Source organism: Aegilops tauschii, chromosome 3 (genome assembly GCF_002575655.3).
Source record: "Aegilops tauschii subsp. strangulata cultivar AL8/78 chromosome 3, Aet v6.0, whole genome shotgun sequence".
Lineage (NCBI taxonomy): Eukaryota > Viridiplantae > Streptophyta > Magnoliopsida > Poales > Poaceae > Aegilops > Aegilops tauschii.
Genome location: NC_053037.3, coordinates 27,580,922 through 27,653,010, shown reverse-complemented (window position 1 = coordinate 27,653,010; position 72,089 = coordinate 27,580,922). Strand labels below are relative to the sequence as shown.

At 45.0% G+C, this 72,089-nt stretch overlaps 1 protein-coding gene, 1 long non-coding RNA gene and 1 pseudogene across 2 annotated transcripts in view; 2 read left to right on the top strand and 1 right to left on the bottom strand.

The window, feature by feature from the left end:
- Positions 1-2,410, top strand: part of LOC109776944 (uncharacterized) — a 5,164-nt gene extending 2,754 nt beyond the window's left edge. The window contains exons 6-7 of the mRNA XM_020335604.4: positions 1-1,399; positions 1,910-2,410. The exon at positions 1-1,399 is cut by the window's left edge and continues 453 nt beyond it. Of these exons, the coding sequence (XP_020191193.1) occupies positions 1-1,363 (1,363 nt within the window). The 3' untranslated portion in view covers positions 1,364-1,399; positions 1,910-2,410. The remainder of the gene's footprint in view (positions 1,400-1,909) is intronic.
- Positions 2,411-21,091: 18,681 nt separating this feature from the next.
- LOC109776943 (uncharacterized) lies at positions 21,092-25,416 on the bottom strand. Its single transcript, XR_012180901.1, has 3 exons — positions 25,205-25,416; positions 24,374-24,485; positions 21,092-22,437 (listed from the first exon to the last, which is right to left on the bottom strand). It is a non-coding gene; the product is annotated as an uncharacterized lncRNA (long non-coding RNA).
- A 4,259-nt stretch (positions 25,417-29,675) lies between these two features.
- On the top strand, positions 29,676-64,203 carry LOC141042643 (2-oxoglutarate-dependent dioxygenase AOP3-like; annotated as a pseudogene).
- The last annotated feature ends 7,886 nt before the right edge of the window (positions 64,204-72,089 follow it).

The window sequence follows — 72,089 nt, the reverse complement described above, 5'->3', positions numbered from 1 at the left end:
TGAAGAATATGGAGTTCTGCTGACCTATTCACAGGTTTGGCGAGGTAGAGAAGTGGCACAGAAGGAGATGTTTCATGTTATGAGGGAGACATTTGGCCATTTGCCCTGGTACCGTGACAGACTTTTTCAGACTAACCCAGGGAGCTCACTTGAATTGTCTCAGACAGTGGATACACGCCGTGTTTTTATCGCATTCCATGCTTCTTTGCACGGATTTGCAAATGGGTGCAGGCCCCTCCTTTTTCTTGACAAGGTTCCGCTCAAGGCGACAAATGAGTACAAGTTGCTGGTTGCGGCTGCAGTTGATGCAGATGATGGTGTCTTTCCAGTGGCATTTAATGTGGTTGAAGATGAAAGTTATGACAGCTGGGTTTGGTTCTTGATGCAGCTGAGGATTGCTCTCCAATATCACAGCTACCCATTCAATGCTATGACATTCTTGTCCAATGGACAAAAGGGTCTGGATGCTGCTGTTCCACATGTGTTTGAAGATAGCCACCATGCCTTCTGTTTACATCATATCATGGAGGAATTCAGAGGAGAACTGAGGAAGGGACCATGGTCGCAACAGATAAGAGATGCGATGGTCGAGGATTTTACTCGTGCGGCCGAAGCATGCAGCATTGATGAGTTTAATGCATCAATTGAGAGCATAAGGAATATATCCACTGAAGCTGCCGACTGGATCATTGCGAGTAAGCCAGAGCATTGGTCAGATGCTGTCTTCACAGGCTGCCGGTATGACCATTTCTCATCAAACATTGTTGATGCATTTAATAACTGGATACCAACAAAGAAGGAGGGGTCCATGGTGCTGATGATAGACTCTCTGAGAATAAAAATAGCGGAGATAATGGAAGCAAGGCGTGAGGCCTGCAAGTCATGGGAAGGGCCTTTAACACCTTCCATGGATTTCAAAGCGCAGGGTGAGATGTCGAAGGCTAGTAAGCTGACCGTGCTGTGCTCTTCCGAGACTGTGTTTGAAGTGCGGGGCAGCGGTATTTTTGTTGTTAATCTTGCAAATTGGGAATGCACATGTCGGAGGTGGCAACTTTCTGGCCTCCCTTGTATGCATGCTGTTGCTGTGTTTAGCAGGATTGGACGATCTTTCTACGACTACTGTTCCAAGTTTTTTAAAATAGAGAGCTACCATATGGCATACTCAGGAACAATCCTCCCAATTCCTGACATGGATACCTTTGATTTTAGTGCTGGGGCAACGATCCCACCTCCCAAGCCACGCACATCAGATAAACCGAGAAGAAAGAGGTTTAATCCCAACAAGGTAACCACTCTTATACGGCTCTGTAGCAGGTGCAAGCAGGCAGGCCACAACAAGGCAACATGTGAAGCCCTTCTGTAGACAAAGCAAAATCTTCATCTGCAGTATGTATAGCAGGTATCTTGTCTTTTGCCGCACATTTTCTCCAATAAAATAACCACTTCCCTTGATCTATCCAGTTAGAAACGTCCTGTTCAAATTGGTCAATTTTTCTTGAAAAGTGACATCTTAAATAGTGGATGGAATTCTTCAGTGATGTTCAGAGTGATTATTGTAATGAAACAAGCCCCACACTGACTCAAACATCAATGTGGATAGTTGAGGGTGTGCACAATTAAATGGTATTGGAGTTCAGGATATGATTTGACTCCGAGAAGCAATATTCCTAGGATTTAAGAGGGGGAACATTGCAGGCGTTTGTCAATTGCACAATCTGTTTTTATTGATATAAAATCGATCTGGTTTTCTTGAATTTTGAGTACTTGCCAACGACCATTGTATCATTGCCTTGCATATTCTCTTTGCTTTCCACTGGTAGCACAGAGGATCACACTGATGACTGGAATTCAGACTGCTGTTGTTTGTCCAATCTGCTTGGCTAACCAAACAATGTTTTTACGGCTGCAGGTTCACTTGGAAGTCTGATGTGGTGAAAGAGAGTTCATGGTAGTCTGTTCACTTGGAAGTCTGATGTGGTGAAAGAGAGTTCATGGTAGTCTGTTCACTTGGAAGTCTGATGTGGTGAAAGAGAGTTCATTGTAGTGGCTTCTGTTTTTAGAGGGAAGGGTGGAGATAACACGACATCATTCGATATGATTTTGTTTATATGAAGGGTGTAACTTAAAGTTCTGTAGCGATGGACTACAGATGATGATCCGGTGCTAGCTTCTGGACAGTGTCAACTGAAAACAGAGTAGTCGATGGTTAGCTGTTTAGCTATAGCTGTAGGTTCAGTTATTCTCAAATTCTTGTGAATGTCATAGTTCTTGTAGTCAGTTATTGCTCTGCATAGCAGCTGTCTATTGTGGTCAGGATCACTTCTCCTTTGTAGTCCATCAAGCTTTGCTCTCTGTTCTGTTGGGATCATGTATAGTAGATAATAATGATTTTGTGAGCACTTGGGAAGTATATACATTCTCACGATTTGTGTGCAAAGACTAACTGAATCCTAAAACATAGTTTTGCATTGGATTAAGCATTCCATTTTTGTTAAATGACTAAAGGCTCCATGTACTGTTAAGTACTCCATATGTAAAGTAGCGATCTAAAAGATCTTATATTTCTTTACAGAGGGAGTATTCAATACTACAAGGAACTCAAGCTCCATGATTTTTGTATGTATGACAGTATAAATCTGTTTTGCGGTAACATAAGAGCGATTCGTTGGATTTGAAGACTGCACCGATTCCCTTCATCAGTGTCTGGAGCAAGCAATCTGAAATGCTTTGCTTCTCTTGCTTTTCAGCATCTCTTGCTTTTCGTTAGTTGTGTGCGAGCTTTAACACTAGCATGAGACAATAGAGAGTGGCACTGTTGTTGTTGGAGATGGTATTGGTGTGGACATCCAATGAGATTAGAGATGAGAAAAGGGATAAAAGGTTCATGGGGACATGAACTGTGTACGCAAAATCATCAAAGGCGATGATTTCCTCCACTGAGTAATAACATATATTTTTTATAAGGATCTCTTCCTGCTAATTCTTCTTCGCCTTCTTAATAGGGCATCCACCAAAGGCGATGGCTCCCCTCCGAATTGAACCATGAAGTTCATTCAACCCTCTAGAACATTTCTTTGAACCAAGTTCTGTAGCGCTGGAGATGGTGTCTGGAAACTTTGCTGTAGAACTACTCCCTCGTTACATCATCGGGCAAACGTACTTACTGAAATCTCATGGGCTATTCTTTATTAAGCCCAATGACATCTCTATCAGTACATGGCACCTCTAATGCCTGTGAGTACTTGAGGAGCAAAGCCAATGATGACAAGATATGGCACATTATTGAGGTAGGAAGGAGAGCAAAACGGTAGTTCAATGGCAAGGGTATATGTAAGGATCTCAAATTGTACCATCTCTATTACTAGGCAGTATATAAATATAGGCATTTGGTAGGTATGTCATGACTTCATTGCGAATAACTGTGCCTACTTTCGATATATGTTTATTGAGTTTAATACAATAACACCTAGTTCACACAAGAGTCTACGAAATAGATAGAGAAATCTTAAACTGTATTTCCGGTCTTCTCCTTGCATTTTCTCCAATAAAATAACAACTCTTCTTGATCTATCCAGTTAGAAATGTCATGTTCAAGTCGTTCAATTTTGCTGGTAAAGTGACATCTTAAATAGTGGACGAAATTCCTCAGTGATGTGTAGAGTGATTACTGTATATATAACGGGCTCCACATTGACTCAGACATCAATGTCGAATGTCACTGCCTTCCACTAAAAAATTTACTGGAGGACCTCTACTTTTGATAGCTGAGCGTTTTTCTCAGTTTAATTTTCACTGCAACTCTAATGCCGTTCAACTTGCGCCTTGAAGAACTAGAATCGGGGCAATGTACCCCCTAGCCCCAACTCGAAGTTGTATTTTCCTACGTGTCATCTTAGATGGCTTCCTCTCCTCCCCCGTCCTTTGTTTTTGTTCCCTCCCATACCGACCCCAAATGTACCCAGAAACATTTTGCTACTCAATACCCCCGTTGCTTTCAAGCTAGGCACATACTTCAACGTCTGTGGACGAGTATCCGCTGGCCACATCTGTTTCTATTAGTGGGCGGAAGTGCTAGATTTTGACACTCCTTTTATCTTTCAAGTTCACCAAAAGTCTATATTTGGTCCCTTAAGAATTCTGGGGCTTTGTCTTGGAGCTGACTCAATCACCGGTGCCAGAGGTAGCTTGTTCAGCGTTGCTCCAGAGTGAGATCTATGGACGGCGGCTTGAGGCAGATGATACGGATGTGCAGCGGCGACCGTGGATTTATGGCTGGGATGGTAGTATATGGTACTGAGATGCCGATGGCAAATATTCCATTTGCAGGTACGTGGGCGACGGTGTCAGCCTGCTACGTCCTGCTACGGCGGATCTCTTCTCGGGCGCGTAGGCAAAGGCTTGGTTCTGCACTGCTTGCGGAATGCCGAGATGGGACTGGGATTGGAATCTTCACATCTGGTGGCGATGACGTGTTTGTTTTGCTGTCTGATTCTGCCGCCACGGACGAGAACGACCAAACATGTGGACGGTGCCGGAGCGTTCCAAATTGGGATTTGACGATGTCAGTGAGCTTCCTCCGTCTATCTCGGTTGCAAAGTGCGACGGCGACCTTCACCATTCAGTGTGCTTGTTGGCGACCGGCCTTTTTCGTAGCTTGAGTGTCCGCTTGCGCAAGCATGGTCTTCATTTGCGTGGCACCTCACATCAAGACCATGCTATGTATGTAGCCGCTGGGATCGCGGAAAGTGATGATGACATCACATCTGATGTCAAAAGATGGTTGGTGCTGATATGATTGATGTCATAGCTTGTTGATCATTGTTTTGATCGCTTCAGAGCTTATTTTTCTTTTTACTCCACCAAGGCATAGCTTCGGTCTTGTTTGACTTTGCTAGTTGTCAGTTTGATTTGTGTCTGTGTTGTTGTTGTTGCATGTGTGCATCTTAGAGCAACTCCACTCGTTCGGCCCCCCAGCGCAGCGGCCGGCGCTATTTCGGACCTTCGTCTGGCGCTTTTTAGGCCCTGGGGGCGATCTAGGTCCCAGCCACGCTCCCAGGCGCCGCCCCTAAGGCGTCGTAAATTCAAACTTGTCCATTTCCGCTACCAAAAAAACGCCACAAGTCCGGCGATCAGTGCCACAAGTCCGGCGATCAGTTCGGCGATGACCTTGCCACAGTTCGGCGATCAATAAAAAGTTCGGCGTTCAAAAGAAAGGACACGTAGGCAATGCATCAAACGGCGGCGTCGACCTCCGGCATCGGACTGGCGGGAGTCGGCGTGCGCGGGCTGGTCGGCGTCGGCGCGACTTCTGTGCTGGGCGTCGTGGAGGCGTCGCTCGGCTTGGCGGCGGCGTTGGTGTCGGCGTGGGAGTTGCCGCCGTCGATGACATCTGGTTCAGGATGAGGCCACGCTCCGCCAGGTACCGCTCCTTGACCTGCTCGTCCATCATCGCCATGTCCGCCCCCCCATCAGGAAAGCCAGGTCGGTGTTCCTCTTCTTCGCGGCGACGTTGGTTCGGAGCAGGTCGAGCTTTACGGCGCTGTTCATCATCAACGTCGACCATCGCGCCTCGGTTTTCTCCTCCCTCTGGGTGGCGTGGGTCTTGGCGTCAGCGATGCAATGCTCGATGGACTTTTGCAGACGCGTGGTAGCCGGCGTGACGTCCTTCGCCGACATGGCTCGCTTGTTGCCGTCCGGGCGTCCATCGGTCGCGCCCAGCGTCCGGCTTGTACGTCTCCTTGGCCTTGGCGAGGGTGCGCCGGGGTTTCGCCCACTTCTCGCACTTCTCGATCCGGGAGAACACGTGGAGGTACTTGAAATCTTGGTCGGTGCTGCTGTCCTGGCTATACATAGTGAACATCCGGACCATCTGCTCCGAGGAACAATTGTCAGCGACGCGCCACGGTGAAAAAATGAGCGAGAGACCGGCATCATACCTGACCCTCGATGTTGGCGCCGCTCTCCGGGCGAGCCGCGATCTCCTCGACGATCCCATGCCATTTGTTGCATGCCGTTAGGATGAGCGCCCAATGATTCGCCATGGCCTTCGAGCCGCGCTGCATGTGGACGCCAGCGAAGTAGGGGTCGACCAGCTTGCGTTCGTTGAACTCCGCCTTGATGCGCTCCCAATACGTGTCGACGTTCTGGTTCGTGCCGGTGATCGGGTCGAGGCAGACGATCTTCCATGCTTCGGCGAGGCACTCGTCTTCTTTGGACGCCCACTTGACGCGCGGCTCGTCGGTCCTGGCCGCCCACTTCTTCTTTTTCCTTTTCCTCGCCGGAGCAGGCGCCGGCTCCTCCTCCTCCTCTGGCTCCTCCTCGCCGTAGTCGAGCTCGCCGTCCATGTCGCCGTTGAGGTCCATTGTATCTTCTTGGGCATCGAACCCGGGGAAGGCTGCGGCGGCGGCCGAGCCGGTCGTGATGATGTCGTCCATGTCGGCCTCCATTGCGTCGGGGTTGCCGAGATGCGACGACGAGGCTTGTGAGAAGAGCAGCGCGCCATGACGCAGAGGTGGCGTCGGGAAGGATGCGTAAGCCGGCGGCGAGTAGGTGTACGGGGGGTACTGGACGCCGGCGAATGCGGGTGAGGGTGTGCGCTGGGTGGCGTGGCCATGTGGAAAGGTGATGTTGGGGTTGAACCCGCCGTGCGCGTCACCGTCGGCGTAGCCAGGCGAGGGCGTGCACCCCCAGGGGTGTGGCGACGGCGAGAAGCCGGCCGGCGACCCGATGCTCTGCTGGCTCCAGGGAGCGTGCGGGCCGTGGCCGCCGGGCAGATTCATCATCCCTGCACGAGACGGCTCTGCTTGTTCCACCGCGCTATCTGCCTGCTCTGCAGCCGCCCTCTCCCGGGCCTTCTTGGCGTTGGCCCTGTTCCGCCGGTCGGCGGTGACAGCCTCCCAGCGCTGAACCTCCGCCTCCCAGTCGGCGTTTGACATGCCTGGGGGCTTGGACGGCGGCGCCCTCTGCTTCCTTTGCTTCGGCTGGGTGGTGTTGGCATCGGTAGCGGTGCGAGGGGCCTGGTACTTCTCCGGCGGCATGGCGGCCGGATGGAGGGGAGAGGGAGGAGAATGACAGGTGAAACGGGAAATGGAGGGAAACGGAGGGGGAAAAGCAGGGGGATCGGCGGGAAAAGGGCCTTCTCTCGCCGACAGAGTGGACCTACGTGCCTTTTCGCTTCGGCCGGCGACCCCCGGGGGCTTGGGTTTGGCTCGGGTTCGCCGGCTATTATTTCGGCCCAAACCGGCGATAAACGAGATCCTAGGGGCGTGACTGGGCCGATTTTTGGGCGCCGGCGCTAAAAAGTGACCTTGCGGGGGGGGGGGGGGGGGGGGTGTTGGGGGCGCGGCTGGAGTTGCTCTTAGCTATGTAGAGGTCGAGCGTGTTTTCAATGTGTTTGCATCCCCTTGATGCTTCATTTTGAGATAATAAAATCCACCCCTGTCGAAAAAAAGAATTTGTAGGCGACATTTGGCCCCTCAAGTCTTAAAACCGGGTATGTTTCATCTAAAACCAGATTTTACCGAAAACCATGAATGGCATGGCGTGGTTTTGACACAAGAACACATGTTGCACTCCACCTTGTCATCTTATTTTTCTTCTCCTCTCTATCGGGAGGCATTTCATCAAACACACAACGTGCAACAGTTGCATCCGTCCTTTCTGTCACATCGCCACGGCCTCACTGCCCAGCTGATCCCCGTCAGCCTGTTCCGCAATGAGCAACCGTTGTCACACTCACTTGGTCTGCATCGAGGAGTGGCTACCGCACGCACCTGCTCGTGTAACGTGACCTGGCAAATGTAACGTCAACACCCTCATGTAACGTGACCTGGCAAATGTACTTGATGAAATCCCATGGGTTCTTCAGTACCAAAATCGACAACATCTCTATGGCTACTTGTTAACGTGCAATTGAGAGCTTCCCAATACCTCCAATTCGTACGAGTATTCGAAGAGCAAAGCAAATGATGACACATTGTTTAGGCGGGAACGAGAGTAAACCACCTGTTCAGCTGCACGACTAAGAGTAAGGATGGTATATATGGTGCTCGGAATTGTACCATCTCCATTAATTAATACTCCCTCCGTCCCAAAATAAGTGACTCAACTTTATACTAATATTATACTAAAGTTAGTGCAAAGTCAAGTCACTTAATTTGGGACGGAGGGAGTAGATAATAGTAGGCGAGTCACGACTTCAGCAAAAGTAGTTGCGTCCAGTTTCGGTATTTGTTTATCAATTTTAATATGACAATTATTTCAGCGAATAGTAATCGTATACAGTTGGTGCCAGCCCATGATTGCTAATTGTACATATGTTAAGCTACCATCATTATTCTAATGCAACAACGAGGTTTCATTGCACAACAAATTGGTGCCTATGTATGGTAGTGATAGAGGAAGTAGATAGAGTAGTCGGCAAGAGACTCACGCGCCTGCGCCGCCCTCCCTGGCGGCGTCGGAACCCTTAATCACGCCACTGCATCCCCCTCCCACACCCCACCTTGCCGCCATTGAAGGAGAGGTTAGCAAAGCCCGTGCTAGCTCCTAGTATGGTGGCTCTGGGGCGCCTCGGCTGGCTCTAGTCCCCCTTTCATGACTATCTCCCTCTACGCCCATCGGCTTGCCGCCGGTCGATGCACCCTGTGCCGGTGCGGCTGATCCCCCTGCCCCCTACTTCCCGACCTCACCCACCTAATTGCCTCCGGCTGCCGGCTACGCCTGACGTCGACAAGGTCCCCCCCCCCCCGATCCTCTGCTAGATCTGACGCTCGATGGCGTCTCCTACATTCGTAAGCACAGGCTCTGAGGATGGTGCTGGCGGGGGTTCCTTGGCCGGCTCTGGCCGCCCTTGGTGGCGCCGTGATGGCGTTCTTGTTCCTCTTAATTATATGCAACCATTGCTCCGTGGCTGTGGATATTTGTGGGTTTCTTGTGGTGTCTCCCTAGTGGCGGCTACCCCTGGCGGCGTGTCGGGGTGTCATACAAAGAATACGTCTGGCATCGCGATGGGCCTCCTGCTGATGTCACTCCAGCCTAGGAAGCTATGGACCTGTGTTCTCGAGTGTCCATGGCTTACCGGTGTGACAGAGCTAAATCCGGCAGATCTCGGGGTAGGGGACCCCGAGCTAGACAATTAGACACAATGGTAGGACATGAGGTTTACTCAGGTTCGGGCTTTCCGAAGAGATAACACCATATGTCCTGCTTTTGTTTATTGCGTTGGATTGGAATATAAAGTATAGATGGTCTATGCTGAGATTTGTTGCCTGTCTTGTATGAGACCTAACCTAGGTTTATATATACTGAGGGGTCTAGGGTTACAACATCCTAATCGGCTACGTATGAGGAGGTTGAGTCACGACAAGTCTTCACGAGCCTTTTGTTTATACATCATGGGAAACCCATCATGGCCCACTCTTGAACCGACACGGGGATCCTCAGCCCGGCCCACCAGGCCAGGAGACGATGTGGTGAGAGTGACATTGCACAATCCGGTCATTATCCTTCGTAGGGTAGCGACCGTGGCCGGAATTACCAGACTGGAGGTCGCGCAGGGTTGTGACACTCACTTGGTCTGCATCGAGGAGCAGCTACCACACGGACCTGCTCGGGTAACGTGACCTGGCAAATGTAACGTCACCTGGCAAATGGTGACACATTGAGCACCCTCATGGTAGAAACACCCTCATGTAACGTGATCTGGCAAATGTACTTGATGAAATCCCATGGGTTCTTCAGTACCAAAATCGACAACATCTCTATGGCTACTTGTCAACGTGCAATTGAGAGTTTCCCAATACCTCCAATTCATGCGAGTAGTCAAGGAGCAAAGCAAATGATGAAACATTGTTTAGGTGGGAACGAGAGTAAACCACTTGTTCAGCTGCACGGCTAAGAGTAAGGATTCAGCTGCATGGCTAAGAGTAAGGATGGTATATATGGAGCTCGGAACTGTACCATCTCCATTACTAGACAATAGTAGGTGAGTCATGATTTCATCAAAAGTAGTTGTGTCCAGTTTCGATATGTGTTTATCAATTTTAATACGACAATTAGTTCACCGAATAGTACTTGTATACAGTTGGTGCCAGCCCATAATTGCTAATTGTACATATGTTAAGCTACCATTATTAGAGCATCTACAGCTGGACTTTACAAATCCGCCCCCTCAAACGCCATGGACGCGACCGGGCGCGTCCGAGGACAGTGACCTGTCACGTCTCAAATTAGCCACTCTGCATCTGAGTCTCTCATATTTCAACCCCCAGATCCATACAAAGAATGCAAAAGAAATCCTATGTACTACCCTAGCTAATCTTCATCTTCGGAGATGTCCACGACGACGGTGCCGGGCACCGGCTGGACGGGCGGGTAGGAGGGCTCCGGCTCATCCTCCTCCTGCTCGACCTCATCCATGTAGGCGAGCATCTCTGCCTTCTTCGCGGCCTGCTATGCCTCAATCTCTTGCCGGCGATGGTGTCTGGCCTCCGCAGCCGAGTCTGACCAAAGGGAGTCGAGGATGGCCTGCTGCTCCGCCTGCAGATCCGCTTCGCCAGCGTCCCCCACATCCTCCTCCTCATTCGGATCATCCTCCTCCTCCCCAACCTCCTCCTCCTCGTCCTCGATCTCCTCCACCTCCTACACATCCTCCTCCGGATCCACTGCATCCGGAGGTATAACGGCGATCCGGGCTTCGTGCCTTGCACGGATCTGCTCAAGGAGCTCGAGCCGGCACTCCGGCGTTAGAAATGGCTTGCTCCTCACCCGACGGCGTGGGGTCATGGCTACTAGGCGGACGGGGGGAGTGGAAAGTGGCGGCGACGGTGGACTGACGGAGGAAAATGTGGATGGTAGGGTTTCGGTGCCGCCGATCGACTTAAATAGCTAGGCTAGGCACTACGCGGCCCGACGGAGCGGTGCCACGCGGCGACATCGGTCTGACGGAGGAGACGAGCTTTGGACCGCCGGGTTTCCGGGATAATCCGCGTGGGACTCCCTCGTCAGTCCGACGTGGCGGGCGTGTCCGGGCGTGCCCAGGCGCCCACATATCCGCCTCATATTTGGGCTGGACATGAGGGGTGCCGGTCAACCCAGGCGTTTGAGGCCCGTTTGAGGCGCCCTTCTGGGTCAGATTTTCATGACCGGTCAGTGACTGAGGGGGCTGCCCGGGCGTATGAGGAGGGTTTGGGGCGCAGATACGCCTCCAACGTATCTATAATTTTTTATTGTTCCATGCTATATATTATCAATCTTAGATGTTGTATATGCAATCATATATCATTTTTTGGGACTAATCTATTAACTTAGTGCCAAGTGCCAGTTGCTGTTTTTTGCTTTCCGGAAATTCTGTACCAAACAAAGTCCAAATGCCATGAAAATTTTTGATGATTTTTTCTGGACAAGAGAGACCCTAGAAGCTTCAGGGGGGACCAGACGTGCAATGAGAAGGCCACAGGGCACTATGGCGCGCGCGGGGGGGGGGGGGGGGTAGGTGCGCCCTAGTACCTTGTGGGCCTCCGTGGCTCCGTTTGACCTAATTCCAACTCAATAAATTCTCTAAAATCGGGAAACCAACTGAGAGTCACCCAAAATACTTTTTCTGCCGCCGCAAGTTTTTGTTCTCGGATATCCCATCTGGAGGCCTTTTCCGGTACTCTGTTGGAGGGGGGGATCGATCATGGAGGGTTTCTACATCAACCTTGCCGCCCTTTCGATGATGTGTGAGCAGTTTACCACAGACCTACGGGTCCATAGCTAGTAGCTAGATGGCTTCTTCTCTCTCTCTCTGATCTTCAATACAATGTTCTCCTCGATGTTCTTGGAGATCTATTCGATGTAATCTTCTTTGCGGTGTGTTTTTTGGGATCCAATGAATTGTGGGTTTATAATCAGATTATCCATGAATATTATTTGAGTATTTTCTAATTATATGCATGATTATTATAGCTTTGTATTTCTCTCCGATCTATACGTTTGGTTTGGCCAACTAGATTGATTTACTTGCAACGGGAGAGGTGCTTTGTAATGGGTTCAACCTTGCACTACTCTATATCCCAATGACAGAAAGGGACAAGAAACGTATTTGTATTGTTGCCATTAAGGGTAAAACGACAGGGTTTATTCATATGTTGATTGGATTTACTTTGTCTACATCATGTCATCTTGCTTATAAGGCATTACTTCGTTCTTTAAGAACTTAATACTCTAGATGCATGAAAGATAGCGGTTGATGTGTGGAGTAATAGTAGTAGATACAGGCAGGAGTCGGTCTACTTGTCTCGGACGTGATGCCTGTATACATGATCATTACATTCAATATCGTCATAACTATGCGCTTTTCTATCAATTGCCCAACATTAATTTGTTTACCCACCGTATGGTTTTTGTTCGAGAGAGAAGCCTCTAGTGAAAACTATGCCCCGGGTCTATATTTATTATATATAAAATCTAAAAATACCTTGCTGCAATTTATTTACCGTTCTTTTATTTTGAGTTTTTGTTATGTATCTACCATTATCAGACTTGACCCTTGCAATTAACCGTCGAGGGGATTGGCAACCCCTTGACCGCGTTGGGTGCAAGTATTTGTTCTTTTGTGTGTAGGTGCTGTTCACGAGGTCTTGCATGGTTCTCCTACTCGATTGATAACCTTAGTTCTTACCTGAGGGAAATACTTATTTCTACTGTAGGCATCATCCTCTCCTCTTTGAGAAAATCCCAACGCAACTCACAAGTAGCAAGAAGAATTTATGGCGCCGTTGCAGGGGATACATCACCAAAACCTATCAAGTACCTTCGCCTAAACTATCATCTACTTGTATTTACTTTTATTTCTCATTTGCCTCTCGTTTTCATCTCCCCCACTTTCAAAATGTTTTCACAAAAAAATATTTTTGTTTGCTTTTCGTGTGTTTGCTTGATTACTTGCCTTTTGCCTTCATGTGCACACTTGAAAACAGAAAATGAAAGCAAAAAATTAAGATGACTATGGATCCACTTAAAGTTTTCTACTTAGATCATCTTTGATCCATTTGTGCTCGTGCTGAAACCCCAACTAGTTTAGTTGAGGGAAAATCACTAGACGAGTATGCTCATTTTGTGCGCTACCGTTTGTTTCCAAAGGGGAGACTCTTATGGAATCAAATAAATTGTTTGCTATGCTATGCTTGGAATCTATGTGAAACTTATGATTTTACTTGTTGCTCTAAGAACCCTAAAAAACACATTCCCTATCTATGTGAGTTTAATGTTAATGAAATCTTATCTTCTTATGCCAAGGGTGTTTATAGTTACTATGATCTCAAACAAATTGAAGAATTTGTTGCTTTTAAGGGTGCTTATGAAGTTGCTTCTTTGATTGAAAAGTGTGATGCTACTGTCTACAAATCTAATTTTTTTGACGTACTTAAATACTGCTATGTAAACTATGCTCCTAATGCCTATGTTAATGAATTTATTGAGAGAATGTCTTATACTTTGGAAGAGAATAATGATATGCATGAATCTATACGTAATTATGATTCCCTTGATTTGTTTGAAATATCCCCTCTCGATGAACATGATGCTTGCTATTCTTATGGACATGATGTCAATATTAATGATGCTTATGGAGATGAACTTGCTACAGTTCCTTATGTTAAAAATGAAATAATTGCCATTGCACCCACACTTAATAGCTCCTTGAATGAAAAAGATGTTGCAATGATGTTATTATAAATTCTATGAATGTCAATTATGGTAATGAGATTATGTTACCACAAGCATCTCTCTCCTCGTTAACTCCATCCCACATAAGCAAATTTGTCTTGGGATGTGTTATGTTACTACTTAAGTTACTCCCATTATGACTAGCCTAAATGTGTTTTTCTTGGTTGGGAAACACAATCACGTAGTATCACATAGTTGTTTGAGCCAAAGTCATTTGCAGAGGGTATGTACAAGGCCGATTTCTGGACTGTTATGAGAACTGATATCCACAAGCCATCTATATCTAGGCGGACAACGTTGATCAAACCTTCTAATCATCTATATTAAACCATCACACAACCATCACACCTGGAACAACAGAATACTTGCAGATAGTCATTATCTTGTGAAAATACATAAACAGTACGTGATGCTCCAAAATATGTCGCTCCAAAATAGAGATAGAATAACAATATTCCCAACTTTTTTTTGTAAGGTTTAAGTAGATGAGCTGCGGGAAAGAGCCAATTTTAGATCTACCTTCTGATAAAGTGACCAGTTAAACGTACTCACAAAAATCTCATGGGATCTTGTGTATCAAACTCAATGACGTCTTTGTCACTGCTTGAAAGCATGATGTTGAGAGCTTCCCACCACCTTCGATGCCTATTAGTACTTGCAGAGCAATGCAAAAGATGACAAACATGAAATGTTATCTAGGTGGGAAGGAGAGCAAACCGCTAGTTGAGTGACACAGGTAAGAGCAAGGATGGCATATAAGGAGCTTAGAATTGTACCGTCTTCATTACTAGGTAATATGTTGGTTAGGTATAGTAGGTGAGTCATTGCTTCATTTGAAGTAGTTATGTAAAGTTTTGATATATGTTTATTGATTTTAATGGAATAACTAGTTCACGGTTATTTGTACGTATCTTAATCTATAATTATTATTTTTATAACACAGCAACAACCATGCTGCCTTGTGTTGATAATTATAATAGATCAAGGAGTATGTGTGCTCACCCTACAAAAACAAATTCAGCAAAAGTCATTAGTGTCCTATTAATACAAAGGGAAACCTTTTCCCATTCTTTACTTAGTACTATCTCTGTCCCATATTAAGTGTTGTTCAAACGGATGTATCTAGCACTGAAATACAGCTACATACATCCGTTTGGGCAACAGTTAATATGAGACGAGGGGAGTACCAAACATGACATATGTATATGAATTATTTGGATTATGACCGCCAATACTTGTTCATCAGTTTCATGTGATCATTTAATAGTGAAACCATGAACAATTAATTAATCAGAGAACCCAGCACCATTATTTTTTCAGTGAGGTGACTTGGAGAGACAAACCTTAGAGTTTTTTTTGAGAATCAACCTTAGAATTAATGGATCAGCGTCCTAGGAAACCAAGGTCCAATTTATCATTGTCATGCATCTTTGTTTTCTTGCGGTAGAATTCTACTACTGAAATAACTGCTTCCCATTGGTAGCATCGAAAGGAATTCAGACTGATGTTTAAACATGTTTTTACCATTGCAGGTTCAGAGGTATGATGTGCTGAAGAGGGTTTATGGTGGTGGCTGCTGTCTGTGGACGGAAGGGTGGAGATAATTAGACATCAATCAAATACCATTTTGTTTATATGAAGGGTGTAACTTGAAAATCTTTAGCAGTGGATTAGAGATGATAATAAGGTGCTAGCTTTTGGATACTGTCAGCTGTTAACCGAGTAGGAGATGGTTAGCTGTTTATCCATAGTTGTAGGTACATTTATTTTATTGTAGTGTCATGGTAATATTCTCAAATTGCTATGTATGTCATAGCTATTGTAGTTCGTTGTCGGTCCTCATTGTATTTGATATATTAGAGTACACAAGTTCTGCTTCCTTGTATGCTCTTGTTTCGCCCTGCGATCTTTGCGTTATATTTTTTATCGCGCAGAAATTTCTCTTCGTCAGTGTCTTGAAAAAGTGTTGACTCTCTTAGTTGTACTTGGAGAAGGTGAACACTGTCAACATCCAACGAGACAATTGTTAGATCTACAGTGAGCAGAAACTACTTAATCAGAGAATCAATCACAGTAAAAGGATAGGGGGTACAAGGTTCATGGGAGAAATATGAACTATGTATGTCTCGTTCACAAGTACTAACATTTACCGAGCACTGGTTTCACATTCCAGTTTGCGAAAAGAGAAGGGTTCTTGAGTTTAGTATAATCTCGAAAACTGAGATTATACTGTATACAAGTGATGCATGGGTATTCATGGTGGCCATAACCTTTTTATTCAAGGCAAATAAGTATCAAGTCTCTTTGGTTGGGAAACACAATCAAATACTACCTCTGTCCCAAAATATAAGACGTTTTTGTAAGGTAGTATTACATAGTTGTTTGAAATAATGTTTTTTGCAAATGGTACATATGTATGCTTCGCTCATGCCTGAGAAGAGCGGGCTTGGGATCTCCTCCCATGGTCTGAGGTCCTCTGCATTATTTCTAGCTTTCTATGAGACTTAGTTGGCTACTTTCCCCCCGCTTGCTTCTTAAGAGTGGGCATAGCCACCCCTACGGATCGAGCCAAGAAGTTGGTTCAGTACAATGAATGTTTTCCTTGAGTTCAACTTCTCCAGTGTGTGGAATTGCATCAAACCTTGGTTAGAAGCGCTTTTGTACAACACTAGAAATGTGCCTGAGAGGCTTACCGTAGAATGACCCCCAAACTACATGATCGGGCACATGGACTTAACGAATTCTCATGGGTTCTTATGTATTAGGCCTAGTGACTTCTCTATCACTAGTTGACAGAGAGTTGCTCATTGTCTCCCGACACCTCCAATGCCTATGAGTACATGAGGAGCAGAGGAAATTATGTCAAGATATGACACTCATTAGGTGGGAATGAGAGTAAACCGCTAGTTCAGTGGCACAGGTAACAACAAGCATGATATATGGAGCACAAATTGTACCATCTCCATTACTAGGCAATATATAAGGTTGTTATGGTAGATGTCACGACTTCATCGAAAATAGTTGTGCATATATTTGTTAAGTTTAATAAAGCAACTAGTTCACCCAAGAGTGTACAATTGGTGCATATGATCATTAATTGCACATATACTATGCGACAGTTCTTCTTCTTATAAATGTCATGACCAGGTTGCCTAGTTTCATTATTTACAATAGATCATGTCCCAAGTTGTATGTGCTTTCATCCTGGAATAATCTTTCTCCAGAGGTCAACAGTGTCCTATTCATAACACCTAGGGCAGCGTTTTCATATTTTCTTTACGTCATAACAAACATGACTTATATACTCTCTCCGGTCAAATATTCCACCACTGTAAGTTTTCAGTGAGGTGACTTTGAGGGACAAACCTTAGAAACTAACTAGCATAACCCGCGCGGCGACACGCCGCGCCTATTGATACGTTATGCGAAAAACAATATTGAACTTTATATATAATTATTTGATTAATTATTCACTTTTTGCTTGCTCATTTTATTTTTTCATGTTAAGGTGTATGTATAAAATCATATTGATATGAATCCTGGAATCTTTATTGAATGAAAAGAGTTGACAAAGGGCAGATTCTTTGGTAGGTCATAGCATCCTTGTTCAACTGCTCGCTGGATGCATGTGTGCTGGTGATGGAATGATACAGAGCTCTATCAATAATTGTTGTTGGAATTACATACGTGGTGAAGACTCGCGGTTTGTTACTTTTACTGTTTGATTGATTGCTAGGTTGGGCATCCTTTCTTTGCTCGGACGTTCGAGGATCATTGATGTATAATTGGGTTGGTCATTTATATGAAATCATAGCTTTGTGTTTCCATTTCTTTTTAACTCCAATGTATTAGTGTTTTGCGGTTGCCAAATGGCACAGAATTGCTTGTGTGTGGACTTCCTAGTTGGCACATTGGTGAATATGGGTCGAATGTTTCGAAAGTGGTGGCACTCCTTCCGGATGTCGTTGCGATTAGGGAGCATGTATTTAGTGGTGACCATTTTTCAATGAGTGCATGTAGTGTTCTTATTTCTAGTTTTATTTGGAAAGGTAAGTACGACGGTTGTATCCAAGCATGTGCTTAAAATTTACAAATGTATATCTACAATGTTCCACATAGGACCATTAATACTCAATAATTTTTATTAATATGATTATTTTTTTTTGACAGCAAATATGATTAGTAAGTTGATCAGAAGTTAAGATTGGAGCCGTAATCGAATTAAATAAGTGCCATTGGACTGCGACACTAACTCACGACATGTCAGTATTACTAATATTCTATATTTGTGTAAAATGAATGAAGCGAAAAATCTTTAGCATCATGTGCATAAAAAAAATGTGCAAGCTAATCAACCAAAAAATAAAGCTTGGAAAATCTCCGTGCTGCCACATGGCCGTTTTAGATGAAGTTTCACGAATGTAGTCACATCGTTTATTAATCCCATACATACAGTTGCACCTACGTGGGGGTCTGGGACCAACCAATGATCTACTATCCGCATCCAATACGTGTACACGTAGTTTTTAAGAGGGCTAAATTTTGAAAATAAATGTGATTTCGGTGGTTTTTTCATGAGAATACTTATTTCTTTCCTCAATAAAAGATGATGGCAAAATTGAGTGGGCTAATTTGCACACCTAGAGTGCAGTCTAATTCCCATTGAAGGAAAAGATAGTACCAAAATGAAAATGACAGAGCCAGGTCGTACCAATGAATAGCACAACTGTACACGCTTGAAATATATATATATATATATATAGTCTAGATTCTCATTTTGATAGCCAAGGGCCAAAACTTGATCCTTCGTCTTGGTATTTACTGGAACATCTTTTTACCTTACCTTTCCCTGACCTTAGATTTCCCTTCCTGGGCAGAAGTTTGTCTTCGTTTGTTGCTTCGGTCAGCAGGATAACTTGTAAGAAAACATGTGAACTTTTATCTCTGAAAAAAATGTATTATATTTCTAGGTGTCCACTCGTGTGAATAGGTCTTCTATTGGCATATAGGAGTGCCAACGTTGAAAGAGCTGGAATCATCGCTTGTCGATGGTAGCAGTTCTGCGTTGCAGCAAACCACGGCGCCCGGGCACGCACATATAATTAAGCTGTTGATTTCATCCACCAGCCCGCCAAGAAAAACAACGCGCAACCGCGCTGCTCATACTCGTTACGCGATGCACTCCACATTCGGTGCGCTGTATATACATGCGCTGTATATGCACAGGATACTCTTAACACCGCTGCCGCAGGACGCAGCCGCCTGCGATCGCTCGCCGACGCGGACGACTCGTCCGAGCTCGAGCGGAGTGTCGCCGAGCTGCGGGCCGGCGTCCGGCTTGGGGAAAGACCATGGTCCTCGGCTCCCCGCGTTGCTCCTGGCACGCAGGCACGCCTCGAGAGTCGAGACACGCTATGCTGGTCGGAAGGACGGGCGAGGGCCTGCGCCACCGCAACATCGTCAGTAGCAGCCGAACCAGCTGCTGCTCCAATCGCTCCTGCGCCCGGGCCCGTCGCAAGCAAATTAAGATAGATGGATGGGCTGATATTCACAACCGTGAGCATGCCGGCGGCAGAGGAAGCCGTCTACCACGACGACGAAGATGACGACTACTACGACGACCTGGGCCCGGAGGAGCTCCGCCTGCTGGGGCGTCGAATGTCCTGCGACGGCGCCCACCGTTGCCAGCAACCTTCACCATGGCCGGCCTGGTGTTGAGCTGCGTGGGCGTCCTCGGAGTCACGTCCGGCGCCTTCGTCGTCAGCTGGGTCGGCTAGGCCGTGTTGATCGCCAGCGCTGTCACTCTGGCAAGAAGCAGCCGCCGACGCCTCCTCGTCGTGCTCTTCATGCCCAGGCAAAAGCAGGAGCAACCATCGCCGGGCCAAGAGATGGCAGCACTAGTTGGAAAGGAAAGAGCAGAAATGGGAGCAGCTGGAATGGAAGGCGGACGCACAGCGCAGCCGGTATTTATAGCAAGCAGCAGAGAGGCAAAGCACAAATTGAAAGCAAATACCGCACATGCTGCAGAAACACCGAGAAGACTGTAAAAAAGCGGCAGCCGACAGTGTAGAAGAACCAGAAGGTGCGGGCGGCAGCCGACTCCAGCACGGCGGACGTGGCGCCAACAAGGAAAGAGTTGGCAGGAAAAAGCAAGCAGCCATGCAGAATCAGCCAAAAGAGAGAATGGAAGTCGTGGCCAACTCAATCTCTCCACATGCAACCAATCGGGAACTGAAGAGAAACCAGGACATGCAACCAATGGAGAATGGAGCCCTCAATTTATTATGTTTTTCAGCACCAATCGCTATGCGCACCCGGACGTGTACCTGGCCACATCCCCCACTAAAGCACGTGTCACCCACCCCCACCTATTGGTCCGATTTTGAATGATAAGAAAAGTAAAAAAAATTGGCCAGGTTTAGTATATTTAGAATGGACCAACGTGCTAAGAAACAAAGGTCAAAACAAGAAGATTTCTTTGAACTTGCTCGGAACAAAAATAATTTGACTAGGAAGAAAGTGCATCTTGCCACCTCCTTCAGGTTCTTCATGTCTTCTCCATGGGTATCAACATCTATAGCCTGCCAAATTTCATACAACATCTGCAAGTAAATACATAGATTATCTTCCTCCAACTGATCTAAAGAACCAACCAATCAATATTTTAGAAGTATGCATTTTTTAGAGAAAAGGCAGAGTCCCGACTTTATGAATAAAGCCATAAAAGCAATGAACAACAAGTCCACAACCACATATGCGTAAGTTTAGTAACCACTATAACAATAGAAAACAACAATGAAATAAAATATGTCCAGAGAGGCATGTAGGCTGGCGCAAATTGCGCAAACAAGAGTAAAACACTTCACAAACAAAAACTTGGTTACGACAAGGTCCGGGCGGCATCGGTTTAGATGAAAGAAATGAAATGGCGGTGGCGTGAACCTTGGCAATCATCTAATCAACAACATCAATGTCGCGGGCCTTAATGAGAGGCTTCTGGCTCTATAATAGGGCGATCATTTTAAATGAGCAACCCGAAGGTTTGTTAGGAAAAACATCCTCAACGGTAAACTTCTTACTATCTAAAGATCCTAGATTGAGCAATGAAAGCAAACTAAAAAAACGCGATGGACTTGGTCCGAGAGATCAACAATATTACCAAAAAGGTCAGTCAAGCTATTTGGGTTCAAGTTGACGTTCAACCATGATCAACACAACTCCAATTTTTTTGGCAAACACACATTGAAAAGAATATGTCTCGTATCCACGTTCTCCCCACAAAAGGAACACACCACAATTGCAATACCATGCCTTTTAATTATTTGGTTGCTATCCGGAAGACGAGCACATATAGCTCACCACATAAAACTTTTTATCTTAAGGGGAATACGAGCTTGCCACACACCCTTAAACCACCTTTAACAAAGGCACCAACCCTAGGCCCTCCATTCGATTTCCCTTTGAGCAAATAACACACAAAGCAAAATGCTGCCTCGTATTTGACACTATATTCTAGCCATCTGTAGTTCTCAAACCAAACAAAAGTTGAAGTGTCAATTTTTACCGTAGATTTTCTCGACTTCGAAGTTGTGTGCAGATGGTTGAATTGCAGACTTTGCAATGCATCGTCTTCGAACTACATCTTGATCATCGACACCGTACGTACTCTGAAATAGTAATCCTTTCCCCTGGATTAGGTGGTTGCCTTTGAATATTATATGACGTTGCACGTGTATATTGGGGTGATGGCAACCGTGTTGCTTCATATTCAATATCAACTTCAATCTCTGCATCAGAATGGACAGGAGGTGGGGAATCAGAACAATGTATTCTAGTATCTTCAGGTTTAGGTTGCTCTTTGGTTGCAACCTCCCTTGTTTTAGCCTCACAATTCTGAAAAAAATGAGTTAATATCACCATTCCTCTTCATCTTCAGTTCCACAATTACAAAACAAAAATAAGCATGAATACACAATAGTTGAGGAAGCATAAATGGATCAACTATATAGAGGTAGCTAGGCAAGCAAGCAACAAATCATTAAAAAAACTAGTCGAATGCCCGTGCGTTGCCACGGAGTGACAAAAATAATGTACTAACACATTGATTAAAATTTTGTTTTATTATTGTGTATCAAACATGGCAAGTTGTGGTTTTCCATTCACGCAGCGATAAATAGCAATTCTCTCTCACATTATTTTACTCGTAAGTCATTGTGTCTCCATAACCAACCTCTCCTTGCAATAAAACAAAACAAAACAAAGTGGCGTCTTTCTCCCCGCCCCCTCTACTCCCATGCTATTCGTCTGCACATAATCCCTCTGTAGAGCGAGTATTTACGTATAAAGAAGATATGTATTAGCATCTATGTACAAGTAGCATGCGTCTCATCACATACTACAAGGAAGAACAAATAATCTTACATCCTTGAGGCTGCGCTCATGTCAATTGTCAAGGGATACTGGAAGAGAATTAAAAGCTACTCTATTCACTGAAAGAAAGATTGTCATCTGCTTGTGAGTTGTGAGTAACAGCAAACTGAAGCCTATTCTTTGTACCTTTTGCAGTAGATGACTGTTTGAGCAGTGGAAAAGGGCGAGACAATACATAGGCCTCACAGCACTGCGATGGTAAGACACATATTGGACCAATATTGCCTGACGAGCCAAAGCCATGCCGCGGCACACGGACCGCGAGTTGTCCGTCACGATGCCGTACAAGTCCGCCACCTAAGAATAACAAAATATGAGTCTGAACCAGGATATGGATTCAGCAACAATAACCATCGTCAACAAGCACACTTCCTTTCATGTAGGTTTAAAATATGAAACAAACTCATGATTCAGTTATATGATATAAAAGAACACATGGTTCAGTTATAGTCATACCACCTATACAAAGATCAGGCAAAAAATGTATTTTAACCTGAGGACCAGCATGTCTGCCTCAGCAACTATCTAAAATTATCAAATATGCCAACAATTATTTATTGATGCTTTCCACTAAGCTTCATTAGCTACAGGTGAAATGATGAGAGGTCCAGGAAGAGCTAACACCTCATATAATCAACACACAATGATAATAATTAAAATGAGAGAACCTATCAGATAAAGCACACAATTTCATCTCAATCCGTTTGTGAAAAGGATTGTTCAAGTCTTCAGAGTTCTTATTCTGATTTTTTTAAATCGACCCTCTGAATTTGGATAGGACAACTTGATGGGTCCTGATAAACATGAACATATGGGATATATAACAGTTTACTTTTGCATATCATATACACATTAATCAAGAAAGGAAGAAACTGACAATCACTTAGAAGGAACATATGGTTCATAGATGCATGTAAGTCATATATGAGTACATTGTATTACAGAATTCTAGTTTCTGAACCAGTTTAAATATCAAGGTTTCTTCGTAAAAAAAGGTTTGACAATGTTTGTGTTGACCTTTGAACCAATCACTCTCAACAGTTTGTGGGCATCTGAAGCAGATCAAGATTTATTTTAGTTTTAGCATAATCAATGTTCTATTCATTCTGAAACCTAAGTTCTTAGTTCTGTAATTGCAGCAAATCCTTAACTATCAGTATAACATAGATGAGTAATGCCTAATCAATCAGCAACAGAATTGGAAACGAAAACTGTAACTTATTACCCAGTTCCTTGCGCCGAGTGAAGTAGCAGGTTATGTTTCCAAGGGTCGAATCACTCCAAGAGATTGATGGGCAAACCATGTTCCTGCAGTAGCAACCTCGAGCGACTTGTACCCAAGTGGAGAATTAGCAGAGAGATAAATGGATGGGTTAAGTGTGTGTGAGATAGAGAAAGAGAGATAAATGGATGGGTTAAGTGTGTGTGAGAAATATGAAAAATTATTCAGATAAGATTATAAGCTCAATGTGCACACAACATGATACTAATTTATGCACGCACTTGGTATGAGCATTGCAGGTGCCATCTGAAAATAAAGTAATCATTCTTGATATACGCACACACTTGCCTTGCACAAACTGAGCCTGCATGCACCTGCAATCATGCATCAAACTTGCACGCATGAAGTACATCTATATTTACTGAAGGTTAGTAATTTTCCAATTTGGTAGCCATCTGCAATCATGCATCATCTCTCAGAATCATATCATGATCGGAAAATTTGCAATCTGGTAGTCTGCACATTAATATAACAAGAAACAATTTGAGGGTGGGCACATTGCTAATATGATTCACTTTTTAGTTTTACAATGCAGTTTTACCCACAAGATGGCAGAGGGCCTCTGGGTTTGACACTTTACTGGCCATCTGCCAATTTTTAATGATTCCTTTTAAGACTTATGAAAACAAAAGATGCTGAACTATTGGCATAGAGTCAAAACCAGTCAAGAGATTATCTAATTAGCACCATGATACTACAACCAAGTGATATAATTTGGAATACCGATGAATAAGTGTTCGCTTCGTCCCAAGTGGAAATCCAAGCATCGTAGTTATCGGAATACAAATGGTGGAAATTGGTTCAGAAATCAGCGTAAACAATATATTCTTAGTACCACGATTCTATAATCAAGTATTCAAGTGTTTAATGAGATGTATCATCCATGTAGTTCTCTTACATTACGAATTTATAATACATAGTGCAACAATAGCAATAAAGGAAAAACATTACCACATTGCATAAAGTAGTATGATCGGTCTCCTTGGCATGTTCATATGAGTTGTCTCCTCCAACCATGATGACACCACGGCGTCGCTACTTAGATCATGATAATCCAATCGAGCTGGCAAATAAAATTCTAATTAGATAATGTGAGCACAAAGAAACACCTTCCGATTTTATCAACTGGCATGGTTGATAATTTTACATGGTTCTCCCATGCATCACACAGGGTTTTAAAAATGAATCAAAGAGGGAATGCATATGATTGAGATGTGCATGCTACTCAGCAAAAATATTCTGAAGGGTGGGGTGGAAAAAAATTTCCTTTTCTATACTTCCCTGTTTCTTCTCAATACCAAATAAAGCTATCAAACTTCGCCTTATATTTTGAAGATTAGAATGGTTAGCAAGTCCATTGTTCAGTGATGGTGGCTGTGCAATGTGGGATTACTCCGCTGGAAATATTAGACCGTGCTAGAACTGAAGACCTAGATGACCAATCATTATTTTTCTTCACACATTGACATGTCAAGATAACTTCACAATTTTTTGAGGATACCTGAGTACAACCACTCAGATAGTTTGAATACATTAGCCTGAGGATATCCAAAACGTCAGCAATCAAAGTTTGGTCACCTTGGGATCTGGTGGGAGATGCCAATTCACGTGCTAAACTGTTGCAGGCCCTTCCCACCGAGCAGATCTGATGGGACTAAAAGTTGGACAGGGAAGCTTTGACAGGGAGGGAGGAAGCACAATGGGAGAGGAGTACAAGGGGGTGGAGGAGTACAGGCTACGGGGAGAAGAAGAGGTGGAGCGAGGGTAGGGAGATGGTGCTACCTGGGGCGTCGTCCATCGTTGTCGCCACCGTGCCGCTCCTGCTCGTCGCCCTCCCCACGTCTAGCTCTTCCTTTCGCTGCAGTATACTGCCAGTTGAGGTCGCCCGTCGTTGTCGCCACTGCGCCGCTTCGTCCTCGGCCCTCCCCGCGTCGAGCTCCTCCTTGGCTGCTGCTTGAGGTCGCCGCAGACAAGAATAAGTCGGCGACGGCGACGACTCATAGGCATGGGATCTGTAGCGAGGGATTTGGGGAAGGGAAGTGGGGGTGGGACGTGCGTACGTGGGTTGTTTTTTTAATGTTTTTTCTTTAGCGTGCGGGAGGGAAGAGGGTGGGAAGGAGGTCTTATTTTTCTCACGTACGTGCAAAGGAGGTCGAATCATCACGACGTTCGATTTTCCTTTAATAGTAGAGATTACTACTGGACTACACAATACCAAATTGCACTGACCATAATAGATATGATTCTTGGCCAAATTGCACTGACTATAATCTATAGGTGATATGACTATTGGACAACACAATGCCAAATAGATTGTCTACAATATATATAATTCTTGGCCAAATTGCAGTGACTACTATCTACTAGAGTACGCAACAATGCCAAACTCCACTGATAGAAGAATTCACCCAACAATATTGAGGGCGTTGGGAACTCGGGACGGATCAGGGATTTAGAGGTGGGACTGGGCAGTGGCTAGGGGGAAATTGGGATGGGAGGTTGCTGGTAGCAAGAGCTCCTTGCCTCCTTCGGGATCCAAAGCGGTGGCCGGCGGCTCTGCGGTGGGCGTATGGTCCGGGACTCCGGGTTGGCATGTGCTTGCCACCTTGCTCAAGACGTCCGGCGGCTCATGGTGGAAGGAGATCTGGCAACCAGGCAACGCTCCTTCGAAGGAGAGCAAAGCGGCGGTTCGTCCTGGTGGAAGGAGCGGAGGGTGGCCGTGGCGGCAGTAGTCACCGAGGGCCTGTTCTTTTGCTGGTTTCTAGAATAAACTGGAATAAGCTGCCCCCAACCCAGCTTATTCTAGAATCCCAATCAATTTTTTTAGAAGCCTAGTAGTTAAGACTTGACTATTAAGCTTCTAGAAATTTTGGTTGGGCTTCTAGAATAAGCGGGTATGGGGCAGCTTATTCTGGAAGCCCAAAAAGCCAGCAAAAAAACTGGCCTTGAGCGACAGCCGAGCGGCAATTCCTATTTAGCGCTGTAGGCGCCGGTTTCTACTGTTTTGCTAACCGGCGCCTGTAGCAGGATCTCGTAGGCCGGCCCATCTTTTTCTTCCGCTTTCTAAACTCTATGGAAAGCTGCAAAAACACAACATGAGCTAGGATTCAATCCCAGCGTCGCTGGTTATAAGTGATCGTGGGGTGACCAACCCGACTACCTCACTAACTGTGATAACAAACACGTTTTTCGTCCATTTATATCTTCCCTTGTTCCATTTTTCTTTCTTTTCCTTTTTTCTCTGTTCTTTTCTTCTTTCTTTTTCCAAATTCGTAATTGTTTTCTTCAAATAGATGAACTTGTTTTCAAAATCCATGAACTGTTTTTTTTTTGAAACTCTTGAACCTTTTTCAAAATCGATGAACTTATTTTTCAAATTTGATGAACTTTTTCATTTCTTTGAAATTTTTCTCAGAATTGATGAACTTTTTTACATTGATGAACTTTTTTTCAAAATTGATGAACTTTCTCCAAACCCAATGAATTTTTTTCAAATTGATGAACTTCTTTTCAAATCCAATGAACTTTTTTTATTCAAATCGATGAACTACTTTCATTGTTCGATGAACATTTTTTAAAATCGATCAACTCTTTTGAATCTGTGAACTTGTTTGTGAATACATGAACTTTTTTCAATTTAGATGAACTTTTTCGAAATCCGATGAACTTTTTTCAAATTCGATGAACTTTTTTTATTCAAATCGGATCTTTTTTTATTCAAATTGATGAACTAATTTTATTGTTCGATGGACATTTTTTGAAAATCGATGATCTCTTTTGAATCTGTGAACTTTATTTTGAATACATGAACTTTTTTTATTTGGTGAACTATTTTTTGAATACGCAAACTTTTTTTAGACCACAACATGTCCCTAGTGAGCCTCTAGTTGACTAGCTCGTTGATCAATAGATGGTTACGGTTTCCTGACCATGGACATTGGATGTCGTTGATAACGGGATCACATCATTAGGAGAATGATGTGATGGACAAGACCCAATCCTGAGCATAGCACAAGATCGTGTAGTTCGTCTGCTAAAGCTTTTCTAACGTCAAGTATCATTTCCTTAGACCATGAGATTGTGCAACTCCCGGATACCGTAGGAATGCTTTAGGTGTGCCAAACGTCACAATGTAACTGGGTGGCTATAAAGATACACTACAGGTATCTCCGAAAGTGTCTGTTGGGTTGGCACGAATCGAGACTGGGATTTGTCACTCCGTATGACGGAGAGGTATCTCTGGGCCCACTCGGTAATGCATCATCATAATGAGCTCAATGTGACTAAGTAGTTAGTCCCGGGATCATGCATTACGAAACGAGTAAAGTGACTTGCCGGTAACGAGATTGAACGAGGTATTGGGATACCGACGATCGAATCTCGGGCAAGTAACGTACCGATTGACAAAGGGAATTGTATACATGATTGATTGAATCCCCGACATCGTGGTTCATCCGATGAGATCATCGTGGAACATGTGGGATCCAACATGGGTATCCAAATCCCGTTGTTGGTTATTGGCCAGAGAGCTGTCTCGGTCATGTCTGCATGATTCCCGAACCCGTAGGGTCTACACACTTAAGGTTCGGTGACGCTAGAGTTGTTATGGGAATTAGTGTGCAGTTACCGAATGTTGTTTGGAGTCCCGGATGATATCCCGGACGTCATGAGGAGTTCCGGAATGGTCCGGAGGTAAAGATTTATATATGGGAAGTCCTATTTTGGCCACCGGAAAAATGTTCGGGATTTTTCGGTATTGTACCGGGAAGGTTCTAGAAGGTTCCGGAGTGGGGCCCACCTGCATGGGGGGACCCACATGAACGTGGGTAGTGGGGGCAAGGCCCCACACCCCTGCTCAAGGCGCACCAATATCCCCCCTTAGAAGGAATAAGATCATATCCCGAAGGGATAAGATCAAGATACCTAAAAAGGGGGGATAACAATCGGTGGGGAAGGGAAATGATGGGATTTCTTCCCCCCACCTTTGCCAACGCCCCAATGGACTTGGAGGGCAAGAAACCAGCCCCCTCCACCCCTATATATAGTGGGGAGGCGCATGGGAGCCGCACCCCTTCCCCTGGCGCAGCCCTCTCCCTCCCCAACACCTCCTCCTCCTCCTCCGTAGTGCTTGGTGAAGCCCTGCCGGAGAACTGCAAGCTCCACCACCATGCCGTCGTGCTGCCGGAGCTCTCCCTCAACTTCTCCTCTCCCCTTGCTGGATCAAGAAGGAGGAGACGTCCCCAGGCTGTACGTGTGTTGAACGCGGAGGCGCCGTTGTTCGACGCTTACATCGGAATCAACCGCGATCTGAATCGCTGCGAGTACAACTCCTTCATCCGCATTCTTGTAACGCTTCCGCATCGCGATCTTCAAGGGTATGAAGATGCACTCCCCTATCTGTCGTTGCTAGTCTCTCCATAGATTGATCTTGGTGATGCGTATAAGTTTTTTAATTTCTACAACGATCCCCAACAATGGCATCATGAGCCAGGTCTATGAGTAGTTTCTATGCACGAGTAGAACACAAGTTGTTGTGGGCGTCGATTTTGTCAAGTTACTTGCCGTTACTACTCTTATCTTGATTCGGCGGCATCGTGGGATGAAGCGGCCCGGACCGACCTTACACGTACGCTTACGTGAGACAGGTTCCACCGACTGACATGCACTAGTTGCATAAGGTGGCTAGCGGGTGTCTGTCTCTCCCACTTTAGTCGGATCGGATTCGATGAAAAGGGTCCTTATGAAGGGTAAATAGAAATTGGCATATCACGTTGTGGTTTTGGCGTAGGTAAGAAACGTTCTCGCTAGAAACCTAGAGCAGCCATGTAAAAACTTGCAACAACAATTAGAGGACGTCTAACTTGTTCTTGCAGCATATGCCGTGTGATGTGATATGGCCAAAAGGATGTGATGAATGATATATGTGATGTATGAGATTGATCATGTTCTTGTAATAGGAATCACGACTTGCATGTCGATGAGTATGACAACCGACAGGAGCCATAGGAGTTGTCTTAATTTATTGTATGACCTGCATGTCAATGAAAACGCCATGTAATTACTTTACTTTATTGCCATGGCCTCGCCGCCTAGATGGTCCCCGTCCACCTATTCTACATCGAGGAGCCGCTGCCATAGTCACTTGTTGCATCGAGGAGCAGTCGTTTCATGAGCTGTTCATGCCGAGTAGGTGCTGCCGCTGTGAGAAGGGCTTTCGACCAAGCTCAAGACAACAGAAGTGCAACTCGGGGCGATGGAAGCAGAGCGCACATCTGGCCACTGGCTTAGAAAGATCTGGGCAATGGCAAGTGGCGGGAAGGAGGTACGACGAGTTGGTGACGACTGGGTCGGGGAGGCACTAGGCGCCGAGGGGGGGGGGGCAGGAGGTTGAGGAGAGGTGCGGGAGGCCGGAGGCCGATGGCGGCGCATCTCGGGATCTGTTGAATTCGGGGGGACGGGGCGGTGGTGCACGTGTCGGGGCGCCACGGCTTGGCAGCTGGCGCGCGACAGCTCAAATCCGGTGACTTGCAAGGTGGGACGTTGTGGTGCAGCATGGTGGGAGGCAGCGTAGTAGTGGGGAGCGCGGCGTCAGGGAAGGTGGCTCGCCGTGGTGCTCTGTTTCCCCCTCTCTTGGCTTATAAGTGACGTGGATAGTGACGGTCAGCCAAACCAGGTCGGTTTTGCACTGAAATCCGATTTTCGACCAAATTTGCCTGGTTTTTGTTGAATATCACTTCTGCTTCGGTACAACCCCCTAAACACATCAAGGGATGTGATCTCTCTTTGTAAAGGAGCAAAATGATATTGGCCATATCATGTCATTATTTGATTGCATGTGATGTTTATCATGTTTTTACATCTTATTTGCTTATAACGACGGTAGCATAAATAAGACGATCCCTCGCTAAAATTTCAAGAAAGTGTTCCCCCTAACTGTGCACCGTTGCGAAGGTTCGTTGTTTCGAAGCACCACGTGATGATCGGGTGTGATAGATTCTAACGTTCAAATACAACGGATGTAAGCCAGATTTACACATGCAAAACACTTAGGTTAACTTGACGAGCCTAGCATGTACAGACATGGCCTCGGAACACGAGAGACCGAAAGGTCGAACATGAGTCGTGTAGTAGATAACATGAGTCGTGTAGTAGATACGATCAACATGGAGATGTTCACCGTTGATGACTAGTCCGTCTCACGTGATGATCGGACACGGCCTGGTCGATTCGGATCATGTATCACTTAGATGACTAGAGGGATGTATCTGAGTGGGAGTTCATTAAATAATTTGATTAGATGAACTTGATTATCATGAACTTAGTCTAAAATTGTCTTTACAAATCTATCTTGTAGATCCAATGGCCCACGCTAATGTTGCCCTCAACTTCAACGCGTTCCTAGAGAAAACCAAGCTGAAAGACGATGGTAGCAACTACACGGATTGGGTCCGTAACCTGAGGATTATCCTCATAGCTGCCAAGAAAGCATATGTCCTTGAAGCACCGCTAGGTGACGCACCTGTTTTCCCAGCAACTCAAGACGTTATGAACGCCTGGCAGTCGCGTAGTGATGATTACTCCCTGGTTCAGTGCGGCATGCTTTACAGCTTAGAACCGGGGCTCCAAAAGCGTTTTGAGCAACACGGAGCATATGAGATGTTCCAAGAGTTGAAAATGGTTTTCCAAGCTCATGCCCGAGTCGAGAGATATGAAGTCTCCGACAAGTTCTACAGTTGTAAGATGGAGGAGAATAGTTCTGTCAGCAAGCACATACTCAAAATGTCTGGGTTGCACAACCGCTTGTCTCAACTGGGAGTTAATCTCCCGGATGACACGGTCGTTGACAGAATCTTTCAGTCGCTTCCACCTAGCTACAAGAGCTTTGTGATGAACTTCAATATGCAGGGGATGGAGAAAACCATTCCTGAGGTATATTCAATGCTGAAGTCAGCGGAGGTGGAGATCAAAAAGGAACATCAAGTGTTGATGGTCAATAAAACCACTAGTTTCAAGAAAGGCAACGGTAAGAAGAACTTCAAGAAGGACGGCAAGGGAGTTGCTGCGCCCGGTAAGCCAGTTGCCGGGAAGAAGCCAAAGAATGGACCCAAGCCCGAGACTCAGTGCTTTTATTGCAAGGGAAACGGTCACTGGAAGCAGAACTGCCCCAAGTACTTAGCGGATAAGAAGGCCGGAAATACCAAAGGTATATATGATATACATGTTATTGATATGTACCTTACCAGCACTCGTAGTAGCTCCTGGGTATTTGATACCGGTGCGGTTGCTCATATTTGTAACTCAAAACAGGAGCTGCAGAATAAGCGGAGACTGGCGAAGGACGAGGTGACGATGCGCGTCAGGAATGGTTCCAAGGTCGATGTGATCGCCGTCGGCACGCTACCTCTACATCTACCTTCGGGATTAGTTTTAAACCTCAATAATTGTTATTTAGTACCAGCTTTGAGCATGAACATTGTATCTGGATCTCGTTTAATGCGAGATGGCTACTCATTTAAATCCGAGAATAATGGTTGTTCTATTTATATGAGAGATATGTTTTATGGTCATGCCCCGCTGGTCAATGGTTTATTCTTATCGAATCTCGAACGTGATGTTACACATATTCATAGTGTGAATGCCAAAAGATGTAAGGTTGATAATGATAGTCCCACATACTTGTGGCACTGCCGCCTTGGTCACATTGGTGTCAAACGCATGAAGAAACTCCATGCAGATGGACTTTTAGAGTCTCTTGATTATGAATCATTTGACACGTGCGAACCATGCCTCATGGGCAAAATGACCAAGACTCCGTTCTCCGGAACAATGGAGCGAGCAACCAACTTATTTGAAATCATACATACTGATGTGTGCGGTCCAATGAGCGTTGAGGCTCGCGGTGGTTATCGTTATGTTCTCACCCTCACTGATGACTTAAGTAGATATGGGTATGTCTACTTAATGAAACAGAAGTCTGAGACCTTTGAAAAGTTCAAGGAATTTTAGAGTGAGGTTGAGAATCAACGTGTCAGGAAAATAAAGTTCTTACGATCAGATCGCGGAGGGGAATATTTGAGTCACGAATTTGGCACGCACTTAAGGAAATGTGGAATTGCTTCACAACTCACGCCGCCTGGAACACCTCAGCGTAATGGTGTGTCCGAACGTCATAATCGCACTCTATTGGATATGGTGCGATCTATGATGTCTCTTACCGATCTACCGCTATCATTTTGGGGTTATGCTTTAGAGACTGCCGCATTCACTTTAAATAGGGCTCCGTCGAAATCCGTTGAGACGACACCGTATGAATTATGGTTTGGAAAGAAACCTAAGCTGTCGTTTCTGAAAGTTTGGGGATGCGATGCTTATGTCAAGAAACTTCAACCTGAAAAGCTCGAACCCAAATCGAAAAAATGCGTCTTCATAGGATACCCTAAGGAAACTTTTGGGTATACCTTCTACCTTAGATCCGAAGGCAAGATCTGTGTTGCCAAGAATGGATCCTTTCGAGAAAGAGTTTCTCTCGAAAGAAGTAAGTGGGAGGAAAGTGGAACTTGATGAGATGACCCCTCTCGAACCAGAGAGTAGCGCAGCGCAAGAATATGTTTCTGTGGTGCCTGCACCGACTAGAGAGGAAGTTAATGATGACGATCATGAAGGAAATATGCCCTAGAGGCAATAATAAAGTATTATTTATTTCCTTATATCATGATAAATGTTTATTATTCATGCTAGAATTGTATTAACCGGAAACATAATACATGTGTGAATACATAGACAAACAGAGTGTCACTAGTATGCCTCTACTTGACTAGCTCGTTAATCAAAGATGGTTATGTTTCCTAGCCATAGACATGAGTTGTCATTTGATTAACGAGATCACCTCATTAGGAGAATGACGTGATTGACTTGACCCATTCCGTTAGCTTAGCACCCGATCGTTTAGTATGTTGCTATTGCTTTCTTCATGACTTATACATGTTCCTATGACTATGAGATTATGCAACTCCCGTTTACCGGAGGAACACTTTGTGTGCTACCAAACGTCACAACGTAAATGGGTGATTATAAAGGTGCTCTACAGGTGTCTCCAAAGGTACTTGTTGGATTGGCGTATTTCGAGATTAGGGTTTGTCACTCCGATTGTCGGAGAGGTATCTCTGGGCCCACTCGGTAATGCACATCACTATAAGCCTTGCAAGCATTGTGACTAATAAGTTAGTTGTGGGATGATGTGTTACGGAACGAGTAAAGAGAGTTGCCGGTAACGAGATTGAACTAGGTATCGAGATACCGACGATCGAATCTCGGGCAAGTAACATACTGATGACAAAGGGAACAACGTATGTTGTTATGCGGTCTGACCGATAAAGATCTTCGTAGAATATGTGGGAGCCAATATGGGCATCCAGGTCCCGCTATTGGTTATTGACCGGAGACGTGTCTCGGTCATGTCTACATAGTTCTCGAACCCGTAGGGTCCGCACGCTTAAAGTTACGATGACAGTTTTATTATGAGTTTATGTATGTTGATGTACCGAAGGAGTTCGGAGTCCCGGATGAGATCGGGGACATGACGAGGAGTCTCGAAATGGTCGAGACGTAAAGATCGATATATTGGACGACTATATTCGGACTTCGGAAAGGTTCCAAGTGATTCGGGTATTTTTCGGAGTACCGGAGAGTTACGGGAATACGTATTGGGCCTTATTGGGCCATACGGGAAAGAAGAAAAAGGGCCTCAAGGGTGGCCGCACCCCTCCCCTTGGTCTGGTCCGAATTGGACTAGGGAAGGGGGGCGCCCCCTTCCTTCCTTCTCTTTTTCCCTTCCTCTTTTCCTATTCCATATGGGAGGTGGAATCCTACTAGGACTAGGGAGTCCTAGTAGGACTCCACACTTGGTGCGCCCCCTCCTAGGGCCGGCCTCCTCCTCCCTTGCTCCTTTATATACGGGGGCAGGGGGGCACCCCAGATACACAACAATTGATCCTTGAGATCTCTTAGCCGTGTGCGGTGCCCCCCTCCACCATATTACACCTCGATAATACCGTTGCGGAGCTTAGGCGATGCCCTGCGTCGGTGGAACATCATCATCGTCACCACGCCGTCGTGCTGACGAAACTCTCCCTCAACACTCGGCTGGATCGGAGTTCGAGGGACGTCATCGAGCTGAACGTGTGTAGAACTCGGAGGTGCCGTGCGTTCGGTACTTGATCGGTCGGATCGTGAAGACGTACGACTACATCAACCGCGTTGTGATAACGCTTCCGCTGTCGGTCTACGAGGGTACGTGGACAACACTCTCCCCTCTCGTTGCTATGCATCACCATGATCTTGCGTGTGCGTAGGAATTTTTTTGAAATTACTACGTTCCCCAACAGTGGCATCCGAGCCTGGTTTTATGCGTTGATGCTATGCACGAGTAGAACACAAGTGAGTTGTGGGCGATATAAGTCATACTGCTTACCAGCATGTCATACTTTGGTTCAACGGTATTGTGAGATGAAGCGGCCCGGACCGACATTACGTGTACGCTTACGCGAGACTGGTTTCACCGTTCGGAGCACTCGTTGCTTAAAGGTGACTGGCGGGTGTCTGTCTCTCTCACTTTAGTTGAACCGAGTGTGGCTACGCCCGGTCCTTGCGAAGGTTAAAACAGCACCAACTTGACAAACTATCGTTGTGGTTTTGATGCGTAGGTAAGAACGGTTCTTGCTAAGCCCGTAGCAGCCACGTAAAACTTGCAACAACAAAGTAGAGGACGTCTAACTTGTTTTTGCAGGGCATGTTGTGATGTGATATGGTCAAGACATGATGTGATATAATGTGTTGTATGAGATGATCATGTTTTGTAACCGAGTTATCGGCAACTGGCAGGAGCCATATGGTTGTCGCTTTATTGTATGAGATGCAATCGCCATGTAATAGTTTTACTTTATCACTAAGCGGTAGCGATAGTCGTAAAAGCAATAAGTTGGCGAGACTACAACGATACTACGATGGAGATCAAGGTGTCGTGCCGGTGACGATGGTAATCATGACGGTGCTTCGGAGATGGAGATCACGAGCACGGTGCTTCGGGGATGGAGATCACAAGCACAAGATGATGATGGCCATATCATATCACTTATATTGATTGCATGTGATGTTAATCCTTTATGCATCTTATCTTGCTTTGATTGACGGTAGCATTATAAGATGATCTCTCACTAAAATTTCAAGATAAAAGTGTTCTCCCTGAGTATGCAACGTTGCAAAAGTTCTTCATGCTGAGACACCACGTGTTAATCGGGTGTGATAGGCTCTACGTTCAAATACAACGGGTGCAAAACAGTTGCACACGCGGAATACTCAGGTTAAACTTGACGAGCCTAGCATATACAGATATGGCCTCGGAACACAGAGACCGAAAGGTCGAGCGTGAATCATATAGTAGATATGATCAACATAGTGATGTTCACCATTGAAACTACTCCATCTCACGTGTTAATCGGACATGGTTTAGTTGCTTTGGATCACGTAATCACTTAGATGATTAGAGGGATGTCTATCTAAGTGGGAGTTCTTAAGTAATATGATTAATTGAACTTAAATTTATCATGAACTTAGTCCTGATAGTATTTTGCAAATTATGTTGTAGATCAATAGCTCGCGTTGTTGCTTCCCTGTTTTATTTTTGATATGTTCCTAGAGAAAATTATGTTGAAAGATGTTAGTAGCAAAGATGCGGATTGGATCCGTGATCTGAGGATTATCCTCATTGCTGCACAGAAAAATTATGTCTTTGATGCACCGCTAGGTGACAGACCTATTGCAGGAGCAGATGCAGACGTTATGAACGTTTGGCTAGCTCAATATGATGACTACTTGATAGTTTAGTGCACCATGCTTAACGGCTTAGAATCGGGACTTCAAAGACGTTTTGAACGTCATGGACCATATGAGATGTTCCAGGAGTTGAAGTTAATATTTCAAGCAAATACCCGAGTTGAGAGATATGAAGTCTCCAACAAGTTCTATAGCTAGAAGATGGAGGAGAATTGCTCAACTAGTGACCATGTGCTCAGATTGTCTGGGTACTACAATCGCTTGAATCAAGTGGGAGTTAATCTTCCAGATAAAATAGTGATTGACAGAATTCTCTAGTCACCATCACCAAGTTAGTAGAACTTCGTGATGAACTATAGTATGCAAGGGATGACGAAAGTAATTCCCGAGCTCTTCGTGATGCTGAAATCGACGAAGGTAAAAATCAAGAAAAACATCAAGTGTTGATGGTTGACGAGACCACTAGTTTCAAGAAAAGGGCAAAGGGAAGAAGGGGAACTTCAAGAAGAACGGCAAGCAAGTTGCTGCTCAAGTGAAGAAGCCTAAGTCTGGTCCTAAGCCTGAGACTAAGTGCTTCTACTACAAAGGGACTGGTCACTGGAAGCGGAACTACCCCAACTATTTGGTGGATAAGAAGGATGGCAAAGTGAACAAAGGTATATTTGATATACAGATTATTTATGTGTACTTTACTAGTGTTTATAGCAACCCCTCGGTAATTGATACTGGTTCAGTTGCTAAGAGTAGTAACTCGAAACGGGAGTTGCAGAATAAACAGAGACTAGTAAAAGTGAACAAAGGTATATTTGATATACAGATTATTGATGTGTACTTTACTAATGTTTATAGCAACCCCTCGGTAATTGATACTGGTTCAGTTGCTAAGAGTAGTAACTCGAAACGGGAGTTGCAGAATAAACAGAGACTAGTAAAAGGCGAGGTGACGATGTGTGTTGGAAGTAGTTCCAAGATTGATATGATCATCATCGCACACTCCCTGTACTTTCGGGATTAGTGTTGAAACTAAATAAGTGTTATTTGGTGTTTGCGTTGAGCATGAATATGATTTGATCATGTTTATTGCAATACGGTTATTCATTTAAATTAGAGAACAATTGTTGTTCCGTTTACATGAATAAAACCTTCTATGGTCATACACACCAACGAAAATGGTTTGTTGGATCTCGATCGTAGTGATACACATATTCATAATATTGAAGCCAAAAGATGCAAAGTTAATAATGATAGTGCAACTTATTTGTGGCACTCCGTTTAGGTCATATTGGTGTAGAGCGCATGAAGAAACTCCATACTGATGGGACTTTGGAATCACTTGATTATGAATCACTTGATGCTTGCGAACCGTGCCTCATGGGCAAGATGACTAAAACGCCGTTCTCCGGAACTATGGAGAGAGCAACAGATTTGTTGGAAATCATACATACAGATGTATGTGGTCCGATGAATATTGAGGCTCGTAGCAGGTATCATTATTTTCTGACCTTCACAGTTGATTTGAGCAGATATGGGTATATCTACTTAATGAAACAAGAGTCTGAAACATTTGAAAAGTTCATATAATTTCAGAGTGAAGCAGAAAATCATCGTAACAAGAAAATAAAGTTTCTACGATCTGATCGTGGAGAAGAGTATTTAAGTTACGAGTTTGGCCTTCAGTTAAAACAATGTGGAATAGTTTCACAAATTCATGCCACCTGGAACACCACAGCATAATGGTGTGTCCGAACATCATAACCGTACTTTATTGGATATAGTGCAATCTATGATGTCTCTTACCAATTTACCACTAATAGTTTTGGGGGTTATGCATTAGAGACAGCTGCATTCACGTTAAATAGGGCACCATCAAAATCCGTTGAGACGACGCCTTATGAACTGTGGTTTGGCAAGGAACCAAAGTTGTCGTTTCTTAAAATTTTGGGGTTGCGATGCTTATGTGAAAAAGTTTCATCCTGATAAGCTCAAACCCAAATCGGAGAAATGTGTCTTCATAGGATACCCAAAGGAGACAGTTGGGTACACCTTCTATCACAGATCCGAAGGCAAGACATTCGTTGCTAAGTATGGATCCTTTCTAGAGAAGGAGTTTCTCTCGAAAGATGTGAGTGGGAGGAAAGTAGAACTTGATGAGGTAACTGTACCTGCTCCCTTATTGGATCACAGAAATCTGTTCCTGTGACTTCTACACCAATTAGTGAGGAAGTTAATGATGATGATCATGTAACTTCAGATCAAGTTACTACCAAACCTCATAGGTAAACCAGAGTAAGATCCGCACCAGAGTGGTACGGTAATCCTGTTCTGGAGGTTATGTTACTAGACCATGACAAACCTACGAACTATGAAGAAGCGATGGTGAGCCCAGATTCCGCAAAATGGCTTGAGGCCATGAAATCTGTGATGAGATCCATGTATGAGAACAAAGTGTGGACTTTGGTTGACTTGCCCGATGATCGGCAAGCAATTGAGAATAAATGGATCGTCAGAGGAAGATGGACGCTGATAGTAGTATCACTATCTAGAAAGCTAGAATTGTCGCAAAAAGATTTTCGACAAGTTCAAGATGTTGACTACGATGAGAGTTTCTCACTCGTATCTATGCTAAAGTCTGTCTGAATCATGTTAGCAATTGCCGCATTTTATGAGATATGGCAAATGGATAAACAAAACTGCATTCCTTAATGGATTTATTAAAGAAGAGTTGTATATGATGCAACCAGGAGGTTTTGTCAATCCTAAAGGTGCTAACAAAATATGCAAGCTCCAGCGATCCATCTATGGACTGGTGCAAGCATCTCGGAGTTGGAATATACACTTTGATAAGTTGATCAAAGGATATAGTTTTATACAGACTTGCGGTGAAGCCTGTATTTACAAGAAAGTGAGTGGGAGCACTACAACATTTCTGATAAGTATATGTGAATGACATATTGTTGATCGGAAATAATGTAGAATTATTCTGCAAAGCATAAAGGAGTGTTTGAAAGGAGTTTTTCAAAGAAACACCTCGGTGAAGCTGCTTACATATTGAGCATCAAGATCTATAGAGATAGGTCAAGACGCTTGATAAGTTTTTTCAATGAGTACATACCTTAACAAGATTTTGGAGTAGTTCAAAATAGAACAGTCAAAGAAAGAGTTCTTGCCTGTGTTACAAGGTGTGAAATTGAGTAAGACTCAAAGCCCGACCACGGCAGAAGATAGAAAGAGAATGAAAGTCATTCCCTATGCCTTGGCCATAGGTTCTATAAAGTATGCCATGCTGTGTACCAGATCTATTGTATACCCTACACTAATTTTGGCAAGGGAGTACAATAGTGATCTAGGAGTAGATTACTGGACAGCGGTCAAAATTATCCTTAGTGGAATAAGGATATGTTTCTCGATTATGGAAGTGACAAAAGGTTCATCGTAAAGGGTTACGTCGACGCAAGTTTTGACACTAAATCTAGATGACTCTAAGTCTCGGTCTAGATACATATTGAAAGTGGGAGCAATTAGCTAGAGTAGCTCCGTGCAGAGCATTGTAGACATAGAAATTTGCAAAATACTTACGGATCTGAATGTGACGGACCCGTTGACTAAAATTATCTCACAATCAAAACATGATCACACCTTAGTACTCTTTGGGTGTTAAACACATAAGCGACGTGAACTAGATTATTGACTCTAGTAAACCCTTTGAGTGTTGGTCACATAGAGATGTGAACTATGGGTGTTAATCACATGGTGATGTGAATTATTGATGTTAAATCACATGGCGATGTGAACTAGATTATTGACTCTAGTGCAAGTGGGAGACTGAAGGAAATATGCCCTAGAGGCAATAATAAAGTATTATTTATTTCCTTATATCATGATAAATGTTTATTATTCATGCTAGAATTGTATTAACCGGAAATATAATACATGTGTGAATACATAGACAAACAGAGTGTCACTAGTATGACTCTACTTGACTAGCTCGTTAATCAAAGATAGTTATGTTTCCTAGCCATAGACATGAGTTGTCATTTGATTAACGAGATCACCTCATTAGGAGAATGACGTGATTGACTTGACCCATTCCGTTAGCTTAGCACCCGATCGTTTAGTATGTTGCTATTGCTTTCTTCATGACTTATACATGTTCCTATGACTATGAGATTATGCAACTCCCGTTTACCGGAGGAACACTTTGTGTGCTACCAAACGTCACAACGTAAATGGGTGATTATAAAGGTGCTCTACAAGTGTCTCCAAAGGTACTTGTTGGATTGGCGTATTTCGAGATTAGGATTTGTCACTCCGATTGTCGGAGAGGTATCTCTGGGCCCACTCGGTAATGCACATCACTATAAGCCTTGCAAGCATTGTGACTAATAAGTTAGTTGCGGGATGATATGTTACAGAACGAGTAAAGAGACTTGCCGGTAACGATATTGAACTAGGTATCGAGATACCGACGATCGAATCTCGGGCAAGTAACATACTGATGACAAAGGGAACAACGTATGTTGTTATGCGGTCTGACCGATAAAGATCTTCGTAGAATATGTGGGAGCCAATATGGGCATCCAGGTCCCGCTATTGGTTATTGACCGGAGACGTGTCTCGGTCATGTCTACATAGTTCTCGAACCCGTAGGGTCCGCACGCTTAAAGTTACGATGACAGTTTTATTATGAGTTTATGTATGTTGATGTACCGAAGGATTTCGGAATCTCGGATGAGATCGGGGACATGACGAGGAGTCTCGAGATGGTCGAGACGTAAAGATCGATATATTGGACGACTATATTCGGACTTCGGAAAGGTTCCGAGTGATTCGGGTATTTTTCGGAGTACCGGAGAGTTACGGGAATACGTATTGGGCCTTATTGGGCCATACGGGAAAGAAGAAAAAGGGCCTCAAGGGTGGCCGCACCCCTCCCCTTGGTCTGGTCCGAATTGGACTAGGGAAGGGGGGCGCCCCCTTCCTTCCTTCTCTTTTTCCCTTCCTCTTTTCCTATTCCATATGGGAGGTGGAATCCTACTAGGACTAGGGAGTCCTAGTAGGACTCCACACTTGGTGCGCCCCCTCCTAGGGCCGGCCTCCTCCTCCCTTGCTCCTTTATATACGGGGGCAGGGGGGCACCCCAGATACACAACAATTGATCCTTGAGATCTCTTAGCCGTGTGCGGTGCCCCCCTCCACTATATTACACCTCGATAATACCGTTGCGGAGCTTAGGCGATGCCCTGCGTCGGTGGAACATCATCATCGTCACCACGCCGTCGTGCTGACGAAACTCTCCCTCAACACTCGGCTGGATCGGAGTTCGAGGGACGTCATCGAGCTGAACGTGTGTAGAACTCGGAGGTGCCGTGCGTTCGGTACTTGATCGGTCGGATCGTGAAGACGTACGACTACATCAACCGCGTTGAGATAACGCTTCCGCTGTCGGTCTACGAGGGTACGTGGACAACACTCTCCCCTCTCGTTGCTATGCATCACCATGATCTTGCGTGTGCGTAGGAATTTTTTTGAAATTACTACGTTCCCCAACAGATCATGATCAAGTTACCACTAAACTTCGTAGGTCCACAAGGACACGTTCCGCACCAGAGTGGTACGGCAACCCTATCCTGGAAATCATGTTGTTAGACAACAGTGAACCTTCGAACTATGAAGAAGCAATGGCAGGCCCGGATTCCAACAAATGGCTTGAAGCCATGAAATCCGAGATAGGATCCATGTATGAAAACGAAGTATGGACTTTGACAGACTTGCCCGTTGATCAGCAAGCCATACAGAATAAGTGGATCTTTAAGAAGAAGACTGACGCGGATGGTAATGTGACCATCTATAAGGATCGGCTTGTCGCTAAGGGTTATCGACAAGTTCAAGGGGTTGACTACGATGAGACCTTCTCACCCGTAGCAAAGCTGAAGTCCGTCCGAATCATGTTAGCGATTGCCACATTCTATGATTATGAGATATGGCAAATGGACGTCAAAACGGCATTCCTTAATGGTTTCCTTAAGGAAGAGTTGTATATGATGCAGCCGGAAGGTTTTGTCGATCCTAAGAATGCTGACAAGGTATGCAAGCTCCAGTGCTCAATCTATGGGCTGGTGCAAGCATCTCGGAGTTGGAACATTCGCTTTGATGAAATGATCAAAGTGTTTGGGTTTACACAGACTTATGGAGAAGCTTGTGTTTACAAGAAAGTGAGTGGGAGCTCTGTAGCATTTCTCATATTATATGTGGATGACATACTATTGATGGGAAATAATATAGAATTCTTGGAAAGCATAAAGGCCTACTTGAATAAGTGTTTTTCAATGAAGGACCTTGGAGAAGCTGCTTACATATTAGGCATCAAGATATATAGAGATAGATCGAGACGCCTCATTGGTCTTTCGCAAAGCACATACCTTGACAAGATATTAAAGAAGTTCAATATGGATCGGTCCAAGAAGGGGTTCTTGCCTGTATTACAAGGTGTGAGATTGAACACGGCTCAATGCCCGACCTCGGCAGAAGATAGAGAAACGATGAGTGTCATCCCCTATGCCTCAGCCATAGGGTCTATTATGTATGCCATGCTGTGTACCAGACCTGATGTGAACCTCGCCGTAAGTTTGGTAGGGAGGTACCAAAGTAATCCCGGCAAGGAACACTGGACATCGGTCAAGAACATCCTGAAGTACCTGAAAAGGACTAAGGATATGTTTCTTGTTTATGGAGGTGACGAAGAGCTCGTCGTAAAGGGTTACGTCGATGCTAGCTTCGACACAGATCTGGATGACTCCAAGTCACAAACCGGATACGTGTATATTTTGAATGGTGGGGCAGTCAGCTGGTGCAGTTGCAAGCAAAGCGTCATGGCGGGATCTACATGTGAAGCGGAGTACATAGCAGCCTCGGAGGCAGCACAGGAAGAAGTCTGGATGAAGGAGTTCATCACCGACCTAGGAGTTATTCCCAATGCGTCAGGCCCAATGACTCTCTTCTATGACAACACTGGAGCTATTGCCCTTGCCAAGGAGCCCAGGTTTCACAAGAAGACCAGGCATATCAAGCGTCGCTTCAACTCCATTCGTGAACATGTTCAAGATGGATACATAGATATTTGTAAAGTGCATACGGATCTGAATGTCGCAGATCCGTTGACTAAACCTCTTCCACGAGCAAAACATGATCAACACCAGAACTCTATGGGTGTTTGATTCATCACAATGTAACTACATTATTGACTCTAGTGCAAGTGGGAGACTGTTGGAAATATGCCCTAGAGGCAATAATAAAGTGGTTATTATTATATTTCCTTGTTCATGATAATTGTCTATTGTTCATGCTATAATTGTGTTATCCGGAAATCGTAATACATGTGTGAATACATAGACCACAACATGTCCCTAGTGAGCCTCTAGTTGACTAGCTCGTTGATCAATAGATGGTTACGGTTTCCTGACCATGGACATTGGATGTCGTTGATAATGGGATCACATCATTAGTAGAATGATGTGATGGACAAGACCCAATCCTGAGCATAGCACAAGATCGTGTGGTTCGTCTGCTAAAGCTTTTCTAATGTCAAGTATCATTTCCTTAGACCATGAGATTGTGCACTCCCGGATACCGTAGGAATGCTTTGGGTGTGCCAAACGTCACAACGTAACTGGGTGGCTATAAAGGTACACTATAGGTATCTCCGAAAGTGTCTGTTGGGTTGGCACGAATCGAGACTGGGATTTGTCACTCCGTATGACGGAGAGGTATCTCTGGGCCCACTCGGTAATGCATCATCATAATGAGCTCAATGTGACTAAGTAGTTAGTCCCGGGATCATGCATTACGAAACGAGTAAAGTGACTTGCCGGTAACAAGATTGAACGAGGTATTGGGATACCGACGATCGAATCTCGAGCAAGTAACGTACTGATTGACAAAGGGAATTGTATACAGGATTGATTGAATCCCCGACATCGTGGTTCATCCGATGAGATCACCGTGGAACATGTGGGAGCCAACATGGGTATCCAGATCCCGCTGTTGGTTATTGGCGAGAGAGCTGTCTCGGTCATGTCTGCATGATTCCCGAACCCGTCGGGTCTACACACTTAAGGTTCGGTGACACTAGAGTTGTTATGGGAATTAGTGTGCAGTTACCGAATGTTGTTTGGAGTCTCGGATGAGATCCCGGACATCATGACGAGTTCCGGAATGGTCCGGAGGTAAAGATTTATATATGGGAAGTCCTATTTTGGCCACCGGAAAAATGTTCGGGATTTTTCGGTATTGTAACGGGAAGGTTCTAGAAGGTTCCGGAGTGGGGCCCACCTGCATGGGGGGACCCACATGAACGTGGGTAGTGGGGGCAAGGCCCCACACCCCTGGTCAAGGCGCACCAAGATCTCCCCTTAGAAGGAATAAGATCATATCCCGAAGGGATAAAATCAAGATCCCTAAAAAGGGGGGATAACAATCGGTGGGGAACGGAAATGATGGGATTTCTTTCCCCCACCTTTGCCAATGCCCCAATGGACTTGGAGGGCAAGAAACCAGCCCCCTCCACCCCTATATATAGTGGGGAGGCGCATGAGAGCCGCACCCCTTTCCTTGGCGCAGCCCTCTCCCTCCCCAACATCTCCTCCTCCTCCGTAGTGCTTGGCGAAGCCCTGCCGGAGAACTGCAAGCTCCACCACCACGTCGTCGTGCTGCCGGAGCTCTCCCTCAATTTCTCCTCTCCCCTTGCTGGATCAAGAAGGAGGAGACATCCCCGGGCTGTACGTGTGTTGAACGCGGAGGCGCCGTTGTTCGGCGCTTACATCGGAATCAACCGCGATCTGAATCGCTGCGAGTACGACTCCTTCATCCGCGTTCTTGTAACGCTTCCGCATCGCGATCTTCAAGGGTATGAAGATGCACTCCCCTATCTGTCGTTGCTAGTCTCTCCATAGATTGATCTTGGTGATGCGTAGAATTTTTTTAATTTCTGCAACGATCCCCAACAATCACTCAACGGAGGGTGGACAGGTCGGCCAGAAGGGTTAGTTTGAGAACAGTAGGTTTTCAAAACCCTTTAAATGACCCCAATTTTTATCAGTGGCCTTGCATGACCAATTTATGGCTCCATTCTAAGTTATTTTGGTCCTCAAGAAAGTTTACATTTTCTGAAATTTTCTCGATAAAAGAATTCCAATAAATGGCCCAACATGTCACAACTTGCATACGGTGTTGGAAATCGCTCAAATATGGCAAAAATTCTACCATGGGCATGCCCACCTTCTTGCAAAAGTTGGGTTCATTTTAAGAATGTCCAAAATTTGACCACGTTCAAAGGAGAGTGTTCGGGTAGGTCAGAAGGGTTTGTTTGGGAGCACCTTGTTTCTCGAAATCCCTTAAATGTCCCTAATTTTTTTTCATGGCCTTGTATGACCAACTCAAGTCACCTTGCCAAGTTGTCTGGGTTTTCGACAAGTTTTCATTTTCTGGAGTTTTCTCAGTGTAAAAAGGTCGATAAATATGGCCGGACGTGCTGCAACTTGCATACGATGTCGAAATCGCTCAAATATAATATGAATCCTACCATGGGAATGCCCACCTTTCTTGCAAAAGCTAGGTTCATTTTAAGGATGTCCAAAAATAGACCATGTTCAACAATGAGTGTTCGGGTAGGTCAGAACTCAGAAGGGTCCGTTTGGAAGCACCTTGTTTCTCGACATCCGTTAAATGGCCTCAACTTTTTTCATGGCCTTGTATGACCATTCGAAGGCACCATGCCAAGTTGTTTGGTTTTTCGGAAATTTTGCATTTTCTGGAGTTTTCTCGGTTGAAAGAGGTCAATAAATGGCAGGACGAGTCACAACTTGCATACGGTGTTGAAATTCATTCCAACTAGGTATTCATGCGTACCATGGGCATGCCCACCTAATTGCTAAAGTTGTGAACATTTCACGGATGTTCAAAAGTAGACTCAACGGAGGGTGTTCGGGCTGTTTGAATACAGATTGTTTTTCGGGGTGTTCGGGCTGTTTGAATACAGGTTGTTTTTGACAAATTTTCCATTTCAGGAGTTTTCTCTATTAAAAAGGGTCGATAAATGGCTGGACGTGTCGCAACATGCAAACGATTTTTAAAGTCATTCAAATTTGTTATGGGTGCCTCATATGTCTGTGCCTAAGGATGACAATGGATCGGGTTCGGCTCGGGTTGAACAATATCGAATCCATATCCAAATCCATGAAGACAGTATGTGCCCATCTACGAAAAAATCGATGGGCGTAAAATTATGCCCATGTCCAAACCCGATGAATATCCATCGGGTTTGGATATCCATCGGGTTCTCTCAACACGTATCTTACATTCTTAAGAAGTTGCTCCCCAGTACAAAGGTATTCTCTTGACATGCAAGTGGTCCAACTCAGCACGCCATGTCATCAAATATCAGCCAATCACAAGTTCACAACTATCTCACAGCTCAGCCACATCAATAATTCTTTTAGTTTTTATTTCAACTAATGGTGCGGTTTAATTTCCATGTAAGACGCATTTGTTCCTCTTCCTATTCCGTAACTGACGAGAGAAATAAGAGGAGAGCCCTCCACTCACCACGACCCATCAAAAAGCTGGATCGCACCTGCACTGGGCTGTCCGCGCCGCCATGCCGGTCACAACCTATTGCACACAGGGTCGCCTATCTCCCCTGGCCGGCCGCGCCGGCTAAGCCGGCCGCACAACCGCCAATAGCGCACATAGGAATCGATGCTCCTCCGCCACTGCCGCCACCTCGCCGCGACCCCAGGCCACCGTACGCCTCATGGTCTGCTGCATGTACAAACTCGTAGTAGGCCAGCTTATTGGCCCATCTGCTAATACATGCCAAAATAAATGCCCACTATGGCAGGACGTTGGATTCCTACCTTCTATCTTGCATGTCCCTGTTCGGCTGTTGACTCTGCCTAATCGGCTCCTCTTCCCCACAATCTCCTTTCCTGCAAATGTGCCAGAAACGAACGGCCGCACCACACAATAACACAAATGTGGAGGAGGTAACTGAACCGCTCGCTTATCCTTTAAATATCAGCCTGGAGTGCACAAGTGTGTATGAATCTTATTTTCTGAAAGAAGAGAATCGTCTTCCACCACAACTGGACTCAGATCTTTGATTACACTTCCCAACATGTACATGCTGATTGATTGGGTCCCTCTCTAGCCCTCTTTTCTTTGTCTAATCCAATCTTTTATCTGATTTCTTATTTTGTAAGATTTGGCCACAGGTTGCTCGATGATTTGTTGCAGATTGCAATGGTTATTTGTGCTTTCTTCCTGCATAGGTTCCTTACCACTTGAGTTAGTAGATAATCATCCCATCTGTAAAATTTATTATCTGAACTTGATGAACGCATGACATGCATCTTATATTTGTTTCACTACATTACAAATCCAGGGCCGGTCCTGAGATTCTGGGGGCCCGGGGCGGAAAAAGATTCGGGGGCCCTTTAATATAATGAGAACATCTGAAAAAATCGCTGAAACATTGGGTATCAAATCTGGTCGATCATTCTAATGATGTGCAAATTTTTATAAAGAAATGTCATCTGCACTGTGCTTACTGAAGAAAATACAGTCTAACCTACGATCCATTCAATCAGATTTTTATATAATTGGATTTATTGACTATTTTACTAAGAATACCGCGGATGTCATTTCTTCACCAAACTTCACACGGGAGTAGAACGGTCGACCATGTTTGATACCCTAATTAAATTCTAGGTTTTTTTTGTCTTGATATTTTTTGAACCCTATCTTCATAGAGGGTTCACGAGCACCCAAGAGCTACAAATCGTCTTCCTGACATAATAGCCAATATTTGTATATATAAGATATACCAAGAAAACATTTCAAATGCATCAATATTGCATCGACTAAGTTGTACATATTACGTGCAAAAATTCTGAACATTCTTAGATGCATAATTTCTTCTCAATGGATAAAATTGCAGGATGCATATATTCTTTATAGATTAGATGGCCATGCCGAAATTTGAAGAAACAAGTAGTAATTCAAAAATTACTCAATCAACAGAATAAATCTTACCGATGATAATGTGAAACTTGCAAATTATAAATGCATGAAGCTGAATAAGATCTATCACTCAGCAGTGTCCAATCAGTCGATCATCATTCTGCTGTTGCAATATAAAAGACACAATATCGATGTCATCTATGAAAATCTGTAGATCACCAAGTCACATAAAGGCTATTAGGCTACCTTCTCTGCCATTCGTGATGTAGCCGCGCGGACAGCAGAAAACTGCCGACTGCCACCGGGCGTCCCTGTGGCCGGATGGATGTTGTTCGCCCTTTTCCTGGCGGCCGCTGCAAGGAGGTGAGCTAATGGCGATGCGATCAGGCAAGGCGACGGCGTCGTAATTAAGGCGATGACGCGATTAGGCAAAATAGCAATTAGATCGTGCGATTGATCAGCGCGAGCGTCGTGCGTGATTGGCAGCGTTGCTCGATTTCAGGAGTCCTCTGTGTGGGCTTACGGATCTGTTGGGCCAGGCACTGCACGGTGGAACATGCAACATCGCTTTTTTTCCCTCTATACATGCATGCCTGATTTGGGGGCCCCTTCCATCTCGGGGGCCCGGGGCGGCCGCCCCCCCTGCCCCCCCCTCAGGGCCGGGCCTGTACAAATCACATTCATATGATCCCCTTCACTCCATGCAATGCATTGGTTGGAACAAATCATCTACTACAACCCAGGACGAAATCTCATTATCCCTTCTATTCAAGTAAGTCATAATTGTCACTCAATCAAGAAGATAGGGCTTGGATGAATTTAGGTAGGCATATATGTCAGGCAACTATTTTGTTTTCACAATTTCATTTTCCTGTCTTCTACACAGGGTGGACATACTTGTATCGCGTACAGATCAGCAGAGAAATGGTGACAGACCCATCCGCTTGCTGCACATTCATTGCCGCGGCATCTCGATCATTCTACAAGACACGCGCCACTAAGCTTCGCCGATTTGGAGCAGCAATTTACTGGAGCGCATGCGAGTTGCCAAGGACATCTTCTGTCCTCTGTTACACGTCCAGGCTTCCACATCACTTTCTTTTAGCATATCTTGATAATGTCACTTAGATCATTATTACTTAGTAGATGCACCCTAATTTTTGTGATCCTTTAGTTTTGGTGGACCTAAACATCGCGAGTTGGAACGATCAGAAAACCATGCCCATTGTTATCACTTTTTTCCTCCTTCAGATATTGAGACCAGTACTAATTTCAGTGCTTCACTTTTGTCATTCAAAAGCTTGGCTTCAGGAATTTAGAGAGAAGGACATTTAGTGGCTCATTTGCAGGTGCTTTCCGATTCAGTCATTGGTTATGGAGTTCATTTCACATACGTATTGTGTTCTTATCACCAATATTCTATTTACGACATGTTCTAAGGCATCATTTAATCTTTGTGAACATCACGCTAGATTACATAGGTCGTTGACTTTAAATTATATCTTTTTTGTTGTTTCTTTATAAGACAATATAGTTGTAGCAAATGGTCCCGCAGCAACGTGCGGGGCATCTTCTAGTACATAAGACATAGCACAACATTCACATAAGCTCTCAAATTCTCACAAAGTGACATAGCACAAGTGCATGACATCAAATAAGCTCTTAGATTCTCACAAAATGACATAGTACAAGTGCAGATCGCCACATAACCTCTCAAATTCTCACAAAATAACATAACATCAAATAAGCATAACTACCATTCTAAACATTGGATGTCATGTTGAACAAAATTTCTGAAACCCAAGTGACCAACCATAGATAGAGGGTACTCATGAACACAAATCATTAGTGGAAGCTCTTTCCTGGCAACATCTTGATCAAAAATAATATTCTCCAAATTGGCGTTTCCATCATCAACCTTTCTCAACCTTAACTTTTGTTGCTTTGGGCCTATTGGTGCATGCCTAGCACCACAAGAGCTCATGTGACTCTTCAAATCTAAAGTGCCACTGGTTCCATCATGAGAAGCTATTGACCTATACATGCAAAAGAAAATCTCCAGTTCGGTTAAAGAGAGCCATGGTACATAATGTCTGAACTATACAGATTTGGAAAGATTGTGATCTCTAAATTGTAGTGAATGGTAACTACAATCCGAAACTATTTTTTGCCATCTCTTCTTTTAGGGAATAATGTAGATCTGCCCAGATTACAAGTCAGATTCTAATGAATCTTGATGATTCGTAGCTCTCTAGATTGAAATACACTAACGTGGTAAAACATAATTGCTAATTAACATGCACAGCTACAGATCACGCCATGTTCCATATCTGAAAAATGCTCATTTGGTAACCAACGAAAACTACCTAACTCTATAAATCTCTTCTAATTGGTACAGTAAACTACAAGAAATACTTAATTTGTAGACATGCATGAGAATGATTCATCGAAAATTACTACCGCTCCAGTTAGTACTGTAAACTTCAAGAAATACTTAATTTGCAGACATACACGAGCGGGATTCATGGAACAAAAATATTACTATGCTCCAATTATTACTGTATAACCTGAAAAAAAAACTTAATTTGCAGACATACATGAGAGGTATTCAGGGGAATTTTTTTGACTACTTCTCCATTTACTACTGTAAATTGAAACAAATAATTTGCAGACATACATGCGGATTCAGGGAACAAGCAGGAACACCACACAGAAAAACTTACCCTGAGACTCTCAGAGGATTCGGGGATTTTGGGAACGAGTAGGAACACCACACATAGAAAAATTACTACTGCTCCAGTTGCTACATGCTCATGTTGGACACCCACGTACAGGAACACACACATACATGAGAGGATTCAGGAAACAGCAAAACTTACCCTGAATGCCGACTATTCGGTGTGTCCATCACCTTCTCAGCAAGGTCATGATTCACTTCTTGGTATGCGCCCGTCTCCCTACACTCACGTGCTGCCATGCTCCTAGTCCGGCGCGGAGCGGTACTCGTGCGTCGCGCTGCTCTGCATCCCAGTTCAGAGACTTGCGCGGGCTCGCCGCCGTACCCGTGCGAGAATCCGAGACGGGGGGTCGAGGGGATATGGAGTTGGGCTCCACTGGACAAGGGCATTGGATGCTGAAGTGCTGCGCGCCTACACCATATGTAGAGGTAAAGGCTGGTGGCGCCGACGACTGCATCTAGAGCAGCGGGAGGATAAGTCAAGGCGAGGAAGATGAAGCTTAATGACAAGTCGTTTAACGAGCATATAGTTTTTCTAATTTCACTGATTTTGTTATTTTCAATTTATGTCATTATCAATCGACATGAATATTTTATTATGTCCTGACATTTTTTAATATTGTCAATTTTGGAATTTCAAACTGTGTATGGAAATTTTACAAAGTTGAACACTTTTTTGGAAATTGTTAAAAAAATTGAACAACCCATTAAAATTTTGAACACAAATTGCAAACCACGTACTTCTTTAGAAGTTCATCAACTTTTTTTAAACACAAACTTTATTAAATTTGTGAACAAAAATTAAAAAACAAGAACATGTATTGAAATTTATTAACATTTTTAAAATCGTGTACAGTATTTGAAAACAAGATTTTTTTTTGGTATTTCAAATATTTTTTTGAACAGGTGAAAAAATAATAATAAAGCTCAAAAAGAAAAAATGAATAAACAAAAAAAAGAAAAAAAAGAGAAAAAGCTTAAGCCTCGTCCACCGTTCTCCTGATCGAAGCACGCTCTTTTTTTCACCCATGGTGTCAAGGCCTTTAACCAAACTACCACTTAGTTCTTAATCTTGAGCGTTCCATCCTTTTCACCAACAGTTGTTAGCTCAATTGGGAGCTGCGTTGCCCCAGCATCTGGAGGGCGGTATATCGGGCTAGCAACCCAATATACATACTGCCTACCAGTATAGAATGAAAAGATCTTCTCCGTTGTATTATGAAGTGGTATATAAAGATCTTCTCCGTTGATGTGTTTAGAAGGGTTGTACCAAAGTAGAAGTGCGCCAGCACTATACTCTCCGCATCCCGGGCCAGTGTGATGGACGGGTCCGACCTGTTTGTTAATTGCATCTGAATTTTGAGTGAACATAGGAATTTATGGGAAACGATGTCTTGGAATGCATGTGTAACAAGGCTTAAAAATGCACTCAAATATGACTATATTGTTTCTGAAATGCAGTTTGTTTGCACTGAAATACACTGCACTAGAATATTTCGTCCATATATGTGCGGCAAGACGATCATGACGGCGGCCAAGAGCGTGTTGGAGCTGTTGATAAGTTAGTCAATTTCAGTAAATAATTTAAGAGTAAAATAATTATTGGCATGCATAGCTCTATCGTATTACATGAGGATGACAACATAAACAACAACATCACAACAACCATAACTAGAGCTTGGATAAGATCACGATGCACATACCGATCGTTTGCAGACAAAGTAGCGGTGACTGCTGCAGAGGCGATGTCGTTGATGACAACCTTGGTGGAGACCGGTCAAGCAGATGACGACAGAGATGATAGTATGCAATGCTGTCCGACTTGAAAGGAAGTCGACTCGTGTGTGACGAACATGGGCCGTTGTGTGTAGCACTTCCCGAAATCTTTAGTCTAGAGCAGCGAAGGGATGAGTGTTGCGGAGACCTGATCTCCAGCTCGCCGTTGTGTATTTGGTGATGGTCGGTAAGTCATATATATAGGATAACCCACACGGTGTCATGTCATGATCAAGATCTAAACTGACTAGGTTTCCAAAACTTAATAATGGTCAAGAAACCCATGCCTAGCCCGGCGAGGCAAAGTGAGCAGATGCGTGTGGTGTTCTTTTTCTCTCCTCATGCATATCACTTAGTGGAGTGGGGAGGATCCATTATTTAAGTTGATTTCACATCACCTGCACTCTCGAGGTGGGACTAAAAATTGCACCTCCAATTGCCATTTATTCATGGGCTTTATAAATTTATTTGAGTTTTTTTTGAAAATGCACATGGATCAAGCCCGTTAATTTAAGTTTCTAATAACATGAGCTGCAGTGAACAAACAGTGGAGAGGATAATCGTCGAGGCGATGGTGTCCGGGATCGCTCGCCCACGTGGTGCGGCCCGGTTGTGCCGCTACGGGCGTGCCGCCGGACACGGATACCGGCGTGTCCTTGCTGGCACAGCATAGCGACAACGTTGATGACCAACATCGTGCAACACAAGGTGTAGGGACTGGAGGTGCGGGCCATGGACGGGAGGTGGCTCGCCGTGCTGCCAGATCCGACGACCTTCACCTTCGTGGGCAGCAAGATGTTGACGGTAAGACAAAAGCTGATCGCCATCTCGCTCACGATTGCAGCCCTCATGTCCAGATGTGTGTAAATCGGGCCTGAGAGTGATACTTTTGCCGCTCAGGTACTGGAGCGCGAAGGTCTCTTCCGCCTGAGCCAATGGCCATGTTGGTAGCTAAGTCAGGCCAGAGAGATATATCATGTTAACCAACAGGACTGCTTTGTCGTAAGACAATTCCTGGTGTCTTTCAAGCCTACACAGTTCGTGTAAATATATGACAACTGGCGCTTTCCACTCTTGGATGGTTGGAAGCATCTGGATATGTTCATATTGATAGAAATTCGACTTGGAACCAAGACTCTCGAGAGCTCGATATTTATGGATTGAGTATATGTGACGTGAAGGTGCCTCGCTGGCCCACCGCATTACATGGTTTGTCTGCACTTCTGGTACTATGTTAGCACATGGGGTGCTCTTCTCTTACCAACTTTGATTTTCCTTTCATCTGTATGCCTGATAAAACCATATATTGACTATGCCATATGCTCTCATCGGTTGGATTCCTTCCAACCATTTTCAACCAGAACCCGACACAATTGAAAAGCGAAATGAAATTTTATTCTAGATATCGAATATGTTAAATTATTACTAGGTATTCCACTAAGACACGGCTTAATCACATAGCATGACATCCGTAGACGACACCAACACTCAAAGGCGTGAGAGCATGAGCAGGTTTATTTCAATCACAAGGACAAAGCACAGTTTGAGCTTCAATAAGACCAGTTCAGAGGAAAAACTTTAGCAGCTTAAACGTTAATCCCAAGATCCCATAACCAATGCTGGGAGACAGCATTGCTTGCTTGACCCTCATGCAATTTCTGGCAAAAATAACTTGCCCAATGCTCATCTAATCATCACGCAAGATGTCGTGATGAAGCGATTACTCTGTAGTATCAGTTTGGGCATACAGGACTCAAAAGCATAATTGGTCGGGATACGTTGTTTTGTGGGAAATTTTATGGTACATCATACTACTGCTTGGGGTACATCATACTACTGTTTTGGTCCTGACACTTGTTCCTTCTCATCTGTAGTTGCCTCCTGGAGAGTCAAAGAAACCGAGCGATAGCCTCGGCTTGCGCCAAGGTGCCAGTCACCATCAGGGATCTCGGGTGCACCCGCAAGACCTTCCCCTACTACTTCGACGTGCTAAGTGCCTTCATCAAGAGCTACATCAAGAACTACTTTGTAGCATGTCCATAGTTTGAGGAAATTTTGTCTTCGTCTTCTCGCGAGATGGTGTGTATGAGTCTGTAATACTAGTTTTGTAGCATGCGTGCCTTGAGGTAAAATGAATGTATTGCACACTGTATTCGTTTTTTTGAATAAGAAATAAATTACCGTTTAGTGATCTAGATATCATGCTGGAAAGAGGAAGCATTCCCTTGCACGAAGAACAACACAGCCCTCATCTGAATGCACAAAGGACATCACAACTCTCAACTGAATGCTTGAAAATGCTCAACCGAAATGAAACAAGTTCGGGCGCACATCTCCATGCGACGAGATCGTATGGAGGGAGTGTGTGCCATTAGCACAGAAAATAAATGCTAGTTGTTGTTGCATTATGTGTTAAAATAGTTATGGAAGCTTTATCAGTGTGACTGTTTCACAGTACTACAACTGTACAAGGCGAAACAGTTAGTGTAAACAAGTAGGCCCCGTTCGTCTTGAGAAAAAACAAGTGATGAACAGTCCTTATCATAGACAAAATAAATACTCTAGCCAGCGGAGGTGCAACTTCATGTCCGGGGACTGAGATTCAGTAACTTTGAAGAGCTAAATCTCAACGTGACTCAGCGATAGCTGTTCACTCTCAGATCACGAATAAAAGGTCCAGATCGAAATGAGCAGTGCCCATGCTACAAGACACATGTACAGTACACAAGCTACAGGATTCTCTAATGTACAACACATGCAGTACTGCCTCCTATAGGATTCAATCAAGACACTTGCCAGCTCGTAATGACCGAATCTCGCTCTCATACCAGGATGTGCGTATCTTGGCTGAGAGAGTGTCACTTCCCCATCCCGCGGGGATTGTAGTTGTCTCCCGCGGCTGCTGACCCGCAAAGGTCTCTTCCTGTTCAGACTGATCGCCATCTCCTCTACCAGCTGAAATTAGTGAACTAAATTGCTCAACAGACTTTGCCTCATCATCATGAAATTGTTCCTGGTGCCTTTCAAACCTACACAATTCAGAACATATGCTTTCCCCTCTCTCTCTCTCTCTCTCTCTCTCTCTCTCTCTCTCTCTCTCTCTCTCTGGTGACATGTCGGTGCCACCACTTGCCCACCCTATTGCATGTCTTTTGTATTAATCCGGCACTACTTAGCACATGGGTTCGCTTGTCTAATCAGTTTTGATTTTCTATGTTCACCTTTGTGGGTAGTAAAAGCATATATTCGCCACAACATAGGTCCCATCGGGTGCGCCTCCATAGCTAAATCACCGGTCATATCATGGCTTCTGTGGACGACATCAACACACAAAGAGGCTAGAGCATGAACAGGTTTAATACTCCCTCAGTCCCAAAATAAGTGGCTCGAGTTTGTACTAACTTTGTACTAAAGTTAGTACAAAGTTGAGTCACTTATTTTGGGACGGAGGGAGTACAATCGTTAGGACAAAACTCAACCTAGTGCACCCGCAAAAAAAAAACTCAACCTAGTGGTTCTGTTGATTTGAATTGATTGATCCACTGTACCATTGCATGAATCATCATATGATGTTTGAATCCCCCGGAGGAAGTGGGGAAAAAGTCCAATTATATAATTTTGATAGGAGTAGTGACAATACTGAGGGAAAGTGTATCTCTTCACTCATGAAGTTAATACAAGTGAGGATTGATTTCTATCATTCATAAAATTGCAAAGAGGAAGACTGACCTTCTTGCTCTCGGCATGCACATCTGCGCATGAGATTCTTCTCTATCTTCTTGGGCTGAGATGCCAACAACTCTATGTAGGCTATGGAAAAGCAAACTATAATAGATCGTATAAATAAAAAGGAATGGAGTTTTACAAGCACTTTGCACACATTTCAAGCCCTACGTAAAGGTGTGTCATCTTCTCTTTACAATGGGGATTATCCTCCAATCCGTTTTGTGTTTTTATACCAGAAGAGGTGTTTAGTCAACGGATGTTCAATTTGAACATCAATTAAACTAGTCAAGAAGAAAATTTCAGTTGCTTGAACTTTCATTCCAATAGCGCAAAATTCATGTTTGGAGAAATCATTGCTTTTGCTTCGGTGTCATGCAAGCCTGGTAAGGATACAAATAGTGCAAAGGACGTTACACAATAAGAATATGGTCTAACTGAAACTCAGCTAGATGAGAAAACTATGCCCCCCACGGTCTCCTTCCTAGAGTCCGGCCTCCTCCCTCCCCTCCTCTCGTTGCCAATGGTGAATTCGCCGGGCAAAGTCCTGGCAGCGCGGCGGCGGCGGGATCTTTTCAGCTTCGATCTGGACTTGGGGAGGCGGTACTCACTCTTCTCCAGCGGGGGTGCCGCGGGTCAGCGGCGGCCCATCACGATGGTTGCAAGGCTGCTGGCGGGTGGGCTTAATCTGGTACCAATGGCTGCATGGGTTGCGCCTTGTCGGCACATTTTGCAACTCTCCGACGGCGGCACACTAGCATGTTTGGTTGTGCGGCGTGCTTGTTGTGCATCGGCACCGGGCAGCAGCCCCGGACTTGGTGGTTGCGAGCTCCTCTTTCCGGTGGTTGTCGGCCGGTTGGTGCTCGATGGTCGTGGATCTTGGGATCGGACGCCAAGCATTGGTGGGGGGATGATGGGTGCGTGGAGCTGATCCGCACGACTTGAGGGCGATCCAGCTGATTGCGAGTTGGGGAGAAGTGGCTGCCGGCGAAAACCGAGCTCCTACTTCGGTCGTGGTGGAGGATGATGGTATCTATGCGTCGTTACCTTGTTGAAGGCATCATCACTGCAGTCATCATCTCCTTGCTTGGGATGTTACAAGGGGAAACCCTTGACCTAGGGCTCCTAGATCGGATGATGGCGACGTGTTCCGCGTCGTTCTCCCTCTTGAAGGCATCGTTTGGAAGCAGTTGCTTGCTGGAGTCGTGAGGAGGTGCAGCGGCGTGGGATCTACTGCATTGACGACGGCGGTTCTCGGCGGCACGGTGCAACAGAGTCACTGCGGATGTGTCTTGATGTACGAGCGCCAGGGTTTTGGTTACCGCTCGAAATTTCGAGATTTACCATGGTTACCGCATATTTCGGTCCCCATGGGTAAATGGGCATTTCGAGCAAAAAGAATCGAATTTTCAAATTTTTTGAATTCAAACGCTCAATGTATAGTAAAGTATGGCAGCTTGACAGCACATGTGTAGACAACGTTCCACTAAGCTAGTTGCTCTTTTCTCATAAATATATGTTCAAGTGCTATCTATATCTATTTTGAAAGAATTTGAATTCAAAATTCAATTATAAATTTCGTTTGAAATTTGTTCGAAATTTGCTTGAAATTTCCTGGTAACCGTGGTAACCACATTTACCGGTCCCCCTCGGTAAAAATGCACCATTCGGTAACCAAAACCTTAAAGAGCGTAGGGCGGTGTTGCCGAGGTGGCGCCGAGGTGGCGTCGAGGTGGCAGTAGGGCCTTGCGAGGTCAATGCGTTGATCTCTCCTGAAGTTGGCGCATCGGAAGATGGCGGCGGTTGATTCTGGAGCATGCGCATGCGGTGCGTCGTGATGGTCTGCTAGACTGGATGGCGCTCTCGGCTCGGCGACGGGTGGCTTGGTAAGGCCACTGGATTAGATGGCGTGCGTTGGTGCGTGGTCAGCGCACATCTCAAGCTAGTTGTTGTAGCGACATAGATTGCGAGAAAGGTGGCTTTGGGGTGATCCATGTATTTATTTTGTCAGACTCTATTGATTATTATAAGAAGCATGGTTGTAAGCCCCGCTTGCTGTAGAGGCCGAGTGTTATCCTCCTTTCCTGTGCCTTATGACTGTGAATGCTTCCTCCTTCGAGGATGTCGTGATGAAGGGATTACTCCGTAGTACGTATCCAGTTGGGGATAGAGGACTGGAAAGTATTATGTGTCGGGATAGGTTATTTTGTGTAGTAATAACCTTCTTACATGTTTGTTGGTTTCTTTTGCAAATTTTGGTCTTGAGACTTGTTCATTTTTTTTTTTGTAGTTACCTCTCGGAGAGTGAAGGAAAACGTGTGAATGGGTGCGATCTGGACTGAGCTAACGAAGGTAGTAACATGCACCTTCTGTTCTTATCAATAAGTTTCCTGTTGCACCCCTCGGCATTCCATTTGACCTGTCGTTCCTATGCCCTATGACTGGGAGCACCAATCAAGGAAGACCAGGCCTAGTGCATCATCACGCCATCGAAGAAGCTGAACGGGACGGCGATCGACACCTATGACAACCACCGGATGGCCATGGCCTTCTCCCTGGTGGCCTGCACCGAGGTGCTTGTCACCATCAGGGACCTCCCACAAGACCTTCCCCAACTACATAGACGTGCTAAGCACCTTTGTGAAGAACTAGCCTCGGAAAATCTACAACGAATTGTGCTTGCACTTTGCAGCCTGTCCATGGTCTAAGGGAATATTTACTCTTTTTCGTCTTCTCATGAGATGATGTATGAGTTTATAATATTAGTTTTGTAGTGCATGGGCCTTTTGGTAAAATCAAATCTATTGCACAGAGTATTTGTTTTACGAATATGAAACAATTTACCCTTCAATGATTTAGATGTCATGCTGCTGCTTGAGGAGGATCTTAAGCATGCAAGCTATAGGAAAGGAGGAAGCGTTCCCTCAGCACAAAGAGCATAGCTCTCAACGTAATGCTTGAAATATAATACTCAAACAAGCCCCTCTGCGGTACAACCCTCTCCACTAAACATATAAAGAGTAATATTTTGACAAATTGTACCCACTTCCGGGTCGTTGCTGGAAAGTATACGCCAGTCACAGGAGTTTGTGCTACTGGGCCGGCCCAGCAAGGCGCAAGCAGCTTAGTGGTTTTATAACATGAGAGCACATTGTTTTTCGACATGCCCCAATTTTTTCCATGGCCTCATATGACCGATTCAAGGAACCATGCCAAATTGTTCGAGTTTTCGACAATTTTGCATTTTCTGGAGTTTTCCTTGTGAGCAAAGGTTGATAAATGTCCGAACGTGTGGCAACATGCAAACGGTGTCAGAATTCATCCAAACCTGACATAGATGCCTACCAAGGGCATGCCCACTTGCTTGAAAAAAATGAGGTCATTTCAAGGATGTTCGAAAAAGGAACGTATTGAACGCATGATGTTCGTGTAGGCCAAAATGCTCCGTCTGGGAGCACATTGTTTCTCAACATCCTTGAAATGACCTTTTTTTTACATGGCCTTGTATGACCATTCAAGGCACCTTGCTAAGTTTTTTGTCTTTTTACAAGTTTTGTATTTTCTGGTTAACATGTAGCAACATGCATATGATGTCAGAAGTCATTCAAGCCAGGCATGAATGCCTAACATGTGCATTCCCACCTGCTTGCAGAAGTTGTGGTCAGTCATGACATTTCTAAACAAAATATCATGTTCAACGGAGAGTGCTCGGGTAGGCTAGAAGGGTCCATTTGGGAGCACCTCGTTTCTTGACATCCCTTAAATGTCCCCAAAATTTTCACCTTGTAAGACCAATGTAATGCACCATACCAAGTTTTTTGGGTTTTTGACAAGTTTTGCATTTTCTGTTGCTTCCTCAGTTAAAAAAGGCCGATAAATGGTTGGACATGTCGCAACTTGCATGCGGTGTCGAAAGTCGTACAAACCATGTGTACCATGGGCTTTTCCCACCTGCTTACAAAAGCTGGGGTCATTTTAAGGATGTCTAAAAATAGACCATACTCAACTGAGGGTGCTCCGTAGGCCAGAAGTGTCCGTTTGAAAGCATGTTGTTTTTCAACATCCGTCAAATGGCCAAAAATATTTTCCAACAACTTCTGTGACCAATTCAATGCATATGCCAAGTTATTTGGGTTATTGATAAGTCTGGAGTTTTCGCTATAAAAAAGGACCGATAAATTGCTCAACGTGTTGCAACGAGCAAACGGTGTTAAAAGTCGTCCAAACCTGACATGGATGCGTCTCGTGCCTGGCTGCTGCAAGAAGTTGAGGTCATTTATCCATAGTACAAAAAACACCATTGAGAGGTGTGAGTGAGACTAGGCCACAGGGTGCATCCATGAGCATGATGTTTTTCCTAATTTGAATGCTTCTCCTATTCTAACTTTCTATCATTATCAATCAGCATGAACGTTTTGTTATGTCCTATGATATCATGAAATTGGTCAACAAATTTGAAATTTCAAATTGTGTATGTAAATTTTATAAACTTGAAAAAAATTCCACAAAATTTAACAAATTCTCAATAATTGATGAAAATTTTGGACACAAATTGCAAAATAGGCATTTATGTTGAGAATTTATTAAAAAAATCTGAAGCGCAAATATTTCTTAAATTTGTGAAAAAAAGTTGAAAAGGTGAATATTTCTGAAATACCAGAACTTTTTGAAAATTGTAAACAATATGAAAACAAGAACATTTTTTCGTATTGAAGCCCATGACCCTTCTAACAAGTCACAACCACCTCCAAATGGCATATTGTCATCCTATTTCATATGTTCATAGCCTCAGGCCGGGATGTGTGTGCCTTGCCTAAGAGACAGACAGAGTAAATTAGAGACGAGGCTAGACTTGTCTCGCGCAGCTACTAGACAGTCAATATTCTTTCCACCGAGGCTAATTGCCGTGTGTTCCATTGCCTGAGGTCGGACAAATAAAACTAATTAAGACAACCTTCCCTTTTGTCGTAAAACAATTCTCGTTGTCTTTCAAGCCTACACAATTTATATAAATATTACGGGCGCTTTCCAATCTCTGGATATATTGACGGTCTATGTTTATCATTGCTAGAGAAACTGGACTTGTGGAGCCGAGACTCTGGAAAGACCGCTATTTATCGATGGGGTATATGTGACATGAAGGTGCATGCTGGCCACCACCATACATTGCTTGTGTGCGCTTCTAGTACCATGTTAGCACATGGGATGCTCTTCTCTTACCAGCTTTAATTTTTTATATTCACCTTTATGTGTGATAAAACCATATCTTTATTGCACCATATGCTCAAGTTGGTTGCATGCCTTCCAACTATAAGCTGGCACAATTGGGAAGCCAGGCCAAACATCTAGAATCTTATTCTAGACATAGAACACATTGAAATAAAATCACGTGATCTTCCACCGAGACACGACTAAACCGCCACTCATCAAACAGGCGAAAAAACATGGTACGTCAGTCAACCACATAGACCGAATTTATTAAACAATACCAACACACAAAGACGCGAGAACATGAAAAGGTTTATTACAATCACGAGGACAAAACAAGAAATAGGCTACAATGAATTAGTCAAGTGGAAAAACTTTAAATGCCTGAACTTTAATCCCATGGGTGTATGGTCCATACTGAGAAAAACCATTGCATGCTTCAACATCATGCAGTCCATGGAAAAAAGTAACTCAACCAATGCATGTATGATCATCACACAGGATGGCATGATATAGGTCCTCATCTTCAGCTTGCAGTGCGGACATCGCGACCCGATACTATCATATCGCAACAGAAATAACCACACCGTATGTGTCATGGCCAACAGTTCCCCAAACCACCAACCCTCAACCTCTCATTAAAAGCGCCGTTCAAGTTGAACATATTATAACCTGTAGAGGTGGCTTCCCGACGTAAGTAGCAGGTTGCTTCACCTATTGTTAACATGTTAACTCTATGGTTGATGTCTTTTTATTCCAAAAGATGCCCATGTGAAAGGAAATAATATAATTCGGGCCATGTTGTTGTACACGGACGGGAGACGAAGCTTCTGCTTGGCGGTAAAATATTTTTTGGTGCCTTTCAATCCTATGCAACTTGTGATCATACAAAATACGCTTTCTACTACAGATGTGTGGATTGTCTCTGTTCATACATCGTTGCTTGAGGAAATGGAACTGGAACTAAGAGGCGCGTAAGAGATTGGTATTTATCGGTTGGGAACTGGTGACATCAAGGTGGCCCGGTGTCCCACCACATTGCATGCCCTGCGTGGACCTATATTTCAGCATATGCAATATTCTTCTTTAGTGAGCTCAGATTTGGTACCACCACCATTATGCGGGGTAAAACCACTTATTTACTGCATCATAGGCTCTCATCAGGCACGGACTCCCTACTATAACCATGCACATTTTGCCTTTAATGGATTTAAGCCTACAACCAGTCTACTATGCATGGAAGGTTTCGGTGTTATGCTGCACACCACCCCATCGTTCCAAGCTATTGTTTCAATTTGGATGCATATCTTATTGAAAGGCAAAGCGCCCCTTTAGTCAAAAAACACACACACACACACACAGATAGATAGATAGATAGATAGAGATAGAGATAGATAGATAGATAGATAGATAGATAGATAGATAGATAGATAGATAGATAGATAGATAGAGAGAGAGAGAGAGAGAGAGAGAGAGAGCTAAGTATTTTTTGCAATGCATTGGCATAAATAGGTTGATCCGCAGGGAAAGCAAAACAAGAGGTAAAACATCCTCGAACCCCGAGAATTAATGCAAAGTCAAGCCCGTGTGCTCGCTAGGCAGTAGTTCAAATCATTTGAATATTTTAAAAGTTAATTTGGTTTGAAGGTTAAGCAACTCAGTGCTACAACGCATCTTGTTCTTGCAGTGTTATTGATTATTGCAAGGTAGGGCACCATTGCCACCCACCGAAGCAACCAGGAACCCAATCAATGGTGTAAAACAGAGCACCTTGCACAAAGAATTGCTTGACAACTCCCATCAAAATGTTTGCCAACACTGCTTGGAAATATGATTTTCAACTGAAATTAAATAAGATTTTGCCGCTTGTATGTCCGGATCTACCTTTGGCAGCAGCGAAAATAGCGGTAACGAAAAAAAATTGACGAAAAAGCAAGAATGGCTTTCACTCATCAACTCTTGAGTTCTCTTTAGTTTACCCATTGCAGTTAGCAGCACCAAGGGAGCCCAGCTGAACCACTCACTGGTTGAACAACAAGCCCTTTCTTTTGTGGTTATGACGGTTTTCATCGAATTCTGACGCCATGACAGGTGGTGACCAATGGGAGGGTCACGCCGTGCATCCACCATGTCAGGACGCCAAGGAACCGCGATTGCCTGTCGGTGCTGTTCGGGTGGTGGGGGAAGGACGGTGTCCTGCTGGGCGCCATGGAAGAGCTGGTGGACGAAGACCACCCTGTGGCCTACCGTGCATGTACGAGCAACAAATGCACAAGATTCTGGCACTCCGACGGGTGCAGACTCGGTGATCCACTGAAGGCTTTCTGCGGGCGCGGGGTGGACAAGGATGATGCGTTTCCCATGCTAGAATGATCACAGTTCGGTATCAGAGGAGGAAGCCCAAGTCGGCTACATATCTCAGTTGGAACAGGCTAGCGAAGATTCTCTTATTTCTATGTTAAGAGTTGGTTGGAATCTGCAGCAGCAGTTACCTTCTGCAATAAATCAGAGCAAAACGAAAAAATAAAACAGAGCAAAATGATTTTCATGCCCAAGAAGCTCAACCAAAACAGATACTCTAGCAAGCGCAGCTTCAACCAAAATTATTTTGATTTTGATGTCGCCATGTCGGGATGTGACTATGGGCTAGTTTGGTTTGTGCCCTGAACAACACACCTGGGAGATTTTTTATGCCTGGAATGTGCCTAAGAATTTATGAAAAGTTGCCTGGTTAGGCTAGTATAGGATCGATGTGTTTGGTTCACGACCTGGCCTGGGGAGTGCTAATTAGCTGTTGTTCACTTGTTCTCCTAATGTCTAGCTGTTTCAGTTCTTTCCAGACGCCTGGTGTTTTAAGCCTTGCGCCTTGTACAATGCAAGGTGCTTAGAGAAATAAACCAGAATTTTCTTAAGGACCGGTGCTTATTTGTACTGGGTAGACGCTTAATTAGGCGTCTCTCCTATAGAAATAGGCACCGGTGCTTCAAAAAAGCCGGTTTATCTTTCTAATCACCTCCATAGGCACCTACCATTGTACAAGGCATTATAATTACCGATCCAGGCTGCTGCTCCAGGCAAGCCCAGGCGTCCAAAATGGGTTGCCTGGCCGAGGCTAACCAGGTTCTCTTGTTTTGCAGGCCAGGCTAATTACTTTCTCTTGTTCTCCTGCCAGGCATACTCCCTCATGACCAGGACGTCAACCAAACAATAGCCAGGCAACTCTTAGGGAGGCCCCAGGCCAGGCGACGGACACCTAGGACGGGAACCAAACTGACCCTATATCAGGTGAGAGGGTTCAGCTTGCTCGTACTGTACCTACAAAGGTCTCTTCCCGTCTAGACCGACCGCCATCCTCTCCACTAGGTGAGGTTGTACAGATAAATCAGGTTAGCTGACATGGTCCAGTTGCCAATATTTTGTTCCCAGTGCCTTTCAAACCTACGCGATTCAATTTGTATAAATTTGGCAAACACTTTTCACTCTCTTGATATATGGACGGATCTCTGTCGGTCGACCCTTGCTAGAGGGAATTGGAACTAGAACTGAGAGGCTCTAGAGAGATCGATATTTATCGATTGGGGAGACATGAAGGTGTCCTTTTTTTTGCGGGGTGACGTGAAGGTGTCTAGCTGGCCCACTACTATATTTTAGCACATGGGATACTCTTCTCTAGCCGGTTTTCATATGCTATGTTCACCTTTAAGCATACTAACACCATATATTGACTATGTCGGAGGCGATTGGGTCAGAGATAATGAAGGTAAGAGTACACATGTCAACTATTCTTGTATTTTAGGCCTCCAGTTTCCCCATTGGTGCTTAATGTCACATGTCATGTGGCATGTGCCCTATAGATGGGAGCCACTATGGATTAAGGCCCGGACTAAATCATCATCACGTCACCACCGGAGAAGCTGAACGTGACACCGGTCGACAACTACAAAGACCATCGGATGGCGGCCTTCTCCCTGGCCGCCTGCGGCGAGGTGCCAGCCCCCATCAGGGACCCCAGATGCACCCGCAGGATCTTTCCAAAGAACTTCGACTTGCTAAACACCTTCATCAAGAACTAGATCGGAATGCTATATAAGCTTGTGCTTTGTAGTCTGTCTAAAGAAATTTTACAGTTCGTCTTCTTGCAAGATGATGTATGAGCCTATAATAATAGTTTTATAGCATGATGTGCGCCTTGAGGTAAAATGAGTTGTAGTGCACATTGTATTCGTTTTCCGAATAAGAAATAACACTTTTGCTTCAGTACAACCCTCCTAAACACATCAACGGATGAGATCTTTTCATACCTCTTTATAATAAAGGGTACGATGATCTTTTTAGACAAGGAATCCGGTAGTGGCGGAAAGTACCATCCCGCAAAGGACACCGATGAACAGTCGAAGAAGCCAAAGAAAAAAAGTTTGACAAGAGGAAAATTCACTGCCACAACTATAATCTGCTCGAGCACTTCAAGTCGAAGTGTAAGAGGTCCACGAAGGAGAAGGCACTCATGGCTCAGGAAGGTGATAGTGACATGATGTTGTTGTGTGAACTCGTGGACGAGAAAAATCCAGTTCTTCAAGTGGTGGTTAAAGAAATTGTTGCACTCATGGAAGAAAAAGTTCGGCTTCATAACCATGGTTCGGAAAGTCGTGACGGCGCTACAGACACGGGGGAGGGGGCGGGGGGGGGGGGGGGGGGGGGGGGGGGGCGGCTGATTCCGGAGTTTACGTGGATGGTACGGACGTAAGTGCTATCTTTGCTGGAGCGGAGGCAATGCTCATTGTGTGCGGTCGGCCATGGAGAAGCTGTCTTTGTGCGATGCGCCTAGAGAAAATAAAGGCGTGCGTGGCATCAGAAGTCCATGAAGAAACAACATATAAAAGTGCAACTGTTGTGGATGCTGATGCAAAGGCGAACACGGATGCTACTCAAGCGTACGGGGAGCTTGAAGTCCATCAAGAAGGAAGGCGTACAGAGGACGTACTGTCGGACAAACAAAGCGACTTGTCTTGTACTAGAGAGCAGCAGCAACACGCCATGTTGTGAGGCGGCTGGAGGAGCGGTCTGCCCAGCAAGCAGCAATGCAGCGGGAGGGCTCGACCCACGCGTGGGGGATGTGCCCAGCTCTGGGTGCAGCAGCACGAGCCTAGCTGTAGGGAGGGTTGGCTGGTTCACGTGGTGGACTTGGACAACCACCAAATCAGAGAAGCAAGCCACAAGACTCACTAGAGGCCTCGTATGGCAGCCCATGGAACGAGGAACATGAGAGCACAGCGGGAGGTGGCCCAAGTGTAAGGTTAGGAAGCTCAACTCGGGATGGAGGAGAGGACACATATTCATATCACATATTCATACTCCTTCCTCGAGATCGGTTGGAGTCCACAGATGGGTACAGCCAGGCATGCTAGTCTGGGGAAGCCCAGGATGCGGCGACACATCGAGAACGCGGAACTGTGTGCGCTCGGCTATTTCATCGGTCTGTACCGTTAACATGTCCTGCTGGACACGGAGAGCAGCATGTCCATGCAGGTGCACCACGATGACAGTATGATCATGACGATCTTGCATCATGAGCTGGAAGGCCTCCAGTTGTAGGCCAAGGACAGGAAATGGCTCACCATGCCGTCCCATCCCGCGACCTTCACCTTCATGGACAGCGAGTTGTTCATCTTGAGACACGAGCCCTCTCTCGTGCGGTGTTGATTCCGACTCTGCAGGGATGTCATGCTACCACGGTACGGGTCATGACCAATGGGTACTGGCACGCTTAGCTCTCTCCTCATCCAGGAAAATTGCCCTCTTCTATAGATGGTGAGGTGTGATAGGAAACAATGGTTAACAGACCATGGCCCCTTGCTGTAGAATCGTTCCTGGTGCCTTTCAAGCCTACACATATAAATATGACCAACGCTATTCACTCTCTGGATATGCAGGTGATCTCTGCCTATCGTTGCTAGAGGAAAATGGAATTGGTATTGAGAGGATCCAGAGAGACTGATATTTATGGACCGGATATGTGTGGCATGAATGGTGCCTTACTGGCCCCGCCGCATTGTTTTGGCACTATGGTACGCTTCTCTAGCTATTTTTCTGATCTCCACCTTTGTGCCTAGTAAACCATATATTGGCCATGTCATAGGCTCTCATCGGTCGCATGCTTCCAAACCATAACCCCATAGAATTAGGAAACGAGACCAAATACTATGAACTACTCCCTTCATTCCTAAATATTTGTCCTTTTAAAGATTTCAAATGGACTACCAAACCGATGTATATAAACATATTTTAGAGTGTAGATTCATTCATTTTGCTTCGTATGTAGTTACTTGTTGAAATCTCTAGAAAGACAAATATTTAGAAACAGATGGAGTATTAGTCTAAGCATCGAATACATAAAAAAATCCCGACCATAAGGATATCGTATCATCCGTCTCCAGTCCCGATCCCCTCCGCCTCTCGTCTGCCTCCCCTCCCCTCTAGATCCCTCCCGATCCCCTCCGCCTCCCGTCCACCTCCCCTCCCCTCCGCCTTCCGTCCCGTCGCTGCCAGATCCCAGCTGGGCAAAGCCCGTGCGGGGGATGCTGGCGGTGGGGGGCATCCCTCCGTCGCGGCTTGGAGGCGTGGCTTTGACGGTGGATCTTGAGCGGGCGTCTCGGGAAGATGTGTGTGTGGCCATGGCGCCGGTCACACAGCCAGTGGCGGACCCACCATTGGGGCAAGTTGGGGCGGCCGCCCCGGGTCGCCGGCGGCGGAGGGTCGACCCCCACCTACCTATCTTTCCTGCGGTAGGCCAATATTGAGAAAGCCAGCGACGGTGGCGCTGCTCTATTTCTGTGCGTGCGGCAAGGATCGAAGAAGGACAAAGGGGTACGTGAGGGTTCGGCCGGTGGACTGAGACTCACTGGGCTACATTGTATACAGGCCCAAAACAGACGACCTGCCCCTCTCCTCGTCAAGCAAAAAAAAATCCCCAAATCCAATCGATCCAGAATCTTCACGCACTGCTGTGTGTCCCTCTTCTTGTCAAACAAAAAAGTTAGACGTTAAATGTTCACCCCGGCTAACTTCAATTCCTGGGGCCGCCACTGCACACAGCGGTGTGACCGCCTATACCTTTGGCTTTCTTCGTCGTCGGTTCAAATGGATCTCGTCGGTGGGTGTTGCCTCACGGTGGCTTCCCTACGGCGGATCAAGTGGAGGAGGAGATGTTGGCCTAGCTGCTCAAGTGGGTGAGGAAGCCACCATTGTCGGCGGCGCCCATGGGTGTCGTTTTCCTTGTTGGAGGCAATAGTGGGGGTGTCCCTTGCTCCATTGTTTCCGGACGAAATCTCAGATCTAGAGGAGGCTACCATTGATGACGGCGCCTGTGGGCGTCGTAGCCTTCGTTGGAGGCGTTGAGGGGCTTCCTAGATCGGATGATGGCGACATCTTCATCGTCACCCCCGTGGGGGCATCATCTTTGGAGACATTCATCGGCTAGACGGTCATGTGGATGGCTTGGTGGTTGGGCGTCGGTAGGTGGTGGAGCGGTGCTTCATCCTACACATGGATCTCGACGGCGTGGCGCAGTGAAGACTCGGCGTCCGATGCGTGGCGATGGACTCGTGCAGGAGGACGACGTTGTCTGCGTCATGGTGGCGTCGATGGCAGAGAGACCTGGCAAGGTCGATGCGTCAGTATTTGATCTGAGGATGGATCGATGATGGAGGAGGTGCCCACTGAAAGTGCGCCGGACCGCTGTGTAACCCAGTCTAAGTATTGTGATTTGGATCGGGCATCCCACATTAGATGTTAGGTGTTGGTGAGATGTCTGTTTGGTATTAGGCTCGGACATTCAGCACCCCTTCATCACGGGGATAGGAGTAGCGACAGGCGTTGCCAAGATGGTGGCTTCAGACTTGCTGATGTATTACCTTGTAATGGTTTTTTGAATAATTAATAAAATGAGAGCATGCATCGCCCAGATGTAGATGCCAGGATACATCCTCCTTTCCAAAAAGGAAAATCAAGACACCATAAATCACTGGTCATAAAACAAGGTATAGTTGGGTACATCGGCCAATCATGTAGCACAACTCGTGAGAGATTGACCAGGTTTATACAAACACGTGGAAAAAATGTACAATTTGAGCTTGAATGAACTAGTCAAAAGGAAAAAACCTTGTGTACAAAATAGCTCACCCAGTGTACATCTGACCAGAGCAAAGCGTGATGGAGCACGTCAGCTTCAGCTTACAGTGCAGACATCGTGACCTCGATACTATATACCCGCTGCAACTGGGCCACAGCCTGGTCTTTCAAAATTGCACAAAATAAGAGACAAAGGGACAAACCCATCTCAACTTTAAAACCAGACTAGTAAAACCCCCGTGCGTTGTGCGTTGTTATGGACTTCAATAAATATAAATGGGCCAAACAAACAATTAAGGTCATCTTTAAGATCGAACATCAAACAGGCACCCATCAGGCTCTTCAAAATCCTACTTCATTCGGACTATCCACCATGTTAGCTCCAACATGCGGTCCCAACACAAAAACTTCGCTCCAGGATGCAATCTTTCCCATTTCTTGCTGAAGCCTTACCTTACCCCTCAGTTTCTCGCCGTAGCCGGGCATTTCTCACTGGAGCTCTCTCCTTTAAAACCATATGACACCCACCTCATCTTCACCACGGCGCCTTGTTTCCTTCACGTCATACTTCCCCACGGTCCGCAAAGGAGGAGTCCCATGTCAACCGACCCGCTCTCCGCCCTAAGCCCCCCTATTCATGTCGATCTGCCACCTCCATCAAGGGGGGCGAGGCATGCGCCGCCCGTGACACACCTGAGCCAAGAAGCCAGATCCGATGTCTCCTAAGCCATTGCCACAGTGTATCATAGAATTGAATGTCGTGCATTACCACAAAACAAATATATAATGTCTGTTGTTGGACATGCAACTGATACGTAATCGTGTCTGTTTTAAGCAACCAACCAATGCATTTATCCTTCTATCCTAATCAGAAAATTGTACGACTTGATGAAAAAAATACATGAACAACTCGCTCATGAATTTTTCTGCAAAGCCATCTCTAGTGAAATACAATGTGCCACATTTTCTAAAGTAGGGAAATTATTTCGCTCAGACAACCATAAGTCCAACTCTAACGCATGACCCAAAACGGTGGTCCATTTTGTCCAGATTATGTCCGTTTGGATCGGCCAAAGGGGCGGCGTCCGGCCGCGTCTAACCAAATCTAGCCGGTGCGCCCAACTGGCCGACCCATTTCGTCCGGGCGTAGTATTTTTTGCAAGAAAATTGAAATCTAAAATTAAGCCAAGGCCATAGACATGCCAGCGGGCATAGTTCTTGCCGACCAGATTGCCAGCGGCCGACACACCTACCAACATGCAAAAAAGGCCATAGTTCTTGCATCGCGGCCCTAGTTCATGTTGGCACACAAGCCGACATACAAAAAATGATGGCGCTCTTGGCCATAGCTCAATCATCTAGCTCAAGCATCTCCTTTTACTTCTTCTTGAACCATGGTCTTCTCCTCGGGGACACCTTTGTCAAGTCCACATTCATGATCTCCACCTCCTTCGCCATGAAAGCGAGCGCCACCTATTTTGCTTTGTCTTTGGATTGGTCGACTCAAAACTCCAGCTTCTTGATTTGGACATTCTCCTCAATCTTGAGCTTCTTCTATTGTATCTAGATGTAGGGCCTTCACTTGCTCCTCTTTCTCTTGGCGCTTCCTCTCCTCCGTTGCTTTCATTTGGGTCATCATGCCTTGCAAAGTTTCTTGCAAGGCTAATGTTGCCACGTCATGCTTCTCGTCCACCTTGGAGTTGGTCTTGCCCCTTGGTCGCTTTCCCCTTCTTCATGCTCAACCACGGCCGCTGGCCCTCCATTCTTATTTTGAGTGGCATGTTGCTCCTTGAACTTGGGACAATTGCAAATGACCGTCCATAGCATGGGTGAGGGTGAACGGCTTGTTACCATGTTGGACCTTGAAGGCTTCCAAAGTTTGGAATGCCTACAAATAAAAATGATGGCTATAATGTAATAGTGAACGGGCGGATGTATGTGGATAGGGCTAGACGTATGACCGAGCTTTTTGACTCAGCTCGAAGCTCGTTTTAGCTCGGCCCGAATTGGCCCGGCCTGTGCATTGTTTTTAACTAACCGAGTTTTAAAACTAGGCTTGAAATTTGACCCGGCCGAGCCTCATTTGTCCCGGTTCAGCTCGGTGCACCCACTCGGCCCATCCTAGTTTTATTTTTAGCCAACTCTGAGGCCCAGCCAAACGAGAGAAAATCTGCTTCGTCTCTCCCTGACCGACGGACGCACCATCCTATCCCATTCAGACTAGGGTTAGCGCCACCGCCGCACAATCCT